Source organism: Cannabis sativa, chromosome 1, assembly GCF_029168945.1.
Source record: "Cannabis sativa cultivar Pink pepper isolate KNU-18-1 chromosome 1, ASM2916894v1, whole genome shotgun sequence".
Classification (NCBI taxonomy): Eukaryota; Viridiplantae; Streptophyta; class Magnoliopsida; order Rosales; family Cannabaceae; genus Cannabis; species Cannabis sativa.
This window is the reverse complement of record NC_083601.1, coordinates 21120275-21176094: the sequence shown is the minus strand read 5'-3', so window position 1 is coordinate 21176094 and position 55820 is coordinate 21120275. Positions and strand designations below refer to the sequence as shown.

General features: G+C 32.2%; 2 protein-coding genes and 2 long non-coding RNA genes across 24 annotated transcripts; 2 read left to right on the top strand and 2 right to left on the bottom strand.

The window, feature by feature from the left end:
* Positions 1 to 1724: 1724 nt before the first annotated feature.
* Positions 1725 to 3854, bottom strand: LOC115707489 (growth-regulating factor 1). Of its 18 annotated transcripts, none has more exons than XM_030635470.2 (5): positions 3084 to 3854; positions 2501 to 2969; positions 2316 to 2394; positions 1955 to 2237; positions 1725 to 1792 (listed from the first exon to the last, which is right to left on the bottom strand). In XM_030635470.2, the coding sequence occupies exons 1-5, from the start codon at positions 3280 to 3282 to the stop codon at positions 1785 to 1787; spliced, it is 1038 nt and encodes a 345-aa protein (XP_030491330.2). In that variant the 5' UTR covers positions 3283 to 3854; the 3' UTR covers positions 1725 to 1784. The 18 variants fall into 18 exon arrangements, with proteins under 18 accessions (XP_030491330.2, XP_030491333.2, XP_060961540.1 ...); XM_030635473.2 differs by having other exon boundaries at positions 1955 to 2195; XM_061105557.1 differs by having other exon boundaries at positions 2316 to 2388.
* Positions 3855 to 5327: 1473 nt separating this feature from the next.
* On the bottom strand, positions 5328 to 13853 carry LOC115705077 (uncharacterized). 2 transcript variants are annotated; one of them, XM_030632315.2, is made up of 19 exons: positions 12926 to 13853; positions 12069 to 12392; positions 11665 to 11853; positions 11482 to 11565; positions 11103 to 11162; positions 10508 to 10552; positions 10235 to 10431; positions 9615 to 10094; positions 9261 to 9387; positions 8961 to 9158; positions 8737 to 8826; positions 8397 to 8459; positions 7843 to 7917; positions 7678 to 7728; positions 7291 to 7368; positions 6787 to 6921; positions 6384 to 6491; positions 5866 to 5931; positions 5328 to 5704 (listed from the first exon to the last, which is right to left on the bottom strand). In XM_030632315.2, exons 2-19 carry the CDS (start codon positions 12375 to 12377, stop codon positions 5636 to 5638), a joined length of 2424 nt encoding a protein of 807 aa, XP_030488175.2. In that variant the 5' UTR covers positions 12378 to 12392; positions 12926 to 13853; the 3' UTR covers positions 5328 to 5635. The 2 variants fall into 2 exon arrangements, with proteins under 2 accessions (XP_030488175.2, XP_030488177.2); XM_030632317.2 differs by lacking the exon at positions 12926 to 13853 and having other exon boundaries at positions 11665 to 11860; positions 12069 to 12211.
* A 25955-nt stretch (positions 13854 to 39808) lies between these two features.
* On the top strand, positions 39809 to 42500 carry LOC133031803 (uncharacterized). Of its 2 annotated transcripts, none has more exons than XR_009684881.1 (4): positions 39809 to 41051; positions 41181 to 41285; positions 41371 to 41476; positions 42416 to 42500. It is a non-coding gene; the product is annotated as an uncharacterized LOC133031803 (long non-coding RNA). The 2 variants fall into 2 exon arrangements; XR_009684882.1 differs by having other exon boundaries at positions 41153 to 41285.
* Positions 42501 to 43197: 697 nt separating this feature from the next.
* On the top strand, positions 43198 to 44190 carry LOC133031802 (uncharacterized). Of its 2 annotated transcripts, none has more exons than XR_009684880.1 (4): positions 43198 to 43301; positions 43383 to 43514; positions 43642 to 43762; positions 43852 to 44190. It is a non-coding gene; the product is annotated as an uncharacterized LOC133031802 (long non-coding RNA). The 2 variants fall into 2 exon arrangements; XR_009684879.1 differs by having other exon boundaries at positions 43203 to 43301; positions 43383 to 43442.
* The last annotated feature ends 11630 nt before the right edge of the window (positions 44191 to 55820 follow it).

The following is a 55820-nucleotide window of genomic DNA, read 5'->3' as shown; positions in this document are numbered from 1 at the left end:
AGGAAAGTTTCCTGTCCATAAAAAGTGTTGCATTTTTCCTTTGTTTTTTGTTGGACAAAGTCTTGGGTGGTGATGTAGGACAGGAGAACCAGATAAGGAGTCTGCCTACTGAGACTGACTAGTGCGGAAGCCTTTTAAACCTGTAAAGAGTAAAGACTCTGAATTGTGATGTGTGAAGTGTGAAGATTGACAGCACTGCTTTCCTCTTTTTGGATTAATGCAACCACAGAGTGACCCACTCACTCACTCCCACCACCACCATCAGATGCAGCACAAGCATTTGGACTTGTCTTCTTTTTGTCAGAACTTCTCTTACTCTATTTGGCTTGGCTTTTGCTCAGAGACAATAATTATTTCAAGAATATCTACTTAACTTAAAAACACGGTCACTTTGGCTACCTTTTTTTCACTCTTATAAGTCTCTCTCTCTATATCTCTCCTTTTATTTATTTTTAAGTAAAGAAGTTAAAACCGTTCTATTCTCTCTTTATTAATTGGCTATTACACTACTTCAGGTTACGTCAAAATCAAATGCATATTCCCATGTAACAACTAACAAATGTTGGAGGAATTTCCGTGTGAAGTGATTTTTGTTTTAATAAAGTATATCCTTTGATCATCTTTAATTTATCAAAGAAAAGAAAGCAGAAACTTATGAAAGGATTTGATATATGATGAGGGATTTTCACGGGCTTCCGTACAAGCCAGTACTTGGAATAATGATCTTTTGAGTTGCATTTTTTTTTTCTTTTTAGTTCAAATTGAGTTGCATTTTCTGCCTGTTATCTTTTGAGTTTAGACCACGGTAGAAGAACATGTGATGTGGAGTCATTTTTAAGCTACTTGAATGCACCCCAAACAAAAAAGAAGTTTCTCCACAACTCTATCTTCAAGCTAACTTAAAAAATAAGAAATAATAACAAAAAAAAAAAATTGTTAGTAATGTTTAAGGCATAAATTTCACTTATGATTTGTCCATTTCGTAAAACATTTACACAGGATTGTAGAGTTTCTTAACCTTCCTCAAATAAGAATAGTACCGTATTCACCCTCAAAAAAATAAAAGTACATATGATTAATAATGTGGAGGTGGTCACATTTTTTACTATTGAAAGTTGTATCATTAGTTACCACACACTATAAATAATAATAATAATAATAATAATATATATGAGTAAAGATGAACTAAAGTCTAAAGCTGTTGAATGGATCTAGCAATTGTCTCCAACAAAGGGATTTGTTTGGTGCTGTGTCTCTTTGCCTCAATGTTGTATGGAAAGTGAAGAGTAAACAAGCAATTAATGTCATTTTGATATAGTTTGATGGGGGCAACAACTTTTATTTGACTCTTTACAAACATTAGTTTAGGTGAGTCAGACATTACAAAATGGAGTCCAAAATGGGGTCCTTAAGTTGTGGTTATAAAAGAGTCTACACTACACAATAAACTTATGAACATCAAAGATTGAATAAACCAAGTCATGTTAGACAGATAAAATAGTACGGTCGACTCATTGCAGTCAAAGTATGAAATAAGACAATAGAGCCAAAGCCAAATAAAATAAAAATAAATGTAGAGAAACATTGGATTCTTTGTTAAACATACATTGTCCAGTTCAAGCCCTGTTCATTCAACTAAACAAAAAAAAAAAAAAAAAAAAAACAAAGGAGAGACCAATGTCCCTAACCTCACACAAAAAAACAGTACCACCAGTTAAGTACAACTTTGGCTTTTTTCTTTTTTTTTTTTTCTTTCTTTCTCTGAAACCCAGTAAGATGAAAACTCAATCACCTGCATTGCAAAACAAAAAACAAAACAAAACAAAATGAATTTGTAGCCATGATTCTCAACTGGGCCATCAAAAGAAGATTAGTAATAAAGACAAACCAAATAAAAGTAAGTGAAAATTAACCAATTAATGTTTTGGTAAAGAAACATATTGAGATGAGTTACCATTATGAGTTCTACAAGTATTGAAGATGGGAAAGTCATATGAAGAGGTGGGAATCGAAATTGAAAGCTGGGTAGTGGAGACAGATCCACTGTTTGATGATTTGTCATCCAACTCTAGCCATGATGAATCCTTTTCTTTTACAGGCCATTCATCAATGAAGTGAATGGTTTTCTGTGTTGCTTCTTTTCTCTCCATTTTCACATCATTTCTCCTCAAATCACAATGATTAGAACTCTGAAGCTGCAAATAAGAATGCTCACTTTGTAAACCAGAGCAACTCCTCTGTTTAGAAGAAGAAGAAGAACAACTCATTGTTAGTGGTGTGAGTTGCCAACTCTCATCCATAGATAAATCTCTTACATGAGTTCTTGAAGGTTCTTCTGAAAAGAATGAATGCTCATCAACCTCATCTTTAAGCCCATAAACATACCTGCTTTTTCTTTCCAACAAGGAAAGCAATCAATCACAGTCACAACCCAAAAGAAACTACTTTAAACAAAAAAGTTGAGTTTGTTATTATTATTATTTTTTTTGCATAGACAAACCTTAAGTCTGCATTAGAGTAAGACCCAGAGTCGAATAGCAATGATGTGTTGCTATCTTGTGATGACAAACCAATTCCATTAGGCCTTGAAGAAGAAGATGAACTGTGGTTATAAACACTAAAAGGCTGTTGTTGATGATCAAGATGGGGGTTATGATAAGGGTGAAGATGGCGGTTTTGGGATTCAGATGGAAGTGATGTCAGTGAAGAAAGTGAATTATTAGACAGATTCTTGTTTGATGAGACAAGTGTTGATGGATTTGAGAGATTGGAGTTTGTCCCAGTTGTTTTCAAAACTTCCACAGGCTTTCTTGAACGGTTTTTTCCTCTATGCATGTGCCTTTCACAATATTTTGAATCAGGAAAAGCTTCTTTAGAACATCTCCATTTTTTGCCATCTGTTCTTCTGCACCTCCCTGGCTCAGGGTCTATCTTTCTTCCTAACCCCATTTGGAAACAGTTCCACCCAACTAATTCACCATAAACAAAATTCAAAAAGAATCAAAACCCATTAACCCTTTCAGCACTTTTTATCTAAAAATGTAATAAAGAGAAAAAAAAAGAGAGAAATGAAGGTAAGTTACCATTACCATGTTGAGAATGGTGAGGGAAAAGCTTTGAAGGTAGTACTGCTGTAGAGTCCAAGTAACTTCTTTTAAGGGTGAAGAGAAGATCAGGTGGGATGGGAATTCCTGAAACCATATACTTAAAGATTAGAGCTTGGTGTTCAAGCTCTTGCCATTGAGATGCAGTGAAGGGAAACCTGGTCTTTCCACTCATCATCCTTAGCTACAAACAGAAATTAAAACTAAACTCCAACCAAAAGAAAACTTGTTTCAGACTTAAAACAGTGCAGTAAAAGAAAGAAAGAGATAGAGAGAGAGAGACAGTTTCAGAGTTCAGATAAAAATAAGTGTATCAGAAGATGTGTTTTGTGGGAGTGAATTTATTAGTAGAGATGGCTTTTGGAGTAGAGTAGGTATATTTATTTCAGGGACCATGGAGCTGCAGAATCTTCTGTACACGGATAAAACTAATGGTTCTGATTATAGTGCTGCTGCATGCCACCTCTCTCTCTCTCTCTCTTCTCTCTTCTCTTTCTCTCTCTGCTCATATTGTGACTGCACCTCTCTGATGCTTCTGCTTCTGCAGACTGCACCTAAGCTGCCTCTGTGGCAGCTCTTGTCTCTGACATCTCTACGGAAACCCATAAACTATAAAGCAAAAGTGAATAAACTAATATTTTTTTTTCAAAATCAAAAGAGAAAAAGACATGATTTTTATAAAAATATTATTTAAAAAAAAAAAGTAAAAGAAAAAAAATTATTACATATTTATAACTAGAAGTGTTTGAGTTGGTGTCTGAAGCCAATGTGGCTATTCTGATCTTAAGATGAGGTTTGTGTACGGTTTTGGGCTTTTACTACTTACTACTAACTCTTTTACTTTTTCTGTTCCATACCTCAGTTCCTTCCCAATAGCTCCCACTTACATTTTTGACCTTTTTCAATTTGGGAAATTTAGAAAATGTGACTCAGAGCAGGTGTGTTTTTTCAGGTTTTTACTGATAAGCCTGAAACTGGACCCCCCCAACATACCCTAAAACCTTACCTTCTTTTTACATCTTCATTTATTGCATTTACCTTTATATTTTAAAAATAATACCCAAAAAAAAAAATATATTGATTAGGGTAAATGGTTGTTTAGTTGATTAAATGGGATTAGTTGTTATTGTTGATCTTCTATCTTAAATATTAAACTGTACTGTAAATTTTATCATATCTTTTATTAGTACAAAACATTTAACCATGTGGTATATCATGATATGATTGTTCATCTCTTGGGCTTGGGTTTATGCCTTTGAAAAGGCATTTATTGCTGACATCAATTCAATTTGATATAGATACATTTTTCATGTCACCCAACTACAAATTAAAATGCTGAGTTATCTTCTCATAAATAATTATCCTTAAAATTTGTGTCTCTTATCTTCAGTCAGCTATCCCTTTTTTCATCATTGAAGGGAATAAAAAAAGAAAAGAAAAGAAAGGGTTCAGCTAAACATAAAAGGAGTATACAAACTTAAATGATGTGATTTTAGAAGGTCACTTGTTAATATTATGATACTGTAATTTTACCCTGCATCAGTACAAATAATCTCTTTCTTTTTCTGTATACGATAGGGAGCATAACCTCAGACTTAATATATGTAATTAAAAAAAATGCAAGAAAGAAACAAAGTTTTAAAGGGGGTAAAAGAATTAACATTAGTGAATGCAATTAAAATTGGGTGAAACTATTATATTCTTGTCTGGTAACTTTGGCAGTAGTAGAAAAGCAGTGCAGTGCAGAGAAGAGCAGAGCAGAGCAATGCACTCCCTGGAACTGTAGCCATTCTCTTCCTTGGCAGGCCAAACACATGCAAACTACTTTTCTTTATGTTCGTACAAAAGACCCCACACTGTGTCAACTGGCTAAATAACCTCATGGTCACTGGGTGGCTGGGTCCCACACATTTCTATGAATGTATCTTTCCCTTTTCATATCTTGCTACCCACATCCACACCACGTTACTTTTCAGTTTCAATCCCTTGCCTTTTACTATATTAAAACCTTCAAAGTTACAAAGGAAAAGCTAATAGGTTTCTTAATTTTCACTTTTCAGTGTTCAAATCAACATGAAACCGATCTAAGGCCACGGTAACTCTCCAATTTAAAATTCATATGATACCAAAAATCAAAGTTGAGTTTCAGAGTTATGGTATAGATGTATACATACATAAATAAATAATTAAAGTACGGGTTTCTCAATGTATGCATGGACGAGATACTATACACCACCCTTGTAATTTTCATTAAGTTGGGAATATTCTCTTGCATACAAATATTTTATGATATAAAAAAGCCATACAAATATATCTTATGATATTAACGAAAGGCTGCAAAACAAGCCTTCACAACTAGGTTGCCATACACAAATCAATCAGTCGATAGTGGCAAAAAAGCTGAGAAGAACATTTCAAGGTAGGGAATTTTTGTTTTAACCCTATACCTTAAGATAAGTAGCATCACTGAACTTACGTTCAAGTTACAACATAAAATATAACTCTAAAGGCTAACCCTTGTATGGTCGGTACTATTCCTTTTGGAAGAAAGAAAGCACAAGATCTGTATGTCCAGAAAACAGTTGCGTGTCCACAAAATGCTTCATGTATTAAAAAACACAAACAAAAAGAAGAATCAGTATTAGCTTACATATCAGATTATTGGAACAGGACTAAGAGTATAAACCAAACCCCCCGAACCTTCTTTCGGGAAATTTTTGGAAAATTAGCACAAAGAAAGTAAGATTATGCAAGAGCATACCTTCATAAATGGTCGATCGCGACTAGGGAATGAATCGATGAAACTCTCCTTCAGGAGTAAAGATACCTTAACATTGAAGAAACACAGTATCAGAAATTCTGTTCTCTGCTAAATAAGATAGAAATTTTTAGTGTGATATGATTGTGCATGCCTGCTTTGTATGCGTAACTGTAACAATTATTACATCCAAAACAAAAGCTACAATATTTATTTTTCACTCCTACTCCAACATAATTAAATGGTCTTGTAAGTCACAAATTGATGTATCGTGCTTCTTTTATTTGCGTACCACTCCACAAAACACATCGTCAGGTTTAAGTTGATTTGTTCCGTTATTTGTTTGTAATAAGGATAGTTTGTCTCTCTTTTTTTCTTTTAATGATGTCACTACTTAATGAATCTATTTTGTAATTCAACACATAAACGTCTTCATCATTGCAGAGTTTAAGACAATGTTTGTTCGGAAATATCATTTATGATTTTCTTTTGCAGAAATACAGCAGAGCAGGCAGACCAACCTTATCATCATTGGACTGTACATTTGTAATTGTGTGGGGACGGAGGTTTGAGCAAAGTGAATCTGAGTAATCTCTTAGCACTGATAAGAATCCCTTGGCGGCTTCAACCTACATGCAACGTGAAAATTTCAGATTGGAATCTTCACCAAGTTTTCCCGGAAATTAACACCAACAAAATTTCCCAGACACAAACTACTATTCTAAGACATTTACTAGGAGAACTGAACATTCAGTATTGTTTTCCAACCAGAACAAACAATTCATACAAGCAGGAGAGTTTTCTAGTACTCATTTTAAAACCAACTCATTGTATTTGTAGATCTTCAGACAACAATGGTGACTCTTGGTTCCACTTTATTACATAACACAAAATTATTCATGTAGATGAAGCAAGAGATCACACCTGTACATCTGTGCATTCATATATTGGTCTTTTCTTCCCCAAGTAACTTTCTCCAACGAGCTTTGCATGATAAGGACTTAGGGATGCATACAATTCCTTTTGTTTAGGCAGCTGAGGTATGGTAGGCGATTTCACCTATAGAAAAAAGCAATGGGGAAAAAAGAATCTTTATACTTGAACTATCTTAATATAAGCATTAATCACATTTGCCAAAAGAAAAAAACAATGGTACAAAGTTTGGAACCTAAACAAGCATTCATGAACATGTACTCATTACCCATCCACCATATCAAACGGTGATTAATTTTGAAAGAAGAAAGGTGTAAAGCCTATTTTTGGCCAAAAATAACACATCAATATACACCATACTGACAGCATAGTCATCAATATACATACATTATGTCAGATTGACGAAGGCCTCCGAGAATATTTTTAAGTAATCATTTTCCATTTGCTTCGTGAATAAGAAAAAAGATGGATAAAGTATTTCATCCAAATACGTACCTGGTTCTTGTTGGCATCAACCACAACTGAATTGGATAATTTTGATAGCACATCATTGGTTTTGTTCTTCACACCGACCTATAATACATTGCAGTAACATTTAGATATCATAAAGAATGAAGACAGCAGTAGCAGTAGTAGTAGTAGCAGAACTATAACTTTATTTTCCTTTTCTTAAGGAGGTAGCACTACAATTATTTGTTCCTAATCTAGACATAAGTGAGCCGATAAAGGTCCCCTTCAAAATTAATCTTGACCATGAATTGGTGACAAGCATTCAACTACAAGCCTGTTAAAGTTAAACCTAAATAAACCAAAAGCATACACTAGATTATATAATGATTGTATGGAAATCCTATATCCAACATTCATGGTTTAACAACTCACAATGTAAGGGACGGGTGCATCCAAAAAGTCTAGCATGTCGTTTGGCAAAACCTGGGATATTAAGAGCATGGTTTAAGTCAAATAATAGTTAAAAGACCAAGCATATTACTAAAGAATTACCTGCTCAGTGCTCAGAAAAAGTAACAAAAACTAAATAAAGTTTACCGGCACTAGTAGGCTTTGCCACCGATAAGGACGGATCAGAGGGATAATTGACAATACTATAGCAGATAAGATACCCTGTATGCATCACAATACAAAAGTTGTCAGGTTTCCAATAAAAAACTGAAATAACTGAGACAAATGAAATGAAATGAAATGAAGTGGAAGACTGAGATGGAATACTTCTAATAGGAAATAAAGAGAGAGTGAAGCAGTCAAAAATATGATCTAAGCAGTATCACTAACATCTAATATGATACACTAGCTTAATGCCCATTTCAAACCTGTCTCAAATCATCAAACAATGGATGTGTGTGTGACTAGAATTGTACTTGATCAACTATAAGACATTTTACACAAGCGCAACTATGATTCTGATGACCTAGCTTGCAGTTACTTCGAACCCCAAAAAATATGCTATACACTTCTCAGTGCGTAACACAACCCTATTTCAGCAAGGCTAAATAATCCAAACTTCAGAACAATATGGCAAGTCCATTGAAACCTTATATATTTATTAAACAATGGTGTAACTCAGTAAAGAAAATGAGACGAACCAAATTGGAACAGATCACCACAATATTCTTCTCCAGAAGTGCGCCAGCGAACAAAGTTAATATCTGCAAAGTGCAATGAGAATCAATAACCTAATTTATATTAGAGAGAGAGAGAGAGAGAGAGATAGAATCCATACTATTGAAAAAAAGTAAACACTTAAATTCAATCAACCTGCACGCACCTTAAAAATCTAGAAAGCTAAAGAGATCCATACTATTAAAATAGAGTAAACATATAAATTCAACCAAACTGCATGCACCTTAAAAATCTAGAAAACTAAATCTAAGAGAATCATTTACTGAAAGAAAGGTAAGTCTGAATATAGATTTGGAAACTAACGTTATCAAGTCGTAAAGAGCCACATATGCATGCAACTGCCCAAGTAGACAAAGCATTTGCTTCCTCCTCAACCAAGAGTGCTGTATGTGCCTGACAAAACAAACAATGCAATCAAGTTTAGATTAAGGAAATTTTTATAAAGAATCATATGACAAAAATATAGTCTGAAACAAATCTTCCAGGGACAGAAATCGGTAAAGACTAATTTCGTTATTATAATCTACCTCAGCAAGTTCTAAACTTGTAGTGCATGACCTCAAATCAATAGTTGAACCACCAATATGTATGACTGTTTCTTCTAATCTATGATATTCCAAGGGATGCAAATGATCCAAGGGGTGAAATCGAAGAGTTGAACCCTTTGCAGGGCAACGCAGCTGATAATACTCGCATATGATTTGTAGTGATCCATGATCATTTGCCTGGAAATTGATTGAAGAAGGTAATGTAAAACTACAACTTAAAGCACAAAATAAAGTTCTAAGTGCTTAATAGCCTAAACATCTCATATGAAAGAAACCTACCTTAGCCCATTCCAAAATGCCATTGAGATCATTAGAATCATCTTGGCCAGAGAAAGATGCCTCTTCTGTCTCAGTATCATCAACATCACTCCGAAAATTCCTGTCCTCGCAAGGAGAACCCTGAAAACTGCATAATACAGTTATAGATATCCTTGTTACATACAACTGACCATGTCCCCCTTCACTCACCCCCATTCTAAACCGAAGAGAGAAAGAGATGGAGGCCATAGGTGGGAGGGGGGAGAAGAAAGAAAGGGAGATAAAAAGAACATGCTACAAAAAAATCAATCACCATCACATAATGTACGGAAAAAGTGTATTTGAAAGAGATAAAAGATGCAAGGACTTATTTACCTGGGTGAAGATTCAGAGCTTTCATATTGATAATAGCGCAGGAGAGGCAGAACAGCATTTGGGAAACGGCTTTCCACTGCTTGCTTATTTAATGCAATAATATCTACATAGTCATCACAATCTTCACCATTTGCACCACTAGATTCTCTTTTGGCTGTCACCAACTTGGTTTCAGATTCAACAGAAACAACATTATCCTTAATCTTTTTCTTCAACAAGTCCATATCATTGTCAAGTGTCTGACAATCTAGGTGACTCCCATCATTTGTAACTGCTCCAGGTTCAAAATCTTTGCATTGGGAATGCTCAGCTGATCCATTGAACACATCCTCTGCAGCTCTATCATCTACTGAGACACTGTCAGAAGTTTCTTCTGTACTTTCATCTATATTTTCATCCTTGCTATAGTCCTCTGGTGATTCAAAATCTAAACCACCAAGACCTTTTGTCAGTCGTTCTAGCCTTTCTTCTGTGAAGATGCTGTAGGATAATCGAGATAAAAGTCGAATAAGTAAATGCATGAATGAAAAACATACATGTGAAACTGATATACATGAAAGGATTACATTGAAAAATTGTAAAAGAAACATTGCATCATTCAATAAACTGTGAACACACACCTATTCAATACACCAAAGTGTAAGTCGAAAAAAGGGAGCCTTGAGAGAATGCAGTAACATCTACGAGTGGTTAGCATATGACGACTCAAAGGAGGATACGAAGGTTGTTTGTCTGAAATTATAGAAAGCAACCCAGAAGGTTTTTGTACTAATTCTTCAACTAACATGCAGCATCCATATAATGTCGAATCAGCAACCTAAAGACAGTTGTGGAATTAAATGCATCATCATTTAAAAAAGAGTATCAATACAAAAGAATTTTTTATATCTTACCTGTAACCGGAATACAAATGACAGATCGCTTTGTTTAAGGTGTTCCTGCATCATAACATTACCAATGAAATCAGTCTTACAACTTAGATTTTTAAGTAACACCTGAATAAAATAGGTTAAGTGAATGGAAATTTTCATTAATCAGATGTAACGCTTAGGACAGGATATCAAATTCATTAGTAAAGTTATAAAGCCTCGTTCTTGTAGCTCTCTTTATGTAATTCTAACAGTGAATGATTTCAATGGTGCTCAGGTGCGTGTTTAAAATCTGTAAGGACTAAGCATCTAGTCTATATACCTATTCCCAACTATTTAATCATACATATGAGTTTAACACTCCAGGTATGTGATGATGCTGCATTATAACACTTAAGAAATTTCCGCTCAACCAGTACGTTAGATGGCCAATGCCATCGATTCAAGAAACTCATCAAAGTGAATATATAATACTATAGTAATACAAGTTATATTGAGAAACCTTACAAGCTCATGAATAGTAACAGGGAGGAAACTTGGTATGGAAGAGGTACAAGAAGGAAACATAGTAAATTTTAAGATAACTCTTGAAAAGATAATAGGAGCAAAAGCAAAATACCTGCCCAAGAAGAATTTCATTTAATTCACTCATGGAAGGAGTTCTTTCAACAGCATGAACCTGAAATTTTGACCAACAAAGCTATAATCACCTACACAATTTCAAATTAACCTTCCATAACTAAAGTACATAAAATACAAACTGACCAGCCAAAAGTAAAGATATTTAACGTCTAAGATAGTAAACATAAAACTACAAGTCAACAACTGACCAATTGACTGCCAGACACTTTTAAAATTAAAGCATCAATATATATATATATTTATAGCATTTTAATCATTTATGACAATGATTATACACAGCTTAATACTGAAAATCATCCAGAAGTTCAGAATTTTATAATAATAGTGTCATCTTAATAACAAAACAAGTGCCTGACCTCAACACCTCCAGGAAAGCAAAATGAAAGAAGATCCTTGTATTTCAGTGGTAGCTGCTTTTCTGGAGGGTAAACAAACAAGACCTGGAAAGGGAAAGAGATCAATTGTATCGAATACCCAAAGCACATCCAAATAACAATAGCAGACAATCAAATTGAATATTTTGGCCACAAAAGCCCAACCTGAGGTTCAATATTGGGTTCTACGCGTGATTGATTCTGATAACTAAGTGTATTTCGTAACTTGCCAGAACCTTCAGCCTTTCTTCCAACATATTGCCTCTCAAGTGCTTGAATGTCACAATTAGGGTGAAGGCCAACAACTACCATGCTCTCGAAAAGCCGTGTTGGCTCCTTATAAGACTTGTGGTCCTGCACACTTAAATAAGACAAGGGTTACATAAACACTATTGGCTAAAATTATGCAGCTATAGCTTCCACTGGTTGATGAATGGCAATATCAAAACAATGTACAAGTAGTCATCATCCCACACATGTCTTTGAGCTAGGTTTTTTTTCCTTGAATTGTTTCACATCCAAAAAAAAGTAGAGCATGATACTAACTCATTTAAAACAGAATACCGTACCAAGTACTGCAACTGAAAGCTTGCCCATTGACGCTTCAGGCTAGTTAAATCTTCTGGATTATAGGTTACACGCTTTACTTCACGAGGCTGTGAGAAGCCTTTCAGGATACTAGTAACTTGGCGTTGAATTTTTTGAAATTGGCCACCACCATTTTCATCCTTCGATGAAAATATCACAGATGGCCGTGGGGAACGTGGGGCAGTGGCTGCTGCCGCAGCAGCGGCAAAAGCTCTGGCAACATCTTCCGTTGTTTGCATAAAAAAGGAAGCACCCCAACCAGGGCTACCTGAATCTTCGTTCTTAGCCATTTTTAGGTCTTCCACCTACCAAAAAGTTTTTATAGTCACAAAAATCCAACTTGACAATATCTAAAAAAAGAAATAACTAGAACATCAGAATCTTAAAAAAAAAAAACCCATAAACTATCAAAACCCAGAACTATTTATCACTTTACAATAATCAATCAAAGAGAATTGAGTGACTTTTCTAAAGGTGATTTTTTTTTTTTTCATTTTCTTAGAATATCATATCAGGAAGATTTAATATCTGATCTCCATAGCAAAATTGATAACTGATTTTCATTTGTGAAACAGATCAATAAAACTTAATCTAGCTCTTTGAAAACATAAGTTTCACCCGTTCCAAACTCCGGAACTGAATAAAATAATAAAAATTCAATAATCCAACAATCAATAACTCCACAATTTCAAACCGATGAAAGATATTCATCAAATTAATATCCTAAACATTTAAACAACCAGATCACATATACTAAAAAAAAAAACAGCACACATGAAGAATAGACAAGGAACAAAAAAATAGAAAATTGGACCCAAAAGAAAAACCCCAAACTCACCTGAGTATGGCTGTCTGAAACTTGAAGAGAGACAGAAAGAATGATAATTCTAGAGAGAGAAAGGTGCGTACAGAAAACTATTAATATATATAAATATAGGAAGAGATGGAAATGATGATGATGAAAGCCTTAGGCGGCCATAACAAAGTTCCTCTAGTTCTGAACTAGGGTCCCTTAAAAGTAGAGCAAAAAAATTGGTATTAAAGTAATAAATATAATAATTATTATGCAAAGTGGGAGGGTGTTTATAAATGGAAGCCTCGTTAGCGTCGAAAATTAGAAAATCAGAAAAAAAAGCAAAGAGAAAAACAAGAAACAGAGCCTTCTAACTCCAAGCCACCCTTCTTCTTCTTCTTCCTTTTTCTTCTTCCTTGTTTAGTTATGGTCTGTGTTTAAGATGATAAACATTAAACACTGTTCGTGTTTGGTAACAAAGCATCCAATGAACCCCACCCAAATCCCTCTCTTTGAGTCTTGCCCTCTTTTTTTTTTTTTTTTTTCTTTGAGTGATTATTGACTCAAAATTTTTAATTTTTTAAAGCCCTTTTCTTTAGGCTTTATCTAAATAGTTCCATTAAAATAAATTTAATAACAGTATTATATACTCACGGCGCGCAATGAGGCTTTTTCTTTTTTATTTGCAGAAGAAAGTTTTTGCAACCAGTAGGGTGTGTTGACGTGGCATAGGCCAACGAACTTGATCGCTCTCCTTTTAGCACGTGGACGAATGAGAAGAGTTGAAAGATTTATGTGTGAATAGAAGAGAAGAGGTTGGCAATTGGCATGAGCGTTCCCGATGTAATTAATGTAATATATAAAAACAAAGTGTGGATTGTCTCTTAACTCTTTCGATCAAGGGGACCTACCTTCTTGTTGTGTTTGCTTCCTCCTATCCATTATTTATGCAAGTTTTTCTTCTTTGTTTTGTCCCCAATAATATTCATAATTATTAACAAAATTACTATGTTAAAATCTTCTAGGAAATTTTTTAGAAAAATAGGTGTATTGGTACCATTTTTAACTCTTTCGCATTTAGAAAGATTTATTAATTTAATTTTTTTTTATGATTATGTGTAAGTTATAATTATTTAAGATATTAAGTAAAATATTGAAAAATTTAAAATAATTTATAATTACTACAATATACATAAATATAAAAAAAAAATAAACTAAAGAATTTTTTTAAATACCCAAAAATATTATATATATATATATTTATATAAAGAATACATAAAAATGGGTAGGCCGAATTTTTTAAGAGAATATAGAAAAAGAGAGTATGTAGTATTGCAATGTATACATTTCTATGGTAGCTTATTTATGATGTACAAATGTACATGTATTTATATTTGGAATTATAATTTATATCCCAGTTGTTAAACTTTTAAATTTAATTATTGATTTTTTTTTTATATAAATTAATTATTGAGTTTTTCAAAAGGAGTTATTGATTATCATGGTAGGTCTTATTTCCCTTAAATTAATTTTGTATTTGTTCCCCGATTTAATTGGATTGGACCCCTTTAAGCAAAACAAAATAATAATAAGGGTTATTTGCGGCATAACCTCCTAAAGTGGTCAGGTATTTGCAACTAACCCCCAATTCTAAAATTTTGGTGGTAAAACCTCTTAAACTGATATTCTGTTAGCAATTAGACATTTCCGTCTATTTTTGGCTGTTAATTGCCATGTTGGAATGTCTACGTGTACACAGTGTACACATGTCACAATTTTATTGGTCCACATAAATAATTATTTTAAAAAAATAAAAATAATTTGAAATTGGGAAAAAAAAAATTGAAATAAATAAAATGTAAAACATAATTAATTTTTTTTTTTGAAAGAAAAACATAATTAAATTAAAAACTAAAAAAAAAAGGCTAATTAGTAATTTTTCCCTCCAAATTTTGATATGTACTAAATCGTGCCCCCTGAACTTTTTTGGCCGTTAAAAATTCCCCCGAACTATTGAGATTGCTAAATTTAAAGACTTTTGTCTAATTTTAGTAAAAAATTCTAACATGGATGAAAGTTAAAGGGGCATGATTTAGTACATATCAAAGTTTGAGGAGCATGATTTGGTAGATATCAAAGTTTGGGGAGCATAGTTTAGTACATAAACAATCACTGAAACAGTAAAATTGAATGAAATTAGACAAAAGTCCTTAAATTTAACAATCTCAATAGTTCAGGGGAATTTCTAACGGCCAAAAAAGTTCAGGAGCACGATTTAGTACATGTCAAAATTCGGGGGGAAAAATTACTAATTAGCCAAAAAAAAAACCCTAATATTATCACACCACATCTCCCTCCCGCATCACCCTCTCCCTGTTCATTATCGCACAGCACAGCCACCCATCTGATTGTCTCCGTCCATCCACAGCCAACCCCAAACCACCATCCGATTTCTTTCTTTCTTTCTCTCTCTGCGTTTAGCTTGACCCAACGCCGAAGGGTTGTCTCCGTCCATCCACAGCAAAAATAGAAGCCACGAATGGCATCCCTCTTCATCTGTCTCGATCTCTCCCTCTTCTTTTTAATTTTTCTTTGGTTCAGATTCTTAGATCTGATTTGCAGATCTCCATCGACCGCCAGTAATGGCTCCTCATCGTTTGCTCTCTTCGGTTTCTCGTCCCCTCTCTCTCACATTCCTCTCGGCGTGACTGTGATGGGCCACATCCGACCACCGTCGGCTCAGCCATTGATGGCCTCGCCAAGTTCGAAATCCCCTGATCTCGCTACACCCCTTTTCTTCTCTCCGGATCTCATCACACCTTTTGTTCCTCTTTTTCTCGGTGCGTATTAATGGCTCCAATGATAGATGTAGGTTATTTTTTTTTTATTTGTGATTTGTTATTTATTTATTTTTTTTGGGTTTGTTTGTTTCATGAGATTTGGATATGAAATGTAGGCAGGTGTTGTTTGTTTGTGTTGACATATGGGTTTATGTTTGAATTTTTTAAATATTTTCAAATCTATTTTTTTAAAAAAAAAAAATAAATTAAAACCTCTACTGATCGTGTTTGTATGGTAGTGATGGTAATTCTGGTGGATGATTTTGATAATGGTGGGTAGTGGTAGTGATGGTGGTGGTGTTGGGAGATAATGGAGAAGAAGATGATGAAAGAGAGAGATGAAGAAGACGGTGGAAGGTTCTCGGAAAAAAAAAATTGAAAATGTATTAAGAAAAAATAAAGATTTTTTTATTTGATTTTTTTTTTAAAAAAAAAACTTTTTAATTAAAATAATTAATTTTTTATTTTTTTTTAAATATTTATTTACGTGGACCAATACCATTATTCCATGTGTACACATTGTCCACGTAGGATAGTACAACATGACACTTAACAGCTAAAAATGGACGGAAAGGGCTAATTGCTAACAGAATATCAGTTTAGGAAGTTTTACCACTAAAATTTTAGAATTGAGGGTTAGTTGCAAATACCTGACCACTTAAGGAGGTTATGCCGCAAATAACCCTAATAATAATAATAAATAAATAAATAAATAACAAAAAAGCATATCACCTCTGCTCAATTATTAGTAATTAATTATATAAATGAATATATTTATTAATCTTATCATACTTTATATTATTTATTTATTTATTATTAAGTGAGTGGTTTTTGTGCGTGGATGTGAGGCATGCAAGAAAAGCAAGCCTTTTTTGTGAACAAGTTTGTGTTTGAAGAGGGAGAGAATGAGGTGTGAGGAGGGTCCATACTCCATAGGGTCCACTTTGGTTAGCTATGAGTTGATAGCCAACGTGACAGAATCATTGTTGGTTTCAAGTACCTTTATGCCATTCTTCCAGCCCCATTAAAAAAATATGCACTGCTCTTGTTTTATATTTTTTTTTCTCGAAAAAATATTTTGATTGGCATTAATTATTTGATTACGCAATTAAAATCGAACTTTCTTTTTTTACTTTATATTTGGATAATTTAGATTCACAATCTATATATTTTATTTTGCTTTTACCAGCAATTTTTAGTTTTATTTTACCATCATGTAACATGCCAGATACAAATTCAAATACGTAGACAACAATATGAAATTATAAGTGAGTCAACGAGTGAAACAAATTCGAGAAATTTGCAATAATTATTATACAGTGATGAGATTGTAAGTTGTTTATATGAGATATTGTCTCCTTTGGTATTTTTCTATTTTGAATGCCCAAGTAAAAAAAAAAATAATTAATATGTCGTTTCCTAATATTTTTTTTTAATTTTAAAATTAGAAAAGTAAAAATAATTTTTAAAAATATGTTCTATGAACTATTTTTATTTTTTAATTTTTAATTAAAAATCAAATTTTAAAAAATTTTGAAAAAAAAAATTACTTTCAATATTTTTTTAAACAATTTTATTTTCTTAATCAATATTTTAGATTCCGACCAGACCCGGACCCAGACCTAAACCCGACCTCGACTGAATCCAGTTCTGAACCCGAACCTGAACCCAGCCCCAGACCTAAACCCGACCTCGACTGAATCCAGTTCTGGACCCGAACCTGAACCCAGCCCCAGACCTAGACCTAACTTAAATAAAATAAAAAAATAAAAATAAAAATGAACTTTATAGAACACCTAAGAGTGTGCTTAGTAATATTTTTTTAATCAATTTTTTGTTTTTTTTTTAATTTAAAAAGTGAAAATATTTTTTAAAAATATGTTTACAAAAGTGTTTTCACTTTTTAATTTTTTAATTGAGAATATTTTTTTTTTTTTTTAAAAAAATAAATCACTTTCAATTTTTTTTAAACCGTTTTGTCTTCTTAATCTATATTTTGGATTCCGATCCTAACTTAACCTTAGGACACGGACTCCAACCCTAGCTCCAGTCAGAGACTCGGATCACAACGTCGGCTCTAGACTCAGAACCCGACTTAAATAAAATTAAAAAATAAAAATAAAAATAAAAGTTATAAAACACACTTTTTTCTATTTTTAAAATTAAAAAATAAAAAATAGTTATAAAATACATTTTTATTTTTTAAAAACACAATTTTACTTTTATTTTTATAATTAAAAAATTAACAAATAAAAATGTTAACACTCCCTAAAAAAAATTGTTGTAAGATTGTTTCAACGAGTCTTCTTCGATATACTTTTCTAATAAGGGGTAAGTCATGCATTTTTGTATGCATTTATCTTTTGTCTTTTTGTATGCATTTTTAAATACCAGCTACTTTCATTTACAATTTTTCTTAGGTATAATACAAAGTGATCACTCCACTTTTAATGTTTTCTAATTTGTTGGGTTGACCAAAAACATTTGTCAGCAAAAATTAACATTGTATTTCAACAACGCCTTCTGGATAGTCTTTTAGAAAGTGCTAATGAATTGGACATTTTTCTGAAAAGGAAAGAAAAAGAGTGATAATGTATTAAAAGAAATGGATCATGTTGTTACCATACCTATTCAAAACTCTTGACTTTTGTCACACATGAGGATTGTAATAATCTTCAAGTTCAACTCACCTTTGAGTCTAATTGGGGCAGCAATTCTCAATGATGGCCATTATGAAAAGGATCTACTTACGTTTATTCAAAGATTCATTAACAAAATCGTCATATAAATCTTTGCTTACACATTTATTATCATTGGTAAAGTTTTAGATCCCAATATCGATCAAGTGGCTGTGGCTTGCTCATTTTTGAGATAAGAAAAATATAAATTAGGAGGGAAGTTAGGCGCTAGTGGTAAAGGTTGTTATATCTAAACAAAATTTGTCTATATTTGAGGGGATTAAAAAAATTCAGGTTGGAGGTGAGGTGAACCGATGCCAAGGTTGCACACCAACAAATTATATGAATCAGATATTTTGCTGTTCTCCAATAGAAAATCATGCCCATATGATAAAACTGAATAATTACTCCAAAACACACACAAAAATAGCTGTACATAAAATAAAGTAAACAAAAAAAATGTGGATTACAAGGTGCGTAAATCTCAGTTAGTTGTCATTATCACTACTACATATATAAGAATTTGCGACGGTCCTAAAAATGATTTTTTTCGGGGACCATCGCTAAAAAAATTAAGTAACTATTTAAAACCGTCGAGAAAAATTTAGTATTCCCAACGGTTTAAAATCATAGTAAACAAAATAGGTGATATTTTTTAATAAAATGCGATTTTTTAATGGATCCTTATAGGCGACGGTTTTAAACCGAAACAAAAATTTAACTCTCCAAAACCCCACCCACGCATCTGCATCATCGCCCTCCTCTCTCGTCGTCTTCCTCCCTCTCTCGATCTCCCTTTCTTCTCATCTCTCTCGTCCATCGATCTCTACCCACCCCTCCTCCCGTCGGTCTCCCTCTTCTCTCCATCGCATACGTCGGACCACCACCACCTTTCGCCGGTGTCCCTCTCATCTCCGTCTCATACGTCGCACCACCACCACCTCCCGTCTGTCTCCCTCTCTCTCTTTCTCTCTCTTCGAGCTCGGTCTAAATACATTTATTTATTTTTATATATTTTTTTATTATATATATTTATTTTGTTATTGTATAAATTTAATATTTTTTTAAAGTTAGTTGTTATTGTAACAAAATTAATTAGTTGTTTTATTTTAATTTAGATAAAATTATAAAGCTAATGCAGGAAAAAAAAAGAGGAGAAAATACAGATTTTTCTACCATTAAAATGCAAATTTTAATGGCAAAAAAATATGTATTTTTTTCTCTCTCTCTTTTTTTTTTTACATTCCCGACGGTTTAAAACTGTCGCCTATAATAGGGTATAGGCAACGATTTTAAACAGTCGGGAAGTCCACATTTGCGATTATTTTAAACCGTCACCTATTTTGCCCATTTTACGACGGTCGTATAGGCGACGGTTATAGAAACCGACGAGAATACTTAAAACGACTGTTTAAAAATATCGAGAAAAACTATTTTTGTAGTAGTGTATTTTTTTTAAAAAAGATTGCAACTTCAATTAAATGATGAACAAGTACTGAGTTATAATACAAAAGTTAAGAATGAGAAATTATTCTCTCAATCCACTCCTTATCTAAGTCTAATGAATTCCTTGCTAAGTTACGAGCTAAACTATTTCCATTCACAAAGATAAAAAATAGAGATACATTAGGATATGAAGATAAAGCATTAATAATGTTTGAAATTAAATTGGACAAAGTTGAGTTGTAACATCTTATTAGTTTTAGGCGTGTTATAGTACTTTTCAATTGTACAATTACATTTATAAAATTTAGGATCTCGTATCTACAATTTTCAACTGTACATAATCAAAAGATGTCGCACAATGACTACAAAATTGTGAGCCCTAGCTGTCCCGAAGATCCAACACTCTAGGTCGAATTGTCTCGATATGTACAATCTTCATCTAGCTCCAAACTCACTGCTGTTCAACAACAACTTTGCCTTTACCTGTACATAACATAACATCTGTGAGTTGATAGACTCAGTAAGAAAATCATAAAACATAAACATATAATCGTCCTGCGGCTAAGCGCCCATAAACCTATCAACAAGTCATAAACCATGTTAAACATGTATAAATGAGTCTCGAACGTTCTTGAACATAGTACAATTGACCATAATACCACATGCACTCAGTACTCTAGTCGTATGGGTATTGGTAGCATCGATTCATACTATAAGTACAACTAGCCATAATACCACATGCACTCAGTACTCTGGCGTACTAGTATTAGTAGCACTAGTTCATACTTTAAAAGTATAGCCAATCATAATACCACATGCACTCAGTACTTTGGTGTACTAGTCTTGGTAGCATTGTTCATACTTTCTGAATTGAAAAACATATATATTCACGATATCAATATGCAATCATATACACCAACTATCGTTCTAACTATATGTCATACATTTGGCAAACATAAATATGTACATATATATATATATGTGTGTGTGTTGTGGTAGTCTTACCTCAATTTTGATTTCAGGTGTGCCGGTCAACTTGAGTGAAAATAACTCCTGGTAATCGAAGGCCCTAAGTCACAATTTCAAAAAAACCAATAAATATTGTCTTAACACTTTCGAGGACTTAATTCCAAAACTAAAAGTTTTCTTATCGATATATATCATGTAAATACCATATGTATCGAGAAAAAACTCAATCGAGGTCCCGAGAAAAGTCTCAAAACAAATGGTCCGCTTTAACAATGGACCCCCAAATTCTGCTTAAATCGAACGGTCTGAACTCCACTGCTTGTTTTTAAAACTTACATAACTCATTAAATTTTATTCTAAACCTTGCCAAATTTTGCAGGATATCTAAAAACATAATAATGAATATTTTTCATGAAGAAATCTCAATCAAATTCTCAACAAAAATCAAATTAAATGGCCATCCTAAAATTGCCTAATTCGGATGGTCCAAAGCCTCCCTCTACGAGTTTGAAAATCTTATAACTCATCCAACTCTAAGTCAAACCTTACCAAATTTTTTAGAGCACATATACACATCTTAGTGAACATTTTTCATGAAGAAACCTCAATCCAATTCGCAATAAAATTCAAGTTATTATAACCAATTCAAGTTTAAGTTCTTTGAACTGAAACTTGCGTAACTTTTGCCACAACCACCCAAAATAATTCAAGCTACTTCTAAATAGTCCTAAATAACCTTAAGAAAATTTTCATAACCTCCCTAAACTTCTTCAACAGGTCCTACTGTTAGGCTATTTCTAGCGTATTCAGGTCATTTTTTATAGGCTAATTAGGATTTTTACCCCCCGAACTTTGACATGTACTAAATCACGCCCCGTGAACTTTGAAGACAGTTAAAATTCCCCCTGAACTATTGAGATTATTTGATTTAAGGACTTTTGTTTAATTTTAGTAAGAAAAGTCTAACATAGATGAAAGTTCAAGGGGCATGATTTGGCAAATGTCAAAGTTCGAGGGGCATGATTTGGTAGATATCAAAGTCCAGGGATCATGATTTAGTACAAAATTAAATAAAATTGGGCAAAAGTCCTTAAATCCAACAATCTCAATAGTTCAGGAAGAATTTTTAACAGCCAAAAAAGTTGAGGGGGCATGATTTGGTATATGTCAAAGTTCAGGGGCAAAAATCCTAATTAGCCTTTTTTATAGTTATTTTTCTTCTTTATCATTATTTGTAGAATATAATTATGCTTGTTTTCTTTGGTTTCAAGTTTCGACACTTGGAATGTATAAATTAGTCAAATTTCGGAAAACAATAATCTATAAAATAGAGAGAATTTCGCAAGAAAATAAATCTGAAACTTCAAGCCTAAATTCCACTATGTTTTAGTCCGATTTTGGAAAAAGTCAAAACATAAAAGTTTTAGATCTCTTTTTTAGATTTCCAACACATCTTGAATAAGCTCATTTGAAATTTGTATGTGAAAGTTATGCATATTTTAGTGAGAGAGGTCGAAGTAGAAAAAAATGGGTCCAGTGGGCGCGACAAGGGACTACATAAAGCCTTTTTTTTCACTTTTCTACAGTCGCCGTGGCGAGGCTATTGGCCGCCGCAGCATCGACTCCGTACAAGTCAAGGATAACTTCTTCTTTTCTCATTTTTGGGCTGAAAAACTCTATTTAACGAAAGAGAGTTGCGAATTATAGAGGGAGAGACATAATGGAACCTTAAAAACACAAGAAGAAGGCTCTAGGAGCGAGCATGGGCAATCCACGACAACCCTCTATGTAGTTTCTTTCTCTTCTCTTGATTTTTTATATTTTTATTTGTGTTTAGTTTAATTATAGATTTGATTATTAGCTAAACTCTCTATTTAGAGATTTGATGGATATTGATTGAGATTATTCTATGGATTAATGCTATTTGATTGTTCTTTCTTTCTCTATTATGATGATTTATTCATATTTGTGCTTATTACATGTGTTTGGTTGGCCACCTTATGCGTGATGTATGATCTCAATACAAAATCTAAAAAGTGAGTATTGAGAATACTCTAAATGAATGGACATAGGTTTTGATGTGAAACGAGAGTATTCACATAGCTTATGCGACTTTTAAATTATTGCTTAATGTGAATTGTATGTTATTCTATCTCAGAGATGCAGTAGTTGGTATGCAATTTAGTGTTAGGTTTTATGCCCTAAATAAAACTCTTTACAATCTGATTAGTTATCAATATAAGAAATTTGAAGTGATTGATGTTTGCATGAATTTTACATGCTAATGGTTTAATATGTTTAATATGTTTATTACATTCATACACACAAAATCAGTTAAATCCAGATCATATGTTTATTCACAATTACAGTATCGTCAACACAGTGGAATGTGATTGTGATCATATGAATCAAAAGTTTTGGTCCCTGTTTCATCAGTGTTATTGGATTTACACTAATGTGATAATCAGCGATGATGTGTACTTACACTTGGAGTAAGTGTTATGTTCTTTCCAGGACATTAGTAAAGTATACTAGTTTCGAATGTATGGAGTATACATTGGACTGGACCGATATTGCAACTAAGTTAAGATATTACAAACTTACCGTTATACATATCTTTCCAAGTCAATATCAGTAGTTGATCTTAAGATTGAAAAGAATCTAAATCCTGATATGCTTGGGCTCAACTCAGGAGTGCTATTCATGTTCTTTGATTTATTAGTTAAGCCTACTTTTGGGTCAGGGTGATACGTATATTTTGGGAACATGATAGTATGATTGAGTGGGAGTCTTTGAACATAAATATGGAATCTATAGCTTCTTATGGTGTATAGAAGTTAAGTGATGATTCCCTTCGAGCTTAGCAAATAGAAGTAAATGGATGAGCTCTTGTTTAACTGACTAATTATTAGATCATTAAACACCATTTACAGGTAGCTAAGTGTTTTAAGGGGCAAAATACATTGAGGGGTGAGAACGGTAAAGAAATCCCATCTCGATGTAAATCATCTATATAGAGGATCTTTAAATCACAATAAGATTATAACAATGGTTAAATGAGATAGTATATTGGTATCGTGAAACATACAATATGCTCTATATAAGTCTGAGAGTGCAATTCTAAGTTCTAAGAGTGGATTCAACGAAGAATTAATAAGTAGGAATTTACTTGGTAAATTTGGTTCACTTATTGGAAGCTCAGCATATAGATCCATGGTCCCCATTCTAGTTGAGAACATTCTGCTTATAAGACTCATTAATTGATTCGTGATTGATCAATTATAATTCTAAAGTTAGACTATGTCTGATTTTATGAATTTTCACTATTCAGGGGTGAAATTGTAAGGAAAAGAGTTTTCTGGGTTTATTTATTTATTAATGGACTTTATATGTCTAATTAATAATTAAATTAAATGACAATATTATTTAATAATGTATTTTAATTATTAAATAATTAGTTTTGGCATTTAAAAGGTTAGAATTGGAAAATTGGCATTTTTGAGAAAATAGAGATAAAATTTGATAAAATTGCAAAATTAAGTGGGGCCCATTACAACACCTATGGCCGGCCACTTAATATGATTTTTCAAATTAATATTTTCATTATTTTAATGCCAAATAAATCCTAACCTAAACCTAGTAAGTTGCCTATAAATAGAAAGTGATGGCTCATTCACAAAACAAGTTTTCATAAGCCTTTCTGACAGAAATTTCTCTCTTCAGAAAAACTGAGCCTTCCCTCACTCTCTACCTTGGCCGAAACCTCTCTCCCTCTTTTCCTTCATCTTTTTCGTGACCCTAGTGAAAGAGTAAGTGCCCACACACAGTAAGCAGTAACTCAATCATAGATTGGAAGACTGTGAAGGATCAAAGCTTGAAGAAGAAGGAGATTCGGGCTCAGATCTTGATTATACTCTGCTACAGAAAGGAATCAAGGGTTAGAGATCTGAGTGGAAGGAGACATTTATTCCGCTGCATCAATGTAAGGTTTTCTTAACTTTATATGTGTTTATTTTATCGTTTTAGAAAGTTCATATTTAGGATGTTAATAAACATACTTGTGAGTAGATCTAAGATCCTGGTAAAATAATTCCCAACATTTAGGACTTTTATGATCTGAAAAGAGTTTAGGTTAATTTATAATTTGTCATCACAACGGAGGAAGAAGAATGGTTAATTAGTATTAACAATTGGGTAATCAAAGCAATTGAAATCATATCCCTAATTTTACACCCATTGTTAAACATTTTATTTGTTTGTTTTATTTAATTTTGCTTAGCTTATTTAGTTTCAAAATTTATTTATTCGATTGCCAAATAAAAACAAGAATTCAATTGATTGGTACTTAACTACAGTCCTCGTGGGAACGATCTCATTGTTGGGTTTTATGCCCTAAATAAAACTCAATTTCAATGTAATCTCTATTATTCAATATCAATAAAGAAACAGAAGTATTTTTCATTCATTTGTGTGTTATTTGGTTCATGTTATCAATTACTTGTCTATTTGATTTACAAATTCATCCAAACCCTTTTTACATTTATATTCTTGTTTATTGTGTCGTCAGCACAGTGGAAAGTAATCAAGATTGTGTGATTAAAGATATTCCTAGATTTATCAGAACACAGGGTTTTACTGATATGACAATCTACAACATAGTTTACTAGCATCTTGGATAAATGCTATGCTCTTTCCAGAGCATTGGTCAAAGTAAAGCTTGGGTTGGATGCATGGAGTATGCATCGGAAGGGACCGATATTGAACTTTGATTCAGATATATTAAACTTACCGTAATATCTATTCAATTCAATATCACCTAGTTGATCCTAGATCAAATGATCTTAATCCTGATATGATTAGGTTCAATCTCAGGAGTATTACACATGTTCTTTGATTTGTTAGTTAAGCCTACTTTTGGGTCAGGGTGATACGTACATTTTGGGAACATGGTAGTGCAATTGAGTGGGAGCGCTAAACATAGATATGGAATCTATAGCTTCTATCTAGCAAATAGAAAGTAAATGATGATTTCCTTCGAGCTTGGCTAAACAGAGATAAATGGTTGAATATTCATTTCACTTCGCTGAAATATCATTTATACGGGGCTAAGTGTTTTAAGGATAAAATACATTGAAGGGTGTTACGGTAATTTAATCCCTATACAATGTAGATCATCTATATAGAGGATCATTGATCAAATTAGGATTATAACAATGGATAATTAATAGCGTGTCTATATGGTGGAACATATAGAGCGTTCTATATAGCTGAGAGTGCAATTCTGAGTTCTATGCTGCTGTGATAAATCCAACACGCAAGTATACGTATCGTATTAACAAGTAATACTCAGGTAAGTGAGATCGTTCCCACGAGGACTGTTGCTAAATACCAATCAATTGAATTCTTGTTTCTATTTGGTAGAATCAATAATAAGGTTGAATAATTAAATAACTAAAAGTTGAAAAGCAGGATAATAATAATAAAAAGTGTAATTAATTATGGATGAATATTTAGGAAAAAAAATCATGTTGATTTAAGTACCCAATTGTTAATGCTAATTACTATTCTCTTTCTCAATGTGAATGACAGATTATAAAAATTAACCTAACTCTTTTCAGATCTTTTAGGTCCTAAATCACATGTTATCTAATCATCTCTGAGATAGATTAACATATAATCAGCATTAAGCAATAATCTAAATGTCACAAAGGCTATGCAAATACTTTCGTTTCACATCAAAACCTAGTTTATCCAATTTTAGCATTCCCAATTCTCACTTTTCAGATTTTGAATTGAGATCATAAAGCATGTACAAGGTGATCAATCTTAAACATGTAATTAAACACAAATATGGATAAATTCACAATTAAGAAAAGAGGAATAGAAATTATCATTAACCAAAAGTAATTTCAATCAACATTCATCATCTCCCTAAATAGGAGTTTAGTTCATAAAATCCATAATAACATCCATAATCAAAACTAAAACAGAAATTAACATAGAAATTAAGAGTTTAAGAAAGAACTAGTTGGTGATTGCATTCCGGATCGCCACCATTGCTTCCTCTGCCTCCTTCTTTCACTTTAGGGTCTAATTTCTCCTCTCTTCCTTCTAAAACACGAGCCCCTTAAATAGAAATTAGGGTTGCTACCTCTGAAAAAGTCAAAAACTGGCCAAAAATCCCGTGTTTCGCCCCTGGTCGCGACCATATAAAGCCTAGTCGCGACCATAGGCAAAATACGAAAAAAAACTTGCTGTTTGGCTCCTAGTCGCGACCATGAAAAAGGGTCGCGACCATGGAAAGTGGTGGTCGCGACTACTGAAGCAAAATTTGACAGCTTCTGCATCTTTCAGTAAAATGTGCATAACTTTCACATACAAACTCCAAATGAGTTGATTCAAGATGCGTTGGAAAGAAGAAAAAGAAATCTAAAACTTTTATGTTTTGACTTTTTGTAAAATCGGATCAGAACATAGTAAAATTTAAGCTTGAATTTTCAGCTTTATTTTCTTGTAGAATTTTCTCTATTCTATAGATAGTTGTTTTCCAAAATTTGATCAATTTATACATTCCAAGTGTGAAACCTGAAACCAAAGAAAACAAGCGTAATTCTATTCCAAATATAATAATAAAAAAGGAAAACAACTATAAAAAGAGACCCAAAAAGTAAGCTAAAAATAACCTAACAAATTCCCCCAAACTAGATTCTTACTCGTCCTCGAGTAAGACTAAGACTGACACTAAAAACTCGATTAACTAAGCTATCAGATAATTATATTACTGCTGGCTCATGTGAAATTTCCTTCAATTAACTAAACTAGATTTTTTAATTCCAAAAACTCGAACAATTAATTAGGATGCTCATTTTATCACACAATGTAGAGATACAAAATAACTTCAGTATCGAAATAATGTCATAATGGTTTCACTCCATCAAACTAGTCCACAAACCAATAGCCAATATGCTTGCATGCTTACCTCTCTCCACTAATGTTGACAACATTCTTTTCGGAATCAAAAGGACTTCTTAAGGTTAGAATTTATGGCTTAGATATTTGGAAAATAAAAGACAATTTTGGCTAAAGATATCATAAGCACAAAAGAACCCACAAGCTTCTTATAGTTTTAAAATTTCCCGAAGTGTTCCCACAACTAACCATGATTGAGATTTTTTTACTTTTTTTCCAATCACTAGACATCAATGAAATTTTCTTTTATTTCTGATTTTTTTATTTTTTTTTCAAGTGATGCCGAGTTACAATTCTTTTTTTTTTCACATGTTTCTTAATCACGCAAGATTTTTTCTTTTCTTCAATACTTCCTCACACTAAATATTTCACTCCCCCAAACTTATTGTAAGGCTTATTATACCATTCAAAATGTAATGAGGACAAAAACAACAGTGTGGATACATCTTTTAGTTCAATGGGTGAAGAAACAAAACAGGTTTAGGCTCTAAAGGGTTCACTAAGGATATTCATTTTATGGTAGGCTTGAAAGGCCCAAACTATCCAAACAAACTACCTAAATCATGTTCCTAGTAAATGTTGTCAATGATTTCGCCTCAAAAGAATAAGACATGCAAGTTCTAAGCTATTCATGTCAATCTTACCACAAACCACAGTAAAACAATTATAACATATTTCACAGATTGTCAAATTGTATCCATACATAGGCTTTACAAGCATCCAAACTAATCCAAAGAGTTAAAAGAATTAAGCACACAGTTTCAAAATTTCAAGACATTTCACAAATAACAACAGCAACAAAATTGATCTCGGCTTAATTAACAACACACTAAACCACGACAACTAAAAAAAACTAACTAAACAACTAAACAAGCAAACAAATAAAAAAAAAAATTAAAATTAAGCCCCTCCCCCAAACTAATTTTTCACATTGTTCCCAATGTGAAAATAAAACTTAAAAAGAAGAAAGCTTACTTTAGGTCCATGTCACATCAACAAGCGGTTGACGCCCATAATAAGCGTCATGCTAGACAACTTGAAAGTTGTTTTTGAAGATGCCCTCAAGCTTCACATGTAATGAGGTTGAACCAAAATCCGCACCAACAACGAAAGACCTTGGATGATGAGCTTGGGGAGAAGCCTTTGGTAACTCGAAGAGAATACAATATGGAGAATGCGGTATTAGTGGAAAATAAGGGCCATTGGTGGTTCATAATATAGTGGTGTTGACAACCTCAAATCAACAACTACTAGTGATTCTTCTGCCACCAATGGCACCTCTTTCTTGCTTTTCTCAAATAACCTCTCAATTGGTTGTTCAGTTTCCTCATGACCATCCACATCCTTGACTGTGATTTGATCTTCAATAATTTCATCATTGAGGATGGATGTTTCTTCATCCACCAAATTGAAATCATCATTTGTTGAGCAAGTATCCAATGTATCCAAATTTTCAACCACTTCAAAGGATTCTTTCTCTTCAATTCTAGGCTCAGTCTCTTCTATGTATTCATCTGATGGTGCTTCTACTATATTCAAACAACTCTCATATCTTTCGTAATTTGACTTATTATCCTTAAAACTCTCTGAATCATGCGCCATTAAATTATCACATAGAGCTTTTACCATGTCCGCCAAGCGATTAATCTCTTTTGGAAGTGATAGTATATCCTCCTCTTCTTCAATTGGTTGGGGTGAGTTTGGACAATAAGGAGGGTATTGGTGACTCCAACCTTGAAGTGATGGATCCCAATGCCAATCGTAATCAAAATTTGTCATGTCATTCAACAAATTTATTACTTCATGGCCTCTCCTTAACAAAGGCTCTCCAGTAACCTCTGCTCCATAATCCACCCAACCTTTTGTTTCATCATCAAGTCCATTATAGAAGAATATAGTAAAACACCCACTTGAGAAATTGGAATAACATCTCTCCCCGAACTCCTTAAATCTCCCCCAAGCAGAATAGAATGGCTCATTATGTTGTTGGACAAAATTCACAAGGTATAACATTGAGATTTACCTTGCAGGTCAAACACATTCAGTAAAACATCTATAAACTTAAATAAAAAGAAACCAAATTAGAATAGAATTCAACTATATTGATATTAACTAAAACAGTCCCCGACAACGGCACCAAAAACTTGTTGTGATAAATCCAACACGCAAGTATACGTATCGTTTTAACAAGTAATACTCAGGTAAGTGAGATCGTTCCCACGAGGACTGTTGCTAAATACCAATCAATTGAATTCTTGTTTCTATTTGGTAGAATCAATAATAAGGTTGAATAATTAAATAACTAAAAGTTGAAAAGCAGGATAATAATAATAAAAAGTGTAATTAATTATGGATGAATATTTAGGAAAAAGAATCCTATTGATTTAAGTACCCAATTGTTAATGCTAATTACTATTCTCTTTCTCAATGTGAATGACAGATTATAAAAATTAACCTAACTCTTTTCAGATCTTTTAGGTCCTAAATCACATGTTATCTAATCATCTCTGAGATAGATTAACATATAATCAGCATTAAGCAATAATCTAAATGTCACAAAGGCTATGCAAATACTTTCGTTTCACATCAAAACCTAGTTTATCCAATTTTAGCATTCCCAATTCTCACTTTTCAGATTTTGAATTGAGATCATAAAGCATGTACAAGGTGATCAATCTTAAACATGTAATTAAACACAAATATGGATAAATTCACAATTAAGAAAAGAGGAATAGAAATTATCATTAACCAAAAGTAATTTCAATCAACATTCTGTTGGAAATTATTTTACCAGGATCTTAAATCTACTCACAAGTATGTTTATTAACATCCTAAATATGAACTTTCTAAAACGATAAATTAAACACATATAAAGTTGAGAAAACCTTACATTGATGCAACAGAATTAATGTCTCCTTCCACTCAGATCTCTAACCCTTGATTCCTTTCTGTAGCAGAGTATAATCAAGATCTGAGCCCGAATGTCCTTCTTCTTCAAGTTTGATCCTTCACAGTCTTCCAATCTATGATTGAGTTACTGCTTGCTGTGTGTGGGCACTTACTCTTTCACTAGGGTCGAAAAAGATGAAGGAGAAAAGAGAGAGGGGGTTTCGACCAAGGTATAGAAAGTGGGAAGGCTCAGTTTTCTGAAGAGAGAAAATTCTGTCAGAAAGGCTTATTCAAAGATGTGTGTTTGACTGAGCCATCACATTCTATTTATAGGCAACTACTAGGTTTAGGTTTAGAATTATTTGGCATTAAAATAATGAAAATATTAATTTGAAAAAGATATTTAAGTGGCCGGCCATGGTGTGTTAATGGGCCTCACTTAATTTTGCAGTTTTATCAAATTTTATCTCTATTTTCTCAAAAACGCCAATTTTCCAATTCTAACATTTTAAATGCCAAAACTAATTATTTAATAACTAAAATAGATTATTAAATAATATTGTCATTTAATTTAATTATTAATTAGACATATAAAGTCCATTAATAAATAAATAAACCTAGAAACTCTTTTCATTACAATTTCACCCCTGCTTAGTGAAAATTCATAAAATTAGACATAGTCTAACTTTAGAATTATAATTGATCAATCACGAATCAATTAATGAGTCTTACAAGCAGAATGTTCTCAACTAGAATGGGGACCATGGATCTATATGCTGAGCTTCCAATAAGTGAACCAAATTTACCAAGTAAATTCCTACTTATTAATTCTTCGTTGAATCCACTCTTAGAACTTAGAATTGCACTCTCAGACTTATATAGAGCATATTGTATGTTTCTTGATATCAATATACTATCTCATTTAACCATTGTTATAATCTTATTGTGATTTAAAGATCCTCTATATAGATGATCTACATCGAGATGGGATTTCTTTACCGTTCTCACCCCTCAATGTATTTTGCCCCTTAAAACACTTAGCTATCTGTAAATGGTGTTTAGTGATCTAATAATTAGTCAGTTAAACAAGAGCTCATCCATTTACTTCTATTTGCTAAGCTCGAAGGGAATCATCACTTGACTTCTATACACCAGTAGAAGCTATAGATTCCATATTTATGTTCAGCACTCCCACTCAATCATACTATCATGTTCCCAAAATATACGTAGCACCCTGACCCGAAAGTAGGCTTAACTAATAAATCAAAAAACATGAATAGTACTCCTGAGTTGAGCCCAAGCATATCAGGATTTAGATTCTTTTAATCTTAAGATCAACTACTGATATTGACTTGGAAAGATATGTATAACGGTAAGTTTGTAATATCTTAACTTAGTTGCAATATCGGTCCAGTCCAATGTATACTCCATACATTCGAAACTAGTATACTTTACTAATGTCCTGGAAAGAACATAACACTTACTCCAAGTGTAAGTACACATCATCGCTGATTATCACATTAGTGTAAATCCAATAACACTGATGAAACAGGGACCAAGACTTTTGATTCATATGATCACAACCACATTCCACTGTGTTGACGATACTGTAATTGTGAATAAACATATGATCTGGATTTAACTGATTTTGTGTGTATGAATGTAATAAACATATTTAACATATTAAACCATTAGCATGTAAAATTCATGCAAACATCAATCACTTCAAATTTCTTATATTGATAACTAATCAGATTGTAAAGAGTTTTATTTAGGGCATAAAACCCAACACATTCATCATCTCCCTAAATAGGAGTTTAGTTCATAAAATCCATAATAACATCCATAATCAAAACTAAAACAGAAATTAACATAGAAATTAAGAGTTTAAGAAAGAACTAGTTGGTGATTGCATTCCGGATCGCCACCATTACTTCCTCTGCCTCCTTCTTTCACTTTAGGGTCCAATTTCTCCTCTCTTCCTTCTAAAACACGAGCCCCTTAAATAGAAATTAGGGTTGCTACCTCTGAAAAAGTCAAAAACTGGCCAAAAATCTCGTGTTTCGCCCCTGGTCGCGACCATATAAAGCCTAGTCGCGACCATACGCAAAATACGAAAAAAAAAACTTGTTGTTTGGCTCCTAGTCGCGACCATGGTCGCGACCATGAAAAAGGGTCGCGACCATGGAAAGTGGTGGTCACGACTACTGAAGCAAAATTTGACAGCTTCTGCATCTTTCAGTAAAATGTGCATAACTTTCACATACAAACTCCAAATGAGTTGATTCAAGATGCGTTGGAAAGAAGAAAAAGAAATCTAAAACTTTTATGTTTTGACTTTTTCTACAATCTGATCAGAACATAGTCAAATTTAAGCTTGAAGTTTCAGCTTTATTTTTTTGTAGAATTTTGTCTATTCTATAGATAGTTGTTTTCCGAAATTTGATCAATTTATACATTCCAAGTGTGAAACCTGAAACCAAAGAAAACAAGAGTAATTCTATTCCAAATATAATAATAAAAAAGGAAAACAACTATAAAAAGCGACCCAAAAAGTAGGCTAAAAATAGCCTAACATATGCGTGGATGCAACAAAGAATTAATAAGTCAGTGAGTTTACTTGGTAAGTTCTTGGTCTACTTATTGGAAGCTCGGATATATAGGCCCATGGTCCCCACACTAGTTGAGACAATACTACTTGTAAGACTCACTTAATTGATTTTGATTAATCAATTATAATTCTAAAATTAGACTATGTCTAGTTTGTGAATTTTTTCACTAAGCAAGGGCAAAATTGTAAAGAAAGAGTTTCTAGGGTATATTTGTTAAATAAGAGACTTTGATTAGTCTAATTAATAAATATATTGAATGAAAATATTGTTTAATAATTAATTTTAGTTATTAAATAGTTGAAATTGACATTTAAATGGTTGAATTTGATAATTGGCATTTTTGAGAAAATGAGATGTCGAAATGATAAAACAGCAAAATTGCAAAAGTGGGGCCCAATATCCATAGACTTGGCCGACCACTTATGTAGGTTTTATTATTTAATTTTTTCATTATTTTAATGCCAAATAATTCTAACCTAACCCTAAGTGGCATACTATAAATAAGTAGTGATGGCTTCAAGAAAAGAGGATGCATCTTATTCCTTCAGAGAAAAATCTGAGTGCCTTCTACCTAACCTAGTCGCCACCTATCTTTCTCTCTTCTTCATTATTGAACCGAATCCCTTGAGTGAAAGAGTAGTGCCCACACACATCAAGTGGTATCTCAATCATAGTGTTGAAGATCGTGAAGAATCTAGATTCAACAGAAGGACATTCGAACTCAAATCTTGGTGATACTCTGCGACAGAAAGGATACAAGGGTTAAAAATCTGAGTGGAAGGAGACATCATATTCCGCTGCAACCACTGTAAGGTTTCTCATACTTTATATGTGTTTATTTATAATCGTTTTAAAAGTTCATATTTAGGATGTTAAACAACATACTTGTTAGTAAATCTAAGATCCTTGTAAAATAATTCCAACACTCATTTACTTAAATATTACTTGTTAAAATGATACATATACTTGCGTGTTAGATTTATCACAACACCTACTAAAAACAGCTACTAAAAACCAATCAAAACTTAGGAAAACTAACAATTTAAGTATTAGGTCTTATCTTAGAAGTTTGGAGGAGCTAGGGGTTGAACTCCTTGATGAATTCCAGCTAAGGAGAGGCTTGAAAATGGTGGAAAATATTGGGTTTTGGCCTTAGTTCAGAAGCCACGAAGGAGAGGAAGAAAAATGAGGTCATTTGGTAGTTTTTACCTTTTTCTTTTCTTTTGACTTTTACTTTAGGCTTAGGTTTCCTTTTTACTTTGTTTTTCCTTTTGTTTTCTTCATAAGCAGATGATCACCAATAAAATGGTGAGTCACAACCCTAGAAACGCTTAAAAAAGGTGATTAATCACTTAGGGCAAAAGACTAAAATGTCCTTACTTCCCCGCTAAGTTATCTCGTAACCCTAGGGGTAAAATGGTCCAACTCTGTTACTTCGTTAAACCCCGATATTTTAAGATATCCAACAATATTGTCCCATAAAATACTTGATACAAATTTGTATCTATGTGACTAAAATTGTCACGCGACCCATTTCTAGTATTACCAGGCATAAAAATGTAAAATTATGAAAATTCACATATAGCATGCATATCACACCTATAATTTAATAAAATCTCTAGAATTGAGAAATAATAATCATAACACATATTTTCATGAAAATAGGGTCTATAAAGCATAAAATGTATAAATAATCACATAGTCGAATTAATTAGTGCTAAGTGTCCCACTAATCTCATGTCTAAGTATAGCGGTCATGCCTTGAAATGAATTCTCGTTCAAGCTTTTAATAGAAAAAATAGAAAGCTTCGTAAAATACCTCTTGAGTTATCTCTAACCATAACTTCCTCACTAGGGCAACTAGAGCTCATGATGATTTTAGTCTCCCGAAACTTCATCATCACCTCCAACTCTTCGACTCGCTGCCAGATTTGTGAGATGAAAAGTGTAACACCCTAAATAATTAGGCGTGCTACCCAAAATGCTTATGAAACCCAAATCCCCTAATCGGGATTACTAATTAAAATAACGCAGAATTTAAACTTTTATATTAAATAGAATGAAAATAAACTTGTAATATATTTAAACTTTTCAAAATAGTTGGGATCCCAAAAATATTTACAAACTTATTACAAGTCTTTTCTTTCTAGCCGACCTAAGCGGCAAAATAGAATACAAAAGTTCAACACTGATAGACCCATAACCCGCTTGGTCTGAAGTGGCATGAACATGTACATTCTTCGCTCTGCTCCTGAAACTCATGGCTGATTGGCTAATGCCTTACCCTTTCCTGCACAGTAGAGCACCGTGAGCCAAGCCCAGCAAAACAGTATAAATCATAACAATAATAATATGCTTATCATACTATTTAATAGATATGCCATTCACCTATGTCTGTATATCACAGACCTGATTATTATATCAACATGCCCATTTATGTCTACGTGGCGTAGACCTATGTGTTGCGCTCACACATCTATTTAAATCTACGTGACATAGACCCACGTGTTGCTCTCACACGTCTAAATACATTAAGGCCTTAGAAGTGGTTCATCTCGGCTATGAGTACCGAGTCTAACCTGATTATGCCTTGAACGCATAATCCTTGAATCTCATTTCAATTAACATGACATGGCATTTATACACATATATCACTAGGGTAATAACCCTAGGCTATTAGACCGTTCCTATTAGGATAATAACCCTAATCCCGGTTACTAAACATTCATGCATATCATTCTCAATATAAGCGCCACTGCGCATACTCTACGTGCTAATCACTGTCTTACTTGTTGTCCCGCAATATCAGAGATTCCAAATCCCCGGGTGCTCCTGATCAGGTGCCGGTAATCTTAGTCACACAAATTCGGGATTTTCACAAATAGGGTTAACCCTGATTTCACTTTCATAAAATATTCACATGGCATTTAAAATTCAAATATTCAGATAGAGCTCAAAAAGAGCTTTCCAACGGTATATAGAACTCCCAAATCGGAGTCCGGATCACAAAGTTATGGCTATTTGAAGTTGGAAAAAATGATTTGCGCAGAAAGAAATGAGCGCGCCGCGGCATGCTAAATACCATGCCGCGGCATCTGGGTTCAAAACCCACAAAATAGTAGCAAGAACACGAATTTTCAGCCTCCAATCAACACCAAATCATCCCAAATCACAACCAAACTTCCAAATCATCAAATAGGGTTGCTAGCAAACAATAGATGCTCAAATAAACATATTTCATGCATCAATTCCCATAATAAATCTTCAATTTCAGCTTGTAAAAATCAACTTAAAACATGCTTAAAACTCACAACTTCAAGCTCTCAAACTTTGAGCTTCAACCCACATATCAACAATAAAAACCCAGCAGCATAACACTATTAAAATATGAAAATCCAACCTAGAAAACACTATAACATCTCTGCCCAAACTCATCAAAGAAGCATACAACAACAACAAGCTCAATTAACCAAGATCAAGCATCAAATCTAACAACATGCATAATCAAGAACACCACATCTATTTCATGCTCCTCTTTATTAAAAATTCAGCTAATAAATAAAGATTAACCAAGGAAAGTTACCTCAAATCTCAATTCAAGGCTAAACTCCAACAATTCCCAAGTATCAAGCTCCAATTCATGCAATAATCACATCAATTTCTCAAGAAATCAAAGATTGAGAAATGAGAGGGTTTGAGTGAGAGAGAGAGATCGGGTGAGAGGGATACACAACCAGAAAATTATCTATTTCCTAAAAAAAATCAACTTTTATTAGATATAACTCAAATATGGTCAAATGACCATTTTGCCCCTAGGGCTAATAACATGCATAAACACTCTGAAGGGCATATTTGACATTCATACACATTTAATTTCAAACCAATTTCAGATTATCAAATATCAAATAAAATTCCAACATTTTAATCCCAAATTGCATTTCGAGCCCGAACCCGATTCGGTCCGAAATTCCCGGTTGTGACTATACCGCGCCAACCTGTCAGAACACACCTGAAAAGAAAACACAAGCATACTATATAATAATATAGTTCTATTAAGCACGTAATTAAATTAATTTCATCAATTTACCCCTCTCGGGTCATATTTACCAAAATGCCCATGGCTCACCAACGAGGTCTTTAACATATTAAAATTCATAAAATTTCACATATATTGAACTATATAATAATATAATTCTTCACTTATTCATAATTATCTAATTAGGACTTTGCTAATCTTTTTCTTAATTCCGGGTATTACAAAAAAGATCTTCATAAGGCTTCCTGATTTGATGGTTAGAGGAGATCGAGACAAAGAAGGACGGAGAGAAAGAAAATGGAGAAGGTAACAGACACATATGCTTCCGATCAATACTCTAGTGAAAATTATTTTTTCTTTATTAATAAATATTGTTCAATACATAATATTAATATATTTATTTTAATTAATTAATAAGTATTTTTGTTTAATTTATAAAATTTAAAAAAATACACATAATAAAAATACAAATTAAAAATATAATACTAAGTATAAATAATCTAGATAAATAAATATAGATATATAATAATATTTTTATGGTATTACGGAGGTATCTATCTAGCTAATATACATCTATAGTTTAAATTTGTGATATTTATCTTTTATTATTGTTTTGAGAGAAACGTGGAGGTTATTTGAAAGTTTGTTATTTTTTATTTCATTATTAAAATAAGATCTGTAACAGAATGCATGTTTATTAAAATTTGAATTATAAGAGCTACGCCTATAAATACAAACTGGTGGTACGCACTAGTACCCATCTATCTTTCTCTTTCTGTTTTCTGTTTCACTGTATACCTTCTTCTATAATAATGGCGCATAATAATAAGACTCATGAGATGACTGAAGATATGTTGTGGGGGTGGTTTTTTAGAGGAGATATGATGATGAGTAGTAATAATATTAACAGTAATAGTAAGAATAATGATGTGGTGAAGGTGGTGAAGTGGTGGATGCTGGCTGGTTTTTGTGGGATATGTTGGTGTGTATCTCTTTTCAATGCAGCTATTTTCTTAAAGATTTGTATACGTTGCGGCTTACTACAACAGCCAATATTGAAATTAGCATGTATCTTCTTTATGTGGATGATTGCACCCTTAAGTTTGTGTATGTTTTCTCTGAAAAGAATTTTAGAGATTAGAAGGATCGTCAATTTTAACAGATTATTAATAATGGGTGTCACTGCCCATAGAGAGCTCTATTTTAAAAATGCATCGGCTCTTGTAATGGTTTGTATTGGTTGGGTTTCGTTTAATGAGTCCGCCTCCATATTATTTCATCATTTTCATTATCAGACTAGTCTTCAATTAGTAGTCTCTGCTTCAGATTTCTTCTTTGCTGTTTTTCATATTTTTTTGACTATTGTTTTCTTTCAAGGAGGTATGGCCTCTTTGGAGCTTAGTTATCATTCCGTTACAGATGATGATGATGATGATCATCATCATCATAATTAATGTGCGAAATATATGATAAATTTGTGATTCAATAAACTCATATTTTTTCAGTTTTCATTAGTTAATGCTTCAATTCCTCCTATTTATTTTAATTTATATATAAATTATAATGATATTTATTTACATACAAAATTTACACAAATATACTGAAGACATCTATTTGTTTTTGCATCCAGCCATTAACTTTAATTTAATTTAATGTTTTATTTTTCATTTATTAATTTTGTTAACAACAATTACACGTATGGTCACATATATCTATAAAACTAAACATTAAAAAAACTTATTATTCTTTTGCATCTATGAAACTAAACAGAAAAGTTATTATTCTTTTGCATATTATTATTAATTGTGTTCAATATTTTTGTACAATTCTTAGCCAAAAGACAGTAAATTAAGTTTTAACTTCTATAAATTTTGTTTTTTATTCGCAACGTAAATCAATATCAAACAATTTTTTTTTAAAAAAAATTAAACAAATTTTAAGTTAGGCATTTTCCAGTGTTTATAGCCATTCGGTCATGGATTTTATAACTTAAAAGTTTAAATTTAAGTTGGGTATGCTTTTAGGATTGACACAAAACTTGTTTAGTTAGAAATAGACAAGATCACTTAATTTTATAAGATATATATTTAGTATGCAAAAACAAATTAATGATTGGTTAAAAAAAAAAGAAGTTTTAAATCCAAAATAACATAAAAAAAATAAAAATCCTTAAACAAATGGATTTTATAATGTTTTTGGATATAGAACATAATAAAAGGTTATGAAAAGAGCACTTTTAGACTGAATCACGTTCTCATATTTGTAGGTATAAAATGAATGCACACCAATATAGCTTTTTTTAAGTCTCCATGTGATAGAGAACCAAACAGGATGAGATTTTATTTTTTTTTTATCTGAACAATGAGATTTTGTAAAGAGATAATTGCATAAAATAACACTTTTTTTTTCTTTTAATTTAAACATTTTTACATTTAAAGTTCTTTTTTACATTTTTATAGTATTTTATAAAAATAACACAAAAATAAAAAAGAAATTACATAAAAATAACATCAAAACAATATAAAAACATAACATACAAATATTAAAAAATTAACAATATCTTGATAAGAGTAAAATATAAATATACATATCTTTATATATTAAAAGTGCCTATGTAACGGCAATTCTTGGTTTAACAGAATATTCTTTACAAATAAAAGAATATTCTGTTAAATTTAACCCCAAAAAAATCAATATTCTGTTAAATTCGTCCCTACCGCACGTGCGAGCCACAGGATTCATCCCTGAATTGGATTTGGGGATAGCATTCTTCAAATTAGGGCTTCCATTTCATTACACGAGAGAGTCTTCTGTCTCTCTACAAACCCCCAAACCCCAACAAACACAAGCTAAACCTTCTCAATCCCTCTCTTTCGCGACCCAGAAATGGCCGCCACAGCCTCCTCCTCATAAACCCATTCACCTTGTTCCTCCTCTTCTTTCGCAGATTCCTCTCTTTGGGTTTTTTCTTCATCGATCTTCAGTACCGGTTGTTTGGGGGTTTCTTTTCGGATGAAAGTTAGGGTTTTAGGGTTTGGTTTTACTGCAATCTTACCGGACCAGAAAAAACTCGAACTATAGATACAAGCCCTGTCGTAAAAATTTGATCTTTTTATTGTTTAGGTTAAACTTCCTTAGGCTTGGATTGTCGTGGGTCAGCTAGAAATTTTCCGAGCAAATCACATGTCTGACCATTAAAACCATCTCTCCAAAGCCTAATCTAGAATCCGATCCTGTAAAAACTAAAACCCCACTTGGGTTTTTTCCTACTTTTGTTTGTTTTCTCTTTACAGACTTTTTTTTTTCTCCCAAGTGAGTTTCTTTCTTCTTTTCCTCTGATTCAAATTTGGATCGTTTTTCTTTTCCTCGAATCAGGTTGTTTTTAGTATTTCCGTGGTTTCGTGACGAATCTCTCTCTCTCCGGGTCGGTTGTGGGTTTGGTAAAGACTTGATTGGGTTTTTTATTTTTGTTTCTTTACTTGGTTTGAACTTTCTTTCCCTTCGATGATTCCTAGGGAAATTGATAAGTTCGCTTTAATCGAGTAGAGACCCAAATTAGAATTTTATCGTGTTACGGCCTTCCTTCATTTTTACTCTTTGCTTTTCTCGATTGGAGGCGTACTTTGTATTTTGAAGCTTTTGGATATTAGAGCTATCTAGGCGCGAGCAAAGCATGACACAACAAATACAAATTGTTCTTGGCCGTGTTACTGGGGTACAATATCGCAAAAGGTAACATGTTTCTCTTTCCGATGAGGTTATAGCAATTTACAAGAAAACTTACACATTGTGTATTTTTTTTCCTTCAATACTTTGGTTTTCATCTCACGCAGTTAGTAATTGCTTGATATTCACGAGCAGCACGCATTGTGATAGGGACCGTACGCAATACTTGTTGATACGGAAGGATCAGAAGTCCGTACCATACATCAACCAAGCATTGATATATTTGAGGCATTTGATGAGGTTGGTTAACTTTCTTAGTAGAATACAAAATGCTATTAAGTTTATTTTTTTTTTTGTTCAGTGTCTAACTAATTTTGATGAACAGCTTCTTCTTATGAAACGAGAAGAGAAAATTTAATGCTACGCTCGACTCAACTCTCTCTACTCACTTGCTTTTTTGTTCTCTCAAGCCAAACGCATTAAACAAAAAAGTGAGTTCCTTTTTCTTCTTTTCATTATGATCTTTCCAATATTTTGATAACCCATTTTTGGGGGTTTTCTTTTCAACTCTTTTTCTCGGGAATTTTCCTTTTGCACTATTGGATCGTTTGTCCGTTTTCAAGTTTTGTACTTTCGTAATGGGATTTTGGCTTTCTTTATTGGGATCTTGGATCCTGGTTTTGTTCCATTTATTCAGATTTGAAAAATTGGTGAATTCTTGGTTATGGGTAATTCTTGTGTATAGGTTTGGGATTTCTTCTTTAATTGTATGAAATAGGTTTCTTCGATTTTTGTTCTTCTGTTTGTGTTTATAATATCTGATTTTTTCTTTATGAACTCGCAATTTAAGCTTTCGGGTATGTGGAAGTTTGAATCTTTTGAAGTTTTGCTTCAAAATTTAAATGGTGGAATTTTTAGTTAACATGGTAAGCTTGTAACAAAGCTTCAAAATTTTCTTCTTTAACATTGTTATAACAATCAAGTTGGTTCATATGATATATATGAAGATAGTTCAATCTTTTAGGACCCAAATTTACTCTCTTTAACATTGTTCTAATAATATGCTTGGTTTATATCTTTAACATTGATACTTTACTTGAAAATAATTGACTCTAAAACAATTCTTATTTCATAAGAGTAATGATAGTTCAATCTTTTAGGACTCAAATTTACTCTTTTTCATATTTAAGTTCTTTCAACATTGAACAACCGTGTTGATTCCAACTTTTACTTCTTTAACATTGTTCTAACAATTTAGTTCATATAGAGTACAATCTTCGATACTTCACATGAAAATAATTTGATTCTAAAAATTTCTTATTTTATGAGTAATGATATGATAGTTCAATCTTTTAGGACTCAAATTTACTCATTTACATGTTTAAGTTGTTTCAACATTGAACACTTTTATCATATTGTGTTAATTCCAGGGACAAATAAATAAAATATTTGGTGGTCGAAAATTCGAAGAATCTTTTTTAGTTGAGCTTAATATCGAAGTAGGAAATGGTTAACGTGTTTGTTCATTCATTGTGCTCTTTCATTACTTTGAAGGTAGTATCGATCGAATTCAAGACATTTATGAATTTCTCACACATGTTTTATCGGCTTTCTTTGAACGGATATGGAGTGTTTTGATTTAGAGAAAATATCATGTCGGAAAGGCATAGATGGGTTTAAGCATTTATTTGCTTCCCTATTGCGATGCTTTGATCTCGACTTGTATAACCAATCGAGAGGGCTAGACGACTTATCGTTCTTGCAGGGAGATCGTGTATGATTCTGAATTCTCAACCAAAATAGATTAGTGAAAATTTTCATATATTATATTGCTTTTGCTGAATAATTCAATCTACTTGTCAAATTATCATAATTTAAAGTAGGAATCGTTTAAAACCCAAGAAGGGTAGCTCAAATGTTCAATCTTGTGTGGTTTGCTCCAACAAGTTTTGAGGTTTGACTATTTTTTTAAGTACCTAAATAATGTTTGGGTTAGGTGAGGAGCCTCTTTTTCTTTTTTGTTGAAAAAAAGTAGGAATCATTGCAAATTGTTTGCCTTTTTCCACAGTGAGAATCTAAAGTAAGAGAGAGAGAGTATAAAGTAGGAGTAATCAATGAATATTCTTTGCTTATTGAATGTAGAAAGAAAGAATTTAAAGTATGGAATCATTGGAAATTATTTGCACTGTTTCTAACTATTGACAATGGAAAATTATGTCTATTGAATGCAGTCAGTGTAAGCGAAATTGAAGCGCTTTATGAACTTTTTAAGAAGATCGCCAGTTCTTTGTGATCGATGATGGATTAATTAACAAGGTTTGTTATCTTCCTTTGTGGTTTAAAAAGTGATTAAGATTAAGTAGTCTTTAACTCGTTCGCTTTACACCTGTGTTGTAGGAAGAGTTTCAACTGGCTTTGTTCAAGACAAATAAGAAAGAGAGCTTATTCGCTGATCGGGTATTATTATATCTGTGACATCAATTTTAGTATTTTCATAAGCTGTGTGCTATATAATCTCTTAAATTTCAGGTATTAATTCAAAAGTAACCGTATTTGATCTTTAATATGAGAAGAGAACACTACACAATAGTATAATTAATATTTGAACTTCTTGCATATTCATACTAACCGTTACATACTCTGTATAAATTATTAGTGCAAGGACATATGTACAACTCGACGATGGTACAGAGTTGCTAGATGCTGTGATGTTCGGTGATGTTGCAGAAAACATATTCTCATGTACTGCAGTTCAATTAAGATCATATTCGGACGAGGTAACTATAAAAAAATAAATATGTAAAAATTATACATTTTCGTACATAGAAATACATTAAAACTTATAACTAATCATTTTTTTTTACAGAAACATAAGTTGTTTGTCCAAAAAACTACGAAGCAATTATCAGCCAAAAAATGGAGAATTCAGTTGTACGTAGATGCAAACCGAACAATGACTTCAAAGTACAATCAGTTCACCATTCAAGCAGTTGAACCAATGGAAGATTAGGAAGAAGTTACCTTTTTTTTTTTTTTTTGTTACAGTAATTTTATTTTATTTAGTGTTGAGACTTTTCTTGCTGCTGAGCTTGTTTTTCTTTCTCTTGACTTGTTATTTATGGATTTACATGGAGTAGTGTATGCAAGTATTTCATATACCCAATTTTCTAAAAGTAAATAATAAGTATTATTTTATTATGATTTATATATACCTAATTATATTTTACCAACCAATTATAATAGCACAAATATTAATTTGATAAAACAAATTATTCGTATGATCATACCTTTACATACAATCTAAATAAGAAGAAATAAAAAAAAATAACTAAACTTTACCTAAAACTAATCTTTACGTGCCTCGGCACGTAACTCCTACCTAGTATATATGAAACTACCGTATTTTTCATAAATAAAATTATAAAAAATATTTAAAATTTTATACAATCATATTTTAATATATATTTATTATTTTTATGTATTTATGAAATAATTTTTTTAAAAAGTTGGCTCAAAGAGAATAGAGCCCATAACAGTCCAAGCCCAAGATAGCTCAGTTAGATTTCATTGAAATATAAAATAACTCTAAATTTAAAAGAGAGAATTAGACTCTATATCTTTTTATATTGTACTCTTTTATTTTTACCCTCTTTTTTAAAGTCTATTACTTTTACCTTTTTTTTTTAATATTGTACCAATTTTGCCCCTTTAATTTCAAGATACTCTCCATGTGACTCTCTTATGTCAGGGCATTTTAGGTACAATACATATAAAAAGAGGTATGTTTCAATTAAAAAAAAAAATTAGAAGTAAATTTGGTTAATAGATTAATAAAAGAGGCATTTTTCAACTTACCCCATTTTTAATTAAGTTAATAAATGTTCATTTTTTAAAACAATTAAAAAAAAACCAAATATAATAAATTAACTAATAAAAATTATAAAAATACATTTACTTCAAATTATTATTTTTTAAAATATATAATAATTAAATTAAGTTATATAATTTTTTAGTATTGCATATTATTATATTGTAACAAAAACGAATAAATATATTAAATCATTAAATACATACAACAGTCAACAATATTTAATATATCGTATCACTCAAAATTAATATACCGTAGTAATAAAATTATATACCATCAAAAAATATAACAATACTAAATTAATACTCAAAAAATATATATATCATGCTAACAAAATTATGTATACCACTATTAAAATATATATACATACAAAATAACTTTATATATAATAAAATAGAAACTAAATATCATCTTAAATAAATGTTATACTATAGACAACAAAAATCATATACCATATAGCAAAACATATGTACCTACAATAAAAAATAAAATCATATAATATTATTAAAATAAATTGTATATACCATATTAACAAAATTATATACAACCATAAAATAATTATACTATACTTACAAAATTATATATCACCTTTATATATAATAAAATAAAAACTAAACATGCATGATCTAAAATAAAATGACATACGTACTATACAATACAATTTATACATCATATAATAAAAAATATATACCTTATAATAGAAATATATATATATATATATAATAACAACTGTTATACTCGAAATTCGGCTACTATTTCATTGGAAGACACATGTCAAATTAAAGAGAATATATGGATCAATGCGTGTAACGATAATTACATTTGATGGAATAACTCATTAAATTTGGAGGTGACAGAGTATATTTTCAACTTGCAGACTATAAGGTCTTATGCGAGATAAAGATATACAATCTGTTACCTTGTGTATTAACGAGAAACCATACGATATTGGATGCACAAGGCGAGACCTCAACCTCATTACGTATGAGTAGACGTAAGTGAGATATAATAACTATGACAAGACTTAACGTATAATATACAATATACAAACTAAGTATAACAGTCGGGTGAACCCAATCAGCTAATAAGCGAGGCGCTTACCTCGATATAGGAAGGCACGCTCCTGTTACTTTCACTAATCAACTTCTGACATCTTTCAGTGAGATTTATAATCTTGACGAGTCAGAAGCTGACATTCAAATTATGTTAACTGCTGAAGTACTCTTTGTTATTAAGAAATTCGATTGTCAAAATGAAGCGTTGTACCTTCAAGCGAAGAAGCGACGAGGCGTACATTATCAACCTCAGAGAGATAGGGAAAAAAGCTTCAGCTCGCTATCAAAGTCATTAGTACTGAGTTCCTGTCGAGACATCCCAGGACGTTGCGATTTAAAACGTGTTTAATACACGATTATCTTGACCCAGTAAAAGCGGATTAATCACAGCTATGTGATATTGAAATAATAACCGCATTTATATTACGTGATATGTAATCAAACCTCACAATTTCAGGAGATAATTATTGTAAAAATTACAGTCAACTCTGTACTTAACTGCCTAAGTATGTAATTATAAATAGAGACAAGTTATAAGGAACGAAAAATTCATAAGAGTAAAGAGAACAATATCAGAAATTTAATAAGATTGACTCGTGGAATATAGAGAATTTTAACTACAAAACCACGTAAAAAAAACCTTCATGTTTATCATTTTCTTTTGAGAAATGCTAAAGGGCACCAGTGGTGCCTAACACCCTCCTATGTGTCAATATTACTATTGATCCAACTAAGTATCGGGTCACATATAATTTAATATAATAACTTTTATGGAAGATCGCTAGCCAATCGCAACGCGACATATCGAAAAGGTGCTAAGCATCACTGGTGCCTAATAGCAATGCTCTTTTTTTTTTGAGGAAATTATGTAGAATATGGATTTTTTTCTTCAAGTTTGATAAATATGGAGAAATTATGATTTTACTTAATCTATGGCTTTTTTCTAATTTAAGTTAGTTGTGTGGAATTATATTTCCATATGTCCAAGTTTTTATGAAATAAAGCCATATTTTATTTTATTAATTTATTTTGTAAAGATTTATATTATCTTTTAGAAAAATTTGCTTTTATTTTAGTTAAAAATATTAAATTTGTAATTTAATATATATATTTGTGTTTCACGTTAGTTTTTTTTTTTTAGATTAGAAAAATAAATATTTGACTTATTAGTTAAATTATTTTATTCTACATTAACTTTTTGATACTAATCTTACCCAAAAATAATTATTGAAAATTTATTCTAAATACTTATAAAGGAATGATTTTCATTTGAATTAATTATTACTATTAAAATTAAAACTAACAGTACCAAGTTACTCTCTGAAGCAATAATAATATGTAAAATTTAACAACCAGGTTACTTTTTCCAATTAACACGTTACTTTGTGCAACCATAGCACAACACGCACTACAGATACCATGTTACTTTTTGAAGAAAAATTAAAGCTAAAAATTTAACTACTAGGTTACTTTTTCAAATTACAAGGTTATTTATTAAAAAATAGTCACAATTCAACACAGTCAACTATATTTAGTAATACATGTCTCAGGTTACTTACAAAATTCACATGTGATTACTTTACGCAAAAATAGAATCAAAATTAACAAACTATACAAAAAGTATAGGTAAAAGTGCCAGGTTACAATTTGAAGCAAAAATAAACACGTTAATTTGAGCAAAAATACAATCAAAACTCAACAAACTATACCAAAATCAAAAGTAAAAGTACCACGTTACTTCCTAAAGCAAAAACAAAATTTAAAATTCAACAACTAGGTTACTTTTCAAATTAACACGTTACTCAACTAGGTATATTACTAATACAGATGTCATGATTTATTTTGTAAATGAACAGATTACTTTCTTCATAAAACTCTGTCATAACTCAATACATTAAACAAAATTCAGTTTGCATGGTAGTAGATTATTTGCACAAAGTAGCAAAGTCCAAATTTGAACATTTATTATCTTTGAAAAATTGTCCTTCTACTAATATTTGCAACTTGTGAGTTTCAATGATTGTTTTATCTTCCTCCCTTTTTCTTTTGTTTCTTGTAGTTTCTTCAATGATGAAGTCAACAACTTCATTAGTATAATCAGCAAGTCTTCTGGAATTACGGTTACTTGATTGGTGGCTCACTTTTAGCTACTTGGTATGAGATCTCAATATTGTCCCAATCAGTGTTTATTTCGTTTTTGATCAAATAAATTCCCAAGATCAAATAATGAACAATTATCTTGAATATGTACACCAATCACTTTGTAATTTGAGTAGCAGTTACTTTCATACTATCCTCTATAATAAATTAATAATAAAATTCATTCTCCAAGAAAATTACAGGTGCCAGGTCACTTCCTGAAGCAAAAAGAAAAAATAAAATTCATTTAACAAGTTACTTTATAAGAAATTTAAAATAACATGTTTCTTTCTAAAAAAAATTATAGTCCCAACACAATACACTCAGCCATATTCAAAAGTAAGGTACCAGGTTACTTTCAGGAGCAATACAAAACCCTAAAATTGAACTAGCAGGTGACTTTTTTCAAGACATGATTTTTTTTTTTTGTTAAAAATTATAGTCACAGCACAACAAACTCAACTATATTCAAAAAGTAAGGTACCAGGTTACTTTCAGAAGCAATAGAAAACCATAAAATTGAACTAGCAGGTGACCTTTTTCAAAACATGATTTTTTTTTTTTGTTAAAAATTGTAGTCACAACACAACACACTCAACCATATTCAAAAGTACGGCAGCATATTACTTTCAGAAGCAATATAAAACCTAAGATTGAACTAGCAAGTGACTTTTGTTAACTCAAACTTTTCGATCTCCTTGTTTTGATGATTAACAAATATTTGATTATTATTTGTTACTAATGATTTATTGATTTTGTAGCAAATTTAAAAGAGAAAATAAATATTTTGGTATTTTTACCAAACTTTTGAAAGCAACACTAAATGGATTCAACAAGCATATCAAGAGCAAAAGATTCATCAAGGGATCAACAACTCAAGACCCTATTCAAAAGAGGTCTTCAAAAGCCCAAAGTCAAAAAGTCAACCCGAAAGTCAAAGTCAAAGTCAAAGTCAAAGTCAAGGTCAACTCTCGGGAAAAGTCAACTTGGGATCAAAAACATGCAAATCAAGCTAGGAGGCTCATCTACATCAAGACTACTCAAAATTAAATGGTATAAATCTACTTTAGTCTTGTTAAAGTGATTTGCATAGCACACTAAGTTTTTATAAATTTGAATTTTGGCCCATTCACTAACTTGTGCAACAAGTTTTCTCACATGATAGTTCACAATTTTTTTTGATTGAATTTCTAAATTACATTTTGTTTAACTAAGAGAACAAAGTTGGAATTTCTGAAATCGGATAATCGAGTAAGAAGTTATGCGCGTTTAAGTCCCGAAAAATGGCACTTTTGCCTCTGGTCAGTCATCCGGAATTCTGGATGGCAACCGGAATTCTGGATGGCAACCGGAATTCCGGTTGTAATCAATCCGGAATTCCGGTTCCCATCCGGACTTCCAGTTCATGGCTGACCTCACCTCGGGAAACGTGCTAACGGCTATAAACGGCTAGTTTTTTTATCAAACAATATATAAACTCGATTTTTCTTTCAAAAAATAAGTTGGTTGAGCATTTATTACATATATCTAACCTATCTAAGTGAGATTAAGGAGCTTCTAAGTTTGAAATCCAAACCAACACTTTTCACACACTTTGAGCCAAAATTTGATTTTATTCATCTTAAGTGTGCTTGCTTTTCACTCTAGGTTTCCATTGTATCATCATATTTCTAGAGTGATTTTAGCTTGTATATCAAATACATTTTCATATTGTGATTGAGGTGAGGTTGGCACCGGTTTTTTAAACAACCAGGTAATAGTGAGATTGGCACTTCAACAATCCGAGAAAGAGGTTAATAGTCCTCGGGGGTGCGAAACTATTGTAAGAGGTTTGGAAATACCTTGGTGAAAATTTCTCGGTTGTAAGGGTTAGTCAAGCCCGTTAACTTGGCTCGATATTGGAACTCAAAGCTAGGTCCATAGCTTTGAAGACCAAGGACGTAGGTGGCATAGTTCTACCGAACCTTGTAAAAATCGAGAGTTTGCATTTTCTAATCCTTAAACTCTTTACTTTACAAGTTTAATAATTTGTCTTAATATATTGCTTGCCATACTACTTGCTTTTACTTGATTAATTGACTAATTGCATAATTTTGTGTTAAAAGTTTTAATTTTCTGAAATTAGTTTAAATTTCCAATTCACCCCTCCCCCTCTTGGAAACATATCTTGGGCTAACAATTGGTATCAGAGCGAGGGCTCAAATTATTTGATTAGATTTCACAATCTAGAGCATGGCGTTTCCAAGTAATTCACAAAATAACATGTTAGAAGGTTTTAGCACAAATAGAGCACCATACTTCAATGGAGTAGATTTTCCTTATTGGAAAATTAGAATGGAAACTTACCTTCAATCTATTGACTATGATTTGTGGCATATTGTGTCTAGTGGTCCTTATGTTGCTAAACATGTCATAAATGGTGTTGAGGTAATTAAGACTTATGAAGCATATGATGAAAATGATAAGAAAATGCTTTCTAAAAATGCTAAAGCTAAATATGCTCTTATATGTGGTTTGGATAGAGACATTTTTAAAAATATTGAACAAGCCTCTACCGCTTATGATATGTGGAAAATGCTTGAAGTTACTCATCAAGGAACTAGTGCTATGAAGGAAACTAAAATTCAAATTTATTCCACTCAATATGAGAACTTTAAGATGAAATCGGATGAAACCATTGCTAATATGTATACTCGCTTCACTACAATTACTAATGGTTTGAACTCTCTTGGCAAGGTACTTACTCAAAAGGATATGTTGACCAAGATTTTGAGAAGTCTCACCAAGGCTTATCAAGGAAAGGTGGTTGCCATTCAAGAAGCCAAGGATCTCTCAACACTTCCCTTGGAAGAACTAATTGGCTCACTCATGAACCATGAAATTTTCATGAGTGCTCAAGAAGAAGAGGAAGTTGAGAAGAAAAAGAAGACTATTGCATTCAAGTCTTCCTCCTCCCATGCCATTAGTGAAGAAGATGAGGAAAGCTTGTGTAGTGACATGGAGGACTTGGCACTCTTCTCTAAGAAATACAAAAAGTTCATGAAATTCAAAAAGAACTTTGGGAAGAAGCCACAAAGAGGGAGTGACTCAAAAGAAAGAAAAATCAAAGATGATCCACCAATTTGCTTTGAATGCAAGAAGCCCGGACATATGAAGATGGATTGTCCAATGAGAAAGAAGAACAAATACAAAGGAAGGGCAATGTTGGCGGATTGGCTCAATAGTGACGAAGAGGACTCCGAAGAAGAAGGAAAGAATGAAGTAGCAAACATGTGCATGATGGCACTTGATGATGGGGTAAGCATTTCTAACCAAAATGATTGTGATAGCGAAAATGATGATGATAACTTAGATATGCCATATGATGAGTTGTCTAATTCATTTAAGGAACTATTTGATGATTTTGGTAAATTGCTTGTTAAAAACCAAACCCTTAGAGAGAAGACCAACATGCTTTTAAAAGAAATTGAGATTTTGAAAATAAATGAAAAAGAACTTATAGCTAAATCTCAATGTGCTACATGTGCTTCACATAAGAAAGAAATTGTTGAATTGAAAGCCCATGTGAGAAGCCTAAAAAATGACATATATACCTTCACTAGAGGTAAGGAAGGCTATGATCTCATGGTGGGAAACCAATCATGTGGTTTTTCAAAAAATGGTATTGGTTATGATCCTAGTAAGAAACAAAAATTTTTGAGAAACTTTTTTGTGAAATCATCTAGTCTACCTCATTTTACATGCACATATTGTAACCGAGATGGTCATACTATTTCCTATTGTCATGTAAAGAAATTTGCATATCTAGGCAAGACTAAATGGGTACCAAAGGGTTCTAGAACTAACATGAATGGACCCAAAGTTATATGGGTACCAAAAGCCAACAAATGAACTTGTTTTTGTAGGAATCAACAAGAAAGAGCCAAAGCTTATGGTTCTTGGATAGTGGATGTTCAAAGCATATGACCGGTGATCCATCAAGATTTTCAAGCTTTGAAAGCAAGGAAAGTGGCTTTGTCACTTTTGGAGAAAATTCAAAAGGAAAAATCTTGGGCATTGGTGATATCGGTAACATATACTCTCCATGTATTAAAAATGTGCTTCTTGTTGATAATCTTAAACATAACTTGCTTAGTATTAGTCAATTATGTGATATAGGTTTTCATGTTGTGTTTGAATCCTCAAAATGCTCCATTGAAAATGTTTCAACCAATGAAGTTATTTTCCTTGGAGTAAGGAAGGATAATGTGTATGTTATTGATGTTGATTCTTTTGATAGTAAAAATAAATGTTTAACCGTTATGAATGATAATTCTTGGTTGTGGCATAGAAGATTAGGACATGCTAGTATAGATTCTATTTCAAAATTGGTTAGAAAGGATCTTGTTATTGGTTTGCCATCTATTCCGTTTGTTAAAGATAAACTTTGTGATGCATGCCAATTTGGAAAACAAATTAAAACATCTTTTCATTCCAAGAAAGAGATTGCAACTACTAGACCTTTGCAATTGCTTCATATTGATTTATTTGGTCCTTTGTAATATCCAGATTAAAATAGTATTTAATTTTTTTTTTCTTTGGATATTAATTGAGCGAGGATAATTATCTTGTTTCTTTGTGTTGTTAGTGAGTTGATATTATTGCTTAGAGTAGTTGTACCAATTTTCTAGAGAGAGTTAAAGTTGTATTAACTACGAAAGTAAAATATTATGGTATTTTTACAGAGTAAGTAATCGTTTAATTAAAGCCCAATATGAAGGTCCATTAGGGTTTTATAATATATTTAGTGAGTTTAATTAATTAATGGTAAAAATTCGTAGGTTTGGATAAATTCGCAGGATTAAAAACTGTTTTAGTAAAATGATCATATCTGGAGTTCTAGAGCTCGGATTGAGGTGATTTCAGTGGCGTTGGAAAGATAATTCAGAGATCTATCAATTATGTAGAAACAGATTTATCGTAATTTTAACTTTATTGGGGTCAAAATTAAGGTACAAAGTGACGACCTGTTAAGTTTAGTATAGAAACTCTAAGTTTTAAAATTCAAATTTAAAACTTATATCTAACAAATAAGATTTTTATTTAATTATTCTATTTAGAGTTAAATTAGTATTAGATTACAGGGGTTATTTTATTATTTTCTTTCATGGGTTTAATTAGATTATAAAACCTAAATCTATCACATTCTTGATACGTAATATGCAGAGCCTCTAACCCTGAGAAAAATAAAACTCAATCTCAATCTCTTTCTTTCAGCCTGAATACAATTCTTAGAGAAGACACTCATAAAATCCTATACCCTACAAGTTATCCATCTCGCTATCTATCAAAGATTTATAATTTTCCTTCTTGTTTCATTCTCTTCGCCAAACAACTCATGATTTTCATCAACATAACATTGAGATCATCATCACCATTCTAATAATTTGAGATTTCAAGATCTAGCACTGATTAAGAAGAGTCATCAAGAGGTAAGAGAGTTCTTCCACTTATTGTTGTGAACTTTTAGGTTAAACTTTGTGAACTTTTAGGTTAAACTATGAAATCTCGTTTTTTATTATTTTTTTTTTTCTGAAAATTATTGTCTTAGTAAAATAGTCATATCTCTCTCAATATTGATCCGTTTTCAGCGATTTTTATATCGTTAGAAAGCTTATTCGATGATCTAAAATTTTTATGAGGAAACTATTCACCATTTCGGTGATATTCTATGTCGAAAATTATCATCTTTCTGATATTATTGTAAATCGTTTTTTTTCATATTCCCAGAAAAAGTACTTTCACTTAAAATACCATAACTCTCTCAATTCTTGTCCATTTTTAATGATCTATATATGGTTTCAAAGCTTATTCAATTTTCCATAAGTTTCATGAAGAAACATTTCGTGAATTCGGAGTTATACTATGTCGAAAAGTTAGTTTCCTTCTGTATCATGTAATTCGTTTCTTGAATCTTGTTCTTCCAAAACTGTTTTGGTAAAATTTAATATCTCTTTGAATATAATTCCAATTTCAGAGATTTTGGTATCATTGGAAAGGGAATTTAATTTCCTAAAACTTTCATGAAGATGTTATCTTCTAGTTCTGAACCTTTCAATGCAAAAAGTTTGTATTTTTGCTAAGTCGTATAATTCGTTACTCCGTATTCCTTCTCAGAAATAGTTTCAGTAAAACAATCATAACTCTCTCAGTTTTAATCCATTTTTAATGATCTTTATATCATTGGAAAGATAATGAAATTTTCTATAATTTTTATGAAGACAACTTTTACTGAATTAGTGTAGTTGTTGGTCAAAAATAGTAATCTTTCTGCTGTACTGTAAGAGTACGAATTTTAATATTAGGGCCTTGACCCATGTCTTATTATAGGTAGTAGTGACGAGATAACAACTCTTAAGCAGCGGGATTTGAGGTAAGGAAATTAGATAGTTTTGTATGTGTTTATCTGCATAAATTTAGATTCTTTATGTATTGAAATATGACTTATGATTTGTTTTTATGAATATGTATATGGTACTGAGAATGTGTGGTATGGACACAATATGAGTTTGTGAATTGATACATAGATTATGGTTGTATGACTTGTATATGTTGTATGTTGTATGTTGTGTATTGTATGTTGTATGGTGTATGGTTTATGTTGTATGTTATATGTTGTATGCTAACGTCTCAGGTAAAGTGAGGGACCATGGTGGGGTATGATACGGGATAAGGCCGTTGAATGTAGAGATACCCTACCCTAAATTTTACTGAGTCGTGTATGAGATTGTTATGGTGGGTATGATACAGTGATGTTACTGTTGAATATAGAGATACCCTATCCTATAACAATGGTAGGGCTGCATAGGCCCATGTTATTATATGGGCAGATTAGGCCTAGGATATTGTAGGGTCAGGCTAGGCCCGGGTTATGTAAGTAATGGCTATGATATGCCAATGTTGTGATAATGACATTATTATTTATAGTATTGATATGATTATGTTATGAGTATGATATTGGAGTTATGATCTCTGTCTATGTGTACGGTGTGAACAAATAATATAGACTTGTATGATAAAGGTTTCCACATGTACAGTTATTTGGTTATAGTTATAAAAGAACATGTATGATAATGCTAAAACTTAATAAATACATTAATGGTATGTGTGATATTATATGGTATTGTTTGATAAGCATTTCCTTACTGAGCTTTTAGCTCACACCCCTTACTTTCCCCCTACAGGTTTTAGACAGGGAAGTATGTATAGTGAGCAGGGTCAGTTCTGGTACGTATACTGTGAGCGGCTACGGGCGGACAAACGATCTAGAACGCCGGTGGTGCCTTAGTTTTATTTTAAGCAGTTGATAAATCTAACACAGTGGAAATGCATTATTTAAAATTATTTACTTACTGTATCTTGTTTTACAAATGAAGGATCCTTCTCTGTTGCATTTTGATTTTTTTTAAAATCCACTGTTGTATTTAAATTATTTTTTTTTATCTTTTCAAATTATGCATGAAAATAGTATTTTTGTAAAATAAGGCAAAATAATCGGGGCATTACAGTTGGTATCAGAGCCTTGACCCAGCCGGAAGTGTGGTCGACGAGGACGTCGAACCCCGTAAGGGGGGGTGATTGTGACAGTCAGTAGTCCCGTGATCCGTAAGGGGAAATACCGGGTAAGCGCTGTACAATCCCACACCGCCTGGGGAAGGTCAAGTGGGATGATTACACAGTTGAAGAGAGCTTAAATGGATTGATTGGTACTACCTATGTCAACAAGGTGCATCT

Bases quoted from the DNA above. Each gene is read 5' to 3' on its own strand.
- LOC115707489 (XM_030635467.2), bottom strand. From the start codon at position 3,282: ATGATGAGTGGAAAGACCAGGTTTCCCTTCACTGCATCTCAATGGCAA. The intron at 2,970-3,083 runs GTAACTTACCTT...ATGGTGAATTAG, and splicing joins CCATTCTCAACATGGTAATG to TTGGGTGGAACTGTTTCCAA. The intron at 2,395-2,500 runs GTTTGTCTATGC...CTTGTTGGAAAG, and splicing joins TACTCTAATGCAGACTTAAG to AAAAAGCAGGTATGTTTATG.
- LOC115705077 (XM_030632315.2), bottom strand. From the start codon at position 12,377: ATGGCTAAGAACGAAGATTCAGGTAGCCCTGGTTGGGGTGCTTCCTTT. The intron at 8,460-8,736 runs GTTAGTTTCCAA...TGCACTTTGCAG, and splicing joins GCTCTTTACGACTTGATAAC to ATATTAACTTTGTTCGCTGG. The intron at 7,369-7,677 runs GTGAGTTGTTAA...AATGTATTATAG, and splicing joins ATGCACCCGTCCCTTACATT to GTCGGTGTGAAGAACAAAAC.